Source organism: Ictalurus punctatus, chromosome 8 (assembly GCF_001660625.3).
Source record: "Ictalurus punctatus breed USDA103 chromosome 8, Coco_2.0, whole genome shotgun sequence".
In the NCBI taxonomy this organism is placed as follows: domain Eukaryota; kingdom Metazoa; phylum Chordata; class Actinopteri; order Siluriformes; family Ictaluridae; genus Ictalurus; species Ictalurus punctatus.
This window is the reverse complement of record NC_030423.2, coordinates 27,726,264-27,798,352: the sequence shown is the minus strand read 5'-3', so window position 1 is coordinate 27,798,352 and position 72,089 is coordinate 27,726,264. Positions and strand designations below refer to the sequence as shown.

At 36.9% G+C, this 72,089-nt stretch overlaps 5 protein-coding genes, 2 long non-coding RNA genes and 2 gene segments (V, D, J or C); 8 read left to right on the top strand and 1 right to left on the bottom strand.

Annotated features, from left to right (window-relative positions):
- The window catches only part of fgfrl1b (fibroblast growth factor receptor like 1b), a 43,978-nt gene extending 42,811 nt beyond the window's left edge, over positions 1-1,167 (top strand). Inside the window, exon 7 of the mRNA XM_017475099.3 lies at positions 1-1,167. This exon is cut by the window's left edge and continues 1,295 nt beyond it. The gene's annotated coding sequence lies outside the window, so the exon portion shown is untranslated.
- A 9,801-nt stretch (positions 1,168-10,968) lies between these two features.
- On the top strand, positions 10,969-14,209 carry LOC108268722 (uncharacterized). Its single transcript, XM_017473848.3, has 6 exons — positions 10,969-11,199; positions 11,403-11,744; positions 12,163-12,498; positions 12,740-12,853; positions 13,497-13,537; positions 13,926-14,209. Exons 1-6 carry the CDS (start codon positions 11,085-11,087, stop codon positions 14,040-14,042), a joined length of 1,065 nt encoding a protein of 354 aa, XP_017329337.1. The 5' UTR covers positions 10,969-11,084; the 3' UTR covers positions 14,043-14,209.
- A 3,822-nt stretch (positions 14,210-18,031) lies between these two features.
- Positions 18,032-20,111, top strand: LOC128628787 (Ig kappa chain V region K29-213-like; the record flags this gene model as incomplete). The annotated part of the segment is given in 4 exon segments: positions 18,032-18,371; positions 18,623-18,736; positions 19,416-19,456; positions 19,848-20,111. Coding segments are annotated over 4 exon segments (612 nt in total), but the record flags the coding sequence as incomplete, so codon positions are not given.
- A 2,785-nt stretch (positions 20,112-22,896) lies between these two features.
- Positions 22,897-26,979, top strand: LOC108268744 (uncharacterized). Its single transcript, XM_017473887.3, has 6 exons — positions 22,897-23,018; positions 23,222-23,563; positions 24,649-24,984; positions 25,203-25,316; positions 25,608-25,648; positions 26,025-26,979. The coding sequence occupies exons 1-6, from the start codon at positions 22,946-22,948 to the stop codon at positions 26,139-26,141; spliced, it is 1,023 nt and encodes a 340-aa protein (XP_017329376.1). The 5' UTR covers positions 22,897-22,945; the 3' UTR covers positions 26,142-26,979.
- An 11,297-nt stretch (positions 26,980-38,276) lies between these two features.
- LOC108268730 (uncharacterized) lies at positions 38,277-40,553 on the top strand. The gene is made up of 4 exons (XM_017473863.3): positions 38,277-38,693; positions 38,811-38,924; positions 39,112-39,155; positions 39,246-40,553. The coding sequence occupies exons 1-4, from the start codon at positions 38,288-38,290 to the stop codon at positions 39,375-39,377; spliced, it is 696 nt and encodes a 231-aa protein (XP_017329352.3). The 5' UTR covers positions 38,277-38,287; the 3' UTR covers positions 39,378-40,553.
- Positions 40,554-40,949: 396 nt separating this feature from the next.
- LOC108268719 (uncharacterized) lies at positions 40,950-45,052 on the top strand. Its single transcript, XM_017473841.3, has 6 exons — positions 40,950-41,087; positions 41,199-41,543; positions 42,311-42,676; positions 42,798-42,899; positions 43,135-43,169; positions 43,261-45,052. Exons 1-6 carry the CDS (start codon positions 40,958-40,960, stop codon positions 43,390-43,392), a joined length of 1,110 nt encoding a protein of 369 aa, XP_017329330.1. The 5' UTR covers positions 40,950-40,957; the 3' UTR covers positions 43,393-45,052.
- A 3,692-nt stretch (positions 45,053-48,744) lies between these two features.
- LOC128628727 (Ig kappa chain V region K29-213-like) lies at positions 48,745-49,391 on the top strand. The segment is given in 3 exon segments: positions 48,745-48,769; positions 48,977-49,302; positions 49,386-49,391. Coding segments are annotated over 3 exon segments (357 nt in total).
- A 10-nt stretch (positions 49,392-49,401) lies between these two features.
- Positions 49,402-50,847, top strand: LOC108268750 (uncharacterized). The gene is made up of 3 exons (XR_008396904.1): positions 49,402-49,563; positions 49,940-49,983; positions 50,159-50,847. It is a non-coding gene; the product is annotated as an uncharacterized LOC108268750 (long non-coding RNA).
- A 2,149-nt stretch (positions 50,848-52,996) lies between these two features.
- On the bottom strand, positions 52,997-53,962 carry LOC108268763 (uncharacterized). The gene is made up of 3 exons (XR_008396903.1): positions 53,871-53,962; positions 53,753-53,790; positions 52,997-53,277 (listed from the first exon to the last, which is right to left on the bottom strand). It is a non-coding gene; the product is annotated as an uncharacterized LOC108268763 (long non-coding RNA).
- Between the last annotated feature and the right edge of the window lie 18,127 nt (positions 53,963-72,089).

Below are 72,089 nucleotides of genomic sequence, written 5' to 3'. Positions count from 1 at the left end.
CTGATAGGGAGACACTGTGTTGTAGAACTCTACATAGAACTCCAAAAAGTTCTCCTAGAGGGACAAACAAAGAACACTTACAGATACAACACACTTCAGGTAGAACAATATGAGTTCAAGTCTCAAACAGTAAACCTACAAGGTGACCAAAGGTAGAACCTGACACACACACACACACACACACACGCACACACACACACCGTGTCACAGCTATACTGAGAATGAACCCATGATCAGAGATACTGGATCAGTGGTGGCTTCATGGTGGTTCCTTTCCGCTGATAGACGGTGTAGAGGGGAGCAGACCAATGCATAGCAAACAGATGGACTACATTCAGTATACAATAAGAATACACAGCACGGTGCTGGGATATGTCAGTGTCTATGAAAAGCTGATGAGGAAGAGCAGTTCTGTTTACAGTGTGTACTTTTATTCGAATGGGAGCATATCAGAAACCCAAACTGTGGATTTTTTTTTTTTTTTTTTTTTTTTGCGATTTCCTGTTGTTTTGCTTTTTAAATGTGATTTCTTTTGTGATATCTGAATAGCTGGGTAAAGAAACACAAAACAAAATGGGAGATTAATTTTTTAAAGTGGCTTCTTCTTGTGTTTGTTTTTCTGTTCTGATCTTTTTTTTTTTTTTTCTTCCAGTATGTATTCGTCTGATTATATGCAGTATGCAGTATTAATATTGTTTATCTCGTCTAGAATATGCAAAAAAAATCAGAGAATAACCTTAAAGCCATACGATGCATTTACTTGCAATATTTGCAAAATTTCTTTTGTATCTAAGACAGTTTTTTTTTTTTTTTTTTTTTAAATAAATAAATAAAATCACTCTGTTTGACAGTCTCGTGGTGATATAATCGTGTATATGTATTACGATTTAGAGGTAAATGAAATCTCCGGCCTTCTTTTCTCTATAAAGTTCCCTTTAAAGAACGTAAATATTGCAAATTCTGCTGCATGGATGCTGCGACTTCACTGTGGTGCTGATGTAAGCATATTTTCATAGTATTTTTGTAATAAACAGACGATGTTGGTTTGTGTATTGCGTTCATTTGCTTTTTGTTGTTTTAAAACGGAAAAAAAAATTCATATGATGATTTTTTTTTTTTTTTTTTTTTTTTTTTTGGTTTTAAAACAATAAATATTACAAAAATGTCTCCTGTAGCTGCTTTTCTTCTTTGTTTTTCATCATTTCAGATTTATTTTGCAGAATGACCGTTTCGGCGATTACCGTTAATAAGGATCGCTACGTTCTTTCTACAAATCGCAAGATGGTGAATGTAAAAGAGGACAAAATGGTGGCTGAAAGAGAAATCTGCAGGACGTCACGTACGTACGTTATGTACGTCCCATTTGTCTTTAGGTCTTCGCTAATATTTTTGTAATAAACAAATGATGTTCTAGTTCTCTTGGCTGTACCATATGACACGTCCGTGTATTTGTAGTGAGAAGTAGAACTTTGGCCACTGCTGGGGTATGTGTTGACTTTGTGCTCGGGGCTGTATTAGTTTAACGGAGGAATGCGGTGAGAAAATTAATAGCCACAGTCCCAGACGTATCTGCTGGTTATTAATACTGAGTGGGATGGGATACACACTGGTTGGGATGCCAGTCCATTGCAGAACACACACTCACACACTTAGCAATTTAGAGTAAAAGCTGATAGCATTATGAATTAAAATGGTATTTTTATCCAAAAAAAAACCTGGTTGCCTCTGCCAAGAGGATAAACAAAAGCATAAATCCATGATTTTAGAGGCTTCAGCAATTATTATTTTAGAGGTGTCAATAGTGTTTTGAAATTTTGTTGCAGAACCATAAGGCTATGCTGGAAGCATTGGGAATGAGCTGGATTTAAACACTCTATGAGACACCATTCCATCACAGGACACCATGAAGACACTCATCCACACCTACAGGAAGGTTTTTGGGAGGTGAGAGGAAACCGGTGAACCCGGAAGGAATCCACATCTATTGCTTGCTGTAAGACAGTGGTCATCAACCCTGTTCCTGGAGATCTACCTTCCTGAAGACTTTAGCTTCAACCATAATGGTGCCCACCTGCCCATCTAATCCCAGCCTTAATAAGTTCTTGAGCAACTAAATCAGGTTGTAGGTGTAAGGTAGATCTCAGGGAAGAGATCGGGTTGGTGACCAGGACTTTCACTAAACGTGACCCTCTGAACATGGTCGTCTTTCTTTATTTGTAATGTAATGTACAGTGAAACAGTTTTAGGAAATCTCACTAAACTGTCCTTTCTGAGCAAACTACACTGCCATCTACTGGTCATGTATAGTCTTAGAAATCGAAAATAAAATTAGATGATTCGATGAAAATTATGATTGGTCTTATTTATCTTAATTTAGAGATTTGTTGATATGTTCTTTATTTATTTATTTTTCATATTTAATATTTCTTTAATGAATAGTATTAATATTAAATAACCGGGTTTCACAAAAGTTTCGTTCAAGTTGTGTGAACAAATCATTTTGTAAATGAGCAGAGTAAAATGTGTGCGAGTAGATTCAATTTGTCCATGAGCAAAAAAAAAAAAAAATATATATATATATATATATATATATATATATATATATATATATATATATATATATATATATATATATATAGATTGTATGAGAATATATGATTGGGATCTCAATATTTGGCAGGAAGTAATGCGATAGTAGCCACTAGATGGAGCCAGATGTTGTGACAGTGATGTTGAGTAAAACTCTGACATGCAAAGGGTTAATGAGTGTCAGGACTTCAGAGTAATGTTAGTGTGAATGGGTCTGGCTTGTGGTTGAGAGATGGTACTGTTCCTTCCTGTTGTGTATATTTATATTTACAGTATTTTCAGACTATCAAAAAAAAATCCTCATGTCCTCCCCATGCTTCGGGGTTTCCTCCAGGTACTCTGGTTTCCTCCCCCAGTCCAAAGATGTGTGTTGTAGGTTGATGCAGTGTGTGAGCACTTGTGTCCTGTGATGGGTCGGCACCCTATCCAGGGTGTCCCCTGCCACTGTCAAGGCAGGGTCACATTTTCTATGTATGTGTGTGTGTGTGTGTGTGTGTGTGTGTGTGTGTGTGTGTGTATGTGTGTGTGTGTGTGTGTGTTTAACCACCCGACCTCAGATATTGCACCTGCAGATGTTTGATGAGATCAGGACAAATGACGAATGATCTCTGTGCCCTGCAGCGACTCGGCAACTGATAAGAGAAAAAAGTGAAAAGCTTTTGATCTGGTGGATTATAAGAAGCTCCACCCACAAGCCTCTAATCAGGAAGTTCAACGCAGGTTGTTGAGCTGCTGCTGGATCTCGGCCTGACACTTGGAGGGGTGAGGACTTTTGGTGCATGTTTTTCATTTACACGTGAACAGACATGTTGGACATCAGTAATGTATTTAATATCAACAAACCTTTCAGCACTACAGCTGATTAATATGAAAGATAGTGTAAGAGTGTACATCACACACACACACACACACACACACACACACACACACACACACACACACACACACACACATTGTGTATCCAGTGCATATATATTTACTACAAGATTTTTTTTAATTTCTTTTCTCTGATCATGATTCATTAAAAATTATTTCCAGAAAATATTTGAAATCTGTGTTGCATAACAAATCACTTTAAAGGGGAAGAGCGGGTAGAGGGAAAGTGAGAAAAAGACAGCAAGAGAGAGAGGGAAGGAGACATAGAGAAAGAGAGAGAGAGAGAGAGAGAGAGAGAGAGAGAGAGAGAGAGAGAGAGAGAGAGAGAGATGGGGACATACAGAAAGAGAGAGAGAGAGAGAGAGAGAGAGAGAGAGAGAGAGAGAGAGAGAGAGACGGGGACATACAGAAAGAGAGAGAGAGAGAGAGAGAGAGAGAGAGAGAGAGAGAGAGAGAACAGAAAGAGAGAGAGAGAGAGAGAGAGAGAGAGACGGGGACATACAGAAAGAGAGAGAGAGAGAGAGAGAGAGAGAGAGAGAGAGAGAGAGAGAGAGAGAGAGAGAGAGAGAAAACAGAAAGAGAGAGAGAGAGAGAGAGAGAGAGAGAGAGAGAGAGAGAGAGAGAGAGAGAGAGAGAGACGGGGACATACAGAAAGAGAGAGAGAGAGAGAGAGAGAGAGAGAGAGAGAGAGAGAGACGGGGACATACAGAAAGAGAGAGAGAGAGAGAGAGAGAGAGAGAGAGAGAGAGAGAGAGAGAGAGAGAGAGAGTGACAGCCTGAGAGTGACACACATAAATAGCACAACTGTTAAAGGATGTTTGACAAAGCATATTCTCACACACACACACACACACACACACACACACACACACACACACACACACACACACACACACACACACACACACACACCACTCTTGGACATCTGAAATATTTATTAAAAGGTACATAATGAATTGGAAGAAGCTGAGCTGGACTTCACAGTAACGTGGTCTAAACCCAGTGCAGATGTTCTCCAGAGACCTGCAGCAGAGAGTGAAGGAGCCGAGACGTTCTCATCACGAGGAACTGAATTAACACGGGTGAAAATAACGTGTCTGACTCCTGAATCTGGCTGAGAGAATGTAAAGAGTTAAAAGAGTGTGTAAAGCTGCTCTGAAGGCAGAGTTCGGTTACTGTAAAGAAGAGGAATGATAACAGCGTGATCGAGTATTCGATCATTCACTGCATGTTTTACACTATTTTCCATATTTCATTAAAAAAAAAAAAAAAGTTTGCTCCAAGTATATAAAGTAGTCTATTTACACGGTAAAATTAATTTCTACACATTATTCCTCAGAGTGTTGTAATATTGTGTTTACTCGAGCTGATTGATTTTATTCAAGCCGTCCGTGTGATTTTTCTATCACCTCACTGCAGCTTTTCACAGCTCTTGGTCTCATAAGAAGCTTGTTTACCATCACGGCTCCTCAGCAGACGCAGGATGCACGCACAGGTCTGGCCTGGAAAGTTAAAGCTGAGAGTGGTGTGGAACATTCAGTGTGGTTTTCACTCGCTGTACCTTCCTGTTTACCCGAGCAGAGCGCTTTATACTATATCGTATTTTAAATATGAGTGGAAAATAAGCATCCACTGTGTCTGATCTATAGGTTTTTTGCCCGTTCTCTTGGACTGTATGTGATTTTATCAGACAGTGAGCTGATGATAAGTTCATAAAACCATTGAACGTGATAAACAATGCAAAGTTACGAGCCCAAAGTTGATTATTTTGCTCTATGTGTTTTATTCCTCTTAAACCACAGCAATCTGTGAACAACTGCAATTTAGATTTTTCTTCCTTTAATCGATGTGTTTATAAATCGGGGACGTCTTTCCCCAGGTCAGAAAACTGCATTATCGTGTGCATCATCAGGATGATCTAAAGCTGAGTAACTGACTGTGTACATAACATTATATCTGACGGGTTACACAATAAGCGAACACGCGGTTGTGTGTTTAGATCAGATTAAAGTGCAGGGTGAAATCTGGGGCTTTAAATGAGAGGTGTTATAATATTACACAACTATATGAAGTCTAGAGATGTTTCAAATTGTGCATCGTGTCTGAAAAAGAAAGGGAAAAAAACAAACAAACAAACAAAAAAACAACAATGGTGTGGCCTGAGAGAAAGAAATATAGCCACACATCCTGTGGAAAGTTTGAGAGGTGAGAAACTGATGGTGTTTCTGAGAAAAGCGGCTCGGCGGTCAGAGCGGCCTGCAGAGATGAAACTCTCAGAGCTGCAGTGTGTGAAGCGGCAAAGAGATGAACAGAGATACAAAACCACACACCTCACCTTAAAACCTTCCTCACACACACACACACACACGAACACACACACACACACCGGAATGTAGACGGTATATAACTATGATTCATGCAAAGAAATGTAATCTTATCGCACTACGTTTTCTCTGCGTACGATTTAGAGTGGGCGGAATTCTAGATCTAATGACCCGGGAATAAATGACTAGCGAAAATTAACCGCTATTTTGATCTATTCAGTCAAATTTGGCACCGTGAACATCAATGACAGCTTTAACTTGTCAATGCTGGCAGGTGAACGTGGTGTAAACGGGAGTACAAAGAACAGTACAAACTTACACATTAAATGATTTGTGACAAGTGTGCTGCAAACGTTTTCTTGATTTCAGCTGTATACAGTCTTGACCTTGACCAAGATCATAAACCATAACATAAACCATAACATAACATAATATAACATAACATAACAAAACATAGCATATGATTGTTTTTCCTACTCAGTATTATAAGTTGAATGAAATTATGGTATGTGTTTAAAGTATCATCTAATATATAGAGTATATACATTATATAGAGTGTGTGTGTGTGTGTGTGTGTGTGTGTGTGTGTGTGTGTGTGTGTGTGTGTGTAAAGGATAATCCTTAGGTGTGCGTTACACGATTTTAATGCACACACGTCGGCTGGTTCTTTACTTCCACGTCATGCATTAAAATCGTGTAACGCACATGTAGCAGTGGATTATCCTTTACATACACACACACACACACACACACACACACACACACACACACACACACACACACACACTGTATATAATGTATATACTGTATATACTTTATATATTGGATGAAACTTTACACACATCCCATAATTTCATTCAACTTATAATACTGAGTAGGAAAAACAATCATATGTTATATGTTTTGTTATGTTATAATATATTATGTTATGTTATGGTTTATGTTATGGTTAATGATCTTGGTCAAGGTCAAGACAGTATACAGCTGAAATCAAATAATAATAAAAAAACGTTTGAAGCACACTTGTGACAAATCATTTAATAAGTATGTTGGTAGTCTTCTTAGTCTGCAGTATCATATGTAGCTTTTTGCACGTGTGTGTGTGTGTGTGTGAGTGATGGGGTATCAGAGAGAGAGAGAGAGAGAGAGAGAGAGAGAGAGTAAGAGAAAGAGAGACAGAGAGAGAAAGTAAGAGAGAGAGAGAGAGAGAGAGAGAGAGAGAAAGTAAGAGAGAGAGCGAGAGAAAGTAAGAGAGAGAGAGAGAGAGAGAGAGAGAGAGAGAGAGAAAGAGAGAGAGAGAGACAGAAAGTAAGAGAGAGAGAGAGAGAAAGTAAGAGAGAGGAGAGAGAGAGGAGAGAAAGAGAGTGTGTGTGTGTGTGAGAGAGAGAGAGAGAGAGAGAGAGAGAGAGAGAGAGAGAGAGAGAGAGAGAGAGAAAGTAAGAGTGAGAGAGAGAGAGAGAGAGAGAGAGAGAGAATGTGATTGGTTAGCGTCACACAGTGGTGAAGGAGGAGCGACATTAAGGCCTGAATAAAACTCCTCCCATATCGACACAAACATCTTGTTCATGATGAAAAAACATTCATATTCAAGATATGATTCATTGCTTTTCTTTTTCTTTTTCTTGAATGATTTTTTCTTTTGGACTCCGCTGTATATAATGAAAAGTAATATATATATATATATATATATATATATATATATATATATATATATATATATATATATATATATATATATATATATATATATATATATGTATATAAACCTAAGAGTAACTAATTGAAATCGGTGTTTACAACATATCTGGTAATATAATATAATAATGAGAAGGCATAAACGTTAAATGTTATGAGGTTACATGAATGAAACAAACATGAGATATATTGAATATTTTAAAACTGGACTGTTATAGAATCTGAAGAGTTGGCATGAGTGAGAAGGTTTTTCTTTCAATGTGTAATCAATGTGGAGATGAAGTTCTGGAAAGAAAATGAAAAACAACACCAGCTTACATGTAAGCCTCTGTCTCTTATTGAGTGTCATATCCGAATCCACGGTCAGTCCAGGAGACACCATGAATCCACAATCTGAATCCAGTGCGGATATTACCTCTCTCTCACTCACCTGCTTAATAAACCACGTAATAAATCTGTTTCCTGTTAACCCTCATTCACTCCTGTGTATCTATCCAGTTTTCTACAAGACCGTCATTCCGCCGTGTGTTCCTGCAGTGATTTCTGTTTATTTGTGATGGATTGCCACTGTTCTTCATTTTGATTTCCATTAAGTGCTCTGTTTCAGTAATAATTACAGCACATTTAGGCTATTTTGCCTTACATTGCGTTTGCAAAGCCATATTAGTGTTTACATTGTCCTGATAAAATAAATCTTAGAGAAACCTAATCTATATATATATATATATATATATATATATATATATATATATATATATATATATATATATATATATATATATATATCTCCAGTAGAGGACTGCAACACTAATCTTTTATCCTTCCGTACTGGGTTTATTCCTAACCTAATATCGCCGAGTTTTAACTTTACGAGAGAGTGCACAGAGAATTTCACAATACAGCACAGCTTTGGCTCTCAGAAGCTTTTCAGACATCATCAGTGCCTCAGTGAAGAAACCCAGTGTAATACAGTGTGAGGAAAGACTCCATACGGAAGAAACATTAGGAGGAACCAGGCGTTAGGATGTAAAGTCCAGGTGGATCTATATTAAGTGAAATCCTGGGTAAGTCCAGGAATACTAATTAATATGAACTTTATGGTTAGTGATAAAAATGTTAATGCATCACTGGAATATTTATACTGTTAGTGTAGGAGATGTTGGCTAGATGGAATCAGAAAGACGAGCGAGATTGTAGTGGTTTATAGTCTCTAGGACAGAAGCAGGAGTTTACAGTGTGCTGGAGTGGAAGCGTGTAGGCCTCAGGATGACGTTGATGTCATAATTATGTGAAAGTGTATATTAATATACATATATTAATATGTGACATGTCACATATTAATATACATATATTAATATGTGACATGTCACATGAGACAAGAATCTTCATCTCCATTCACTGGCTTCCTGTAGCCACCCGTGTCAAATTCAAGGCCTTGATGCTCACGTACAAGACCTTGTCTGGAACAGCACCCTCCTACCTCAACACTCTCCTCGAGGCTTACGTTCCCTCACGCAATCTGCGATCGGTTAACGATCGATGCTTAGTAGCGCCTACTCAGCGTGGCTTTACTCAAGGTCCCTTTCCAGAACTTTCATACTAACTGTTCCTCAGTGGTGGAATGAACTTCCAACCTCAATCCGGACCGCAGAAACTCTCACCATCTTCAAAAAACAGCTAAAGACCCACCTCTTCCGTGAACACCTAACTAACCCCTAAAATGCCAACCCTCACATGATCCATCCATCCATCCATCCATCCATCTTCTACCGCTTACTCCTTTTCAGTGTCACGGGGAACCTGGAGCCTATCCCAGGGAGCATCGGGCACAGGGCGGGGTACACCCTGGACAGGGTGCCAATCCATCGCAGGGCACAATCACACACACATTCATACACTACGGACACTTTAGACACGCCAATCAGCCTACCATGCATGTCTTTGGACTGGGGGAGGAAACCGGAGTACCCGGAGGAAACCCCCGCAGCACGGGGAGAACATGCAAACTCCACACATACCTGGCCCCGGCAGGACTCGGACCCCAGACCCTGGAGGTGTGAGGCGAACGTGCTAACCACTAAGCCACCGTGCGCCCCCTCACATGATCCATTTTTTGATTTTCTAGAACTCAATTAAAGGATCTTCTATGGTAGCATTACTTGTATTGTTCTCAGCTTGATACATCACTTTGCTTGTGTTTACTCATTTGGATAAAAACATCTGCTAAGTGAATAAATGTAAATGTGATATGGAATAATATCAGCTTCTGGAAAAAGTCTGAAAAAAAAGAAGTAGCTTTTTAAAACTTTTTTTTTTTTTTTTTTTTTTTTTTTTTTTTACAGTTTAACAGTTTGTAGTTGTGTTTAACTAAGTTGGGACTTAAGTACTGCTCCATGGTGGAGACTTGAGCTACGAATACTCTTAAAATCCCTGGCCTAGTTCAAATGAAATGTTTAAAAAAAAAAAAAAAAGTATTGTTTTAGATTGCATTATTTCGTTTGGGAGATGGAGCCCTAACTCATTTTATTCCTCAAAGAAAAGATTGGTCTGAGAAGAATAAGATTGTTCAATATTACTCATTAGATGGATAAACAGTACCGATACACTGCAATACGTGTAAGTAAACTGCAGCTGGCAGTTTATTTGGTGGACCAGTACAGGAAGTGATAAAAGGTAAACAAGTGTAATGTGTTAGGGGAGATTTCATCACTGCAAGATGAAGATGAAACACACACTCACACTAACACAGATAAAGACACACACCCACTCTCTCTCTCACACACACACACACACATAGAAAGAGCCATAATACACACCCACTCTCACACAGAGACACAGCTGGAGTGTGTTAGTACTTTACACTGCCACACACACTGGACACAAAGCAGTCAAACTGCACATGCGACCAGTGGAAAGAGTTTAAGCAGTTTACATGCAGTCTGTAGTCTACAGATCAGGAAGGATATTAAAACTTTATTTATTTATTTATTTTACTTCACCCCTGTCACCAAGATTCATTAGTTTTTCTTATATAGTTGTTGTTGATCTCTGTAGCCATGTGATCCATTAAAGGGTTGCGGAGACATTAACCAGAACATTAGCATGAGCATTTATGGGACATTTATTAACAAAACATTCCTATTAAAAATAACATTTCATCCTATGGACCAAAATGCACTCCTGCTTTACATTCTACACACTTCACTGCTTGTTTATTAGGTCTGGTAAGTAATAAACTAGAAATTTGGTGCCTTTTATTTCTAGAAAATTACAGCTTTTAAAGACATAAATAAATAAATAAATAAATAAATAAATAAATAAATAAATAAATAAAATAGGTGTTTAATGCAATTCCAGATAAATATTAGTAAATACAGCAAAAGAATAATGCATTTGTAAGTTTCCAGTCCTATTTGAAGAAACTGCCAGGGGTAAAAATAAATAAATAGTTTATTTAATTAATCAATAAATCAATTCAATTGTGAAAAATTGTCTAGTGGTACTACACGGAAGTGGCAGGAACAGCATTAAGATCCACAGTCAGTCAGCTCAGTCTGTGATGTCAGAGCTTCACACCATAAATCCTAGGCACAAAGTGACATGTGCTCAGTTCGACCATCTGACAGTGAGGCAAGAGGAGACATGTTATACACAGACCTCAGACTGAAGATGATGACGCTGATGTGGATTACAGCGATGCTTTTTAATAAAATTGGTGAGTGTGGATGGTTATGTTTGTTCCTGATCGTACACAGGATAAGGATTATTTATTGCAGTCTACGGATTGAAATACCAGGTTTTACTACATTTTATTAAAATGTGTTTTATTATTACACCAGTGATAAACTCCGTGAATTATCATTAGTATACAGTTTTGGTAAATTTGTTAATGTGTCATTCTTTAACTCTTGATATTAGATTCTGCACAGACAAACGATGTCAGTCAGCCGAACCCAATGATCACTGCTGGTGTGGGTGAGAACGTGACTCTGCACTGCTTTAGACTGGGAGAGGATAAGTCTGGAGCCATCATTTGGTACAAACAAAAAGTCGGACACGAGCCTTGTGTAATGGTCACAGTTCAACGTGAAACTCATTATGAAGATGAGTTCAAGTCACCAAGATTCAGCATCGAGAAAGAAAAAACAAGCTGCCATTTGATGATTATTAACGTGGAGCCATCAGATGAAGCTGTGTATTACTGTGCGTATAGACAATTTTTAACAAGGTTTGGAAACGGAACATTTTTATCAGTGAAAGGTAAGAACTGTAAATGTACACGGCTACTTTAATACATTTTAATAACAGGTATTATTTTTTCCCCTTTTATTAAACACCTTATTTATTAACTGAATCATTTCAGTAATATTTTATTAGTGTTGAAATGTTGTTTATTTATATGTGTCATGTTTGGGTTGAATATCTACGATTCCCATCAGCCACTGCATCTCACCTGATCGTGATACTAGTGTCACATGACCGTTTGCACCTGAATCACATTTTAGTTTAATGAGCACGAGTATTTAAGTCACGTTTGTGTAGCACTCTTTGTCTAGCATCTGTTTTACAACTGAAATAATGTCAGGCGTCATGGCCTTCATGGACTGTATGTATTAAACAAGGATAAAAAGAAACAAATCAAGTACTTATACTGGCTATATTATATTCCACTGAACAGGTGATAGAGATGTAAAAGTGTCAGTGTTCCAGAGCGGCGTGTCGGACTCGGTTCCTGCAGGAGCGTCAGTGACTCTGCAGTGCTCGGTTCTCTCTGAGAGCAGATCAGCAGAACTCCGAGTGCTCTGGTTCAGAGCTGCTCCACCACAATCCCATCCTCAAATCATTTACACTCATCACAACAGCAGCCATCAGTGTGAGAGCGGCTCTTCTACACAGACCTGTGTGTACAACTTCTCCAAGAACATCCTCAGCCTCAATGATACTGGAACTTACTACTGCGCTGTGTCTGTGTGTGGGAAGATCATTTTTGGGAACGGGACACGAGTACAACTGAGTAAGAACACATTCACGTACTCAGAGTGTGCATAATATATTATAATATTATTATTATTTTATTTTTTATGTTTTTAATGTAGACATGGAGATTGCTAACATGATCATCAATATAATCACAGGGAGTTCTAGATATTATTTGCTATTCACATGAAATTATATGTGATGAAGTACATGTTCATTCATATGATTTGTGTGTGTGTGTGTGTGTGTGTGTGTGTGTGTGTGTGTGTGTGTTACAGAAGAATCTGTGGATCCTGTAGTGATCTTTCTCGCTGTATCTTTGGGAGTGTGTGTGGTTGTGATCTTTACTCATGCTGTAACGTGTAAAGGGGGAAACTGTGAATGTTGCACTGGTGAGTCTTCATTGCGTATAGATGCATATATATATGATATATACAATACAAATGATTTTTATGTTTGCGGTGGTCTGAGAAAACTAATAACCATTCCTGAACTGAAAGATATCTCTCTTCTGCATGTTCCTCAATCACAAGTAAAGTTCTAACATTTTAAATTCTCTTTACTGCCAAAAAATATTTGCACTGAAATGCACATTGACTGTCAAAAATAAATAAATAAATAAATAAATAAATAAATCTACATGTAATTTACATCTAAAATATAAAAGTAATAAACACACACACACACACACACACACATATATATATATACACACATATATGTCTAATCAAGTTCAGAAAGGTGATCAAACATCTCTGCATCATTTAATGTAGAATGCATAATGTACTGTATGCTAGGTTTTCTGAATTGTGTGGTGTCAAAGTACGCTATAGGCAGAAAATAAAATCGTATCAACCTGATTTTTCTTAGTTTTCCAGAATTCAGCCACAGAAACATCTCATTGATTTTTTATTTTTTTTTTCTTTCCCCCAGACCTCCACACATTTACTCTCACAACGATTCCTCATTTAAACAAGAACATACAGTATATATTAAATCTGGATCTGAACATGAAAATATTTTTTCTCTTTACAGGGAAAACTCAAGATTCTACGGTAAAGAAAACACCAAATCAGGTAATTAACGCGGAGACTTATTATTATTATTATTATTATTATTATTATTATTATTATTATTATTATTATTATTATTATTATTATTAGGCCTTTGGTTTCACAATAATAAAAGCCGTATTTGAGTCGTACTTTACTTGGGTACTGAAATTTAAGTGATTATCAATAAGCTCTCTGAAAATGTCTGTAGTTATATCCTTCTGAAGTCAGTAATAGTAATCCTAGATTCAGACGAAAGCTGTGTCTTGACTTTATCCTGTCTGAATTATATTACCGTAAAAATTAATCCAGCTCAAATAAGGCTAAACGTTATAATATCCTGATATTCCTATAATTTTCCTACATTGTGTATATATCATTTGAAACGAATCGTTCATATCCATTCCCACAGAGCCGTGATGCGGTGGAGCTGAATTTTGCTGCCTTACACGTCAATAAAAGAAGAGGAAAGAGGGAACGAGCTCGTGATAATGTGTATACTGAAGTGATTTACTCTTCTGTTTCTTAGATAATAGATGTCATTGATTTTCTCATGTTAATTACTCTCATGGTCATAATGTTCATTAACTGATGATGAATGAATGAATGAATGAATGAATGAATGAATGAATGAATGAATTGATTAATTAATTAATGCATTTGTGGTCGAGTTCACCCAAGTGTTATGAGAATAAAAATGTGGGTTTTTTAAAAATGATTTTTTCCCCTTTTCTTTTCTTCTTTTCTGACACGCTGAAGCCGCTCCTACTCTACTGCAAACTGTATGTATTGCTTTGAGCTTCTTTGCGAGTGGTACATATTTGAATGCGGTGACATTATTCCTGTCCAAATATGTTTTCACAAATTGATATTTACATGCATAACCCAGACGTTCCCTTTCAAAGGGAACTTCGACGTTGCGTTTAGCATAACACTATGGGAACAAGAATACCCACTCCATCATACCAAAGGTACGGCCTGTTCAAAAAGACCCAAGTCCGAGGGATACTGCAAGGTACTCGAAGCCGGTGTGGAATGGATATCCAGGCTGTAAGATCAAATGAATGTGTGTGGCGTAGACCACCCTGCAGCAGCACACACATCCTGTAAGGATACCCCTTTGGACAAAGTCTTCGAGGAGGCGACCGTCCTAGTGAGCCCTTATGCCCAGAGGTGTAGTGAGACCGTGCGCCTCAAAAGCAATAGAGATTGCATCCACTATCCAATTAGAGATGTGCTGCTCTGACACAGCATCACCTCTACTGACGCAGACCAGCATCTGCTCCGACTTACGCCACTGGCCGGAGCGGTGGACGTAAGTACAGAGAGCCCTTACTGGACACGGCAGGTCCATTCTCTCTTGTTCCGGTGTGGGGAACAGAGGAGGGCAGAAAGCCTGCAACACCACACGGCGGGCAGCCGATGTAGGGACTTTAGGAATATAATCCGGACTAGGATACAGGAAGACCTTGGTTAATCCAGGGGCAAAGTCAAGGCAGGAAGGGGCAATAGAGAGAGCTTGTAGATCTCCTACTCACTTGAAAGATGTCAGGGCCAGCAGAAGAGCTAATTTAGAGTCAGAAGCTTCTCAGAGGCTGACTCTGAGGGCTCAAATGGGGCCCCTGACAGACCTTCCAGGACCACAGAACGGTCCCAAGAAGGTATGCGTGGCCTGCAGATGGGCCTCAGCCACACGACACCACGCATGAACCTCGAAGTTAGAGGATGTTGCCCCACAGAGGCCCCATCAACAGGGGCGTGGCTGGCCGAATGGCGACTACGTAAACCCTGATTGTAGAAGGAGCCCACCCCGCTGAGAAACGTTCTTGTAAGAACTCCAGGACTGTAGCTATTGCGCAGTTCACTGGGTCTAGCTGACGTTCCTCACACCACAAGACAAAAAGCCGCCACTTGAGTGCATACAATTTCCTCATGGATGGTGCTCTAGCGTTTAACATAGTCTCTACAACCTCAGTTGTGAGACCAGAATCTATGAGCTGGTACCTCTCAGGGGCCATACCCCTTACAGTGTTATTGTAGGAGATGTTGGCTAGAAGGAATCAGAAGGAAGAGAGCGTGTGTAGTGGTTTATAGTCTCTAGGACAGAAGCAGGAGTTTACAGGGTGCAGGATTGCTGGAGTGGAAGCGTGTAGGCCTCAGGATGACCTTAATCTCATAAATATGTAAAAGTGCATGATTTAATATGAAACTTTATCAGCTACTGGAAAAAAGTCTGAAGAGAGAAAAAAAAAGTTTAACAGATTTGTAGTTGCTATTACTGAAGGTGGGATTTAAGCTCTTATCAAATGAAAACAAAAAACAACATGTTTTAGATTGCAGTATTTCTGTAGAGAGACAGAGCCGCAACTCATTTTATTCCTCTGACTAATGACACAGTTAGTTTGAGAAGAATAAGAGTGTATAATGAGTTATTAGTCATTAGATGGATAAACAGTACCAACACATTATAATCTGAATAAATAAACTGTGCTGTGGACCAGTACAGGAAGTGATAAAAGGTAAGCAAGTGTAATGTGTTAGGGGAGATTTCATCACTGCAAGATGAAGCTTCCTCCAATGGACATGACACAAGTGTGAAACACACACTCGCACTAACACACACAGAGACACACACACACTCACACACACACACACACATAGAATGAACCACAACACACACCCACACTCACACAGAGATACAGCTACTAGAGTGTGTCTTGGTACTCTACACTGCCACACACACAGGAAGAGTCACAACACACACACTCTCACACACTCTCACACAGAGTCACAAATCAGTCAAGCAATATTTATTATTATTCCCTCTTATATATATATATATATATATATATATATATATATATATATATATATATATATACACATATACATATACATATACATATATATATATATATATATATATATATATATATATATATATATATATATATATATATATATATATATATATATATTGCTTGTATTTTCTCATTTGTAAGTCGCTTTGGATAAAAGCGTCTGCTAAATGAATAAATGTAAATGTAAATATATTTATATATACATATAGCCAAACATCTATGCAACTGTTTTTATTTGAAAGTTATTAACAAAACATTCCTATTAAAAATAATAATTCGTCCTATGGACCATGATGGTGGTTGTATTATAGTAAAATGTACTTCTGCTTCACATTCTGCTTAATCACTGGTTTATGGGGTCTCGTAAATAACACACTATGAATTTGAAATGTATTGTTTTCTAGAATTTATTTCTTTTAATTAAATTGGTGTTTAATGTTATTCCAGGTAAATATTGGTATTGTTAACAGTTGCAAAAAAAAAAAAAAAAAAAATACAATAAAAGGTAAATAAATTTGCTTATTAAATTCAAAAATTCATTTTATTTTGAAAACAATGTCTAGTGGTACTCCACGGAAGTGTCAGGAACAGCGCTATGGGTCACAGTCAGTCAGCTCAGTCTGTGATGTCAGAGCTTCACACCATAAATCCTAGGCACAAAGTGGCATGTGCTCAGTTTGACCATCTGACAGTGAGGCAAGAGGAGACATGTTATACACAGACCTCAGACTGAAGATGATGATGCTGGTGTGGATTACAGCAATGCTTTTTAATAAAATTGGTAAGTGTGGACCATTTTGTAGTTTTCTGATAGCATGCATGTTGCTGTAATGAGGATCATTGTGCAGGCTGAACGATTAAGTGTTTGAAAAGTTCAGCTATGATTTTATAGCATTATACACTGAATGGCCAGTTTATTAGGTTGTTATTTCTTGCTAGGAAAAAAAAAACAGATTTGCTTGAAACCTACTTTCAAACACTGTTGTATATCTCCATAAATACTGGTAGCAGGAATTTATTAAAGACAAACAACATTTTATTTTTACACCAAAGGAAATCTGTGTGTATTATAGGTGGAATAAATTTTGGGTGGATTTGTTGATGATTTCTGCATAAACTCCAAACAGCAGATTCTGCACAGACCGAGGGCGTCAATCAACCGAACACAATGATCACTGCTGATGTGGGTGAGAACGTGACTCTGCACTGCTTTCGACCAGGAGAGGAAAATACCTATTCCATCGTCTGGTACAAACAAAAAGTCGGACACGAACCTCGTCTAATGGTCTTAGTTCACCATGAACCCAAATATGAGAAAGAATTCAATCCACCAAAATTCAGCATTGAGAAAGAAATAAAAGAAAAAGGCTTCCATTTGAAAATTGCCAACGTGGAACCATCAGATGAAGCCGTGTATTACTGTGGATTTAGAGACTTTTTAATAAGATTTGGAAAGGGAACATTTTTAGCAGTGAAAGGTGAGAATTTTTATATGCATAGCTTCATTTTAATTAATTTTATATGTCCTTTTCTTAAACATCAAATTTATTTTTAGGTCTTTGATGGTGTGTATATTCCACACATTACAATGCTGTAGGCATAAAAATAAATAATAAATAAAAAAAAAAAATAGGATCTTACTAAGCTATTACACTGAACAGGTGATGGAGATGTAAAAGTGTCAGTGATCCAGAGCGGCGTGTCGGACTCGGTTCCTGCAGGAGCGTCAGTGACTCTGCAGTGCTCGGTTCTCTCTGAGAGCAGATCAGCAGAACTCCAAGTGCTCTGGTTCAGAGCTGCTCCACCACAATCCCATCCTCAAATCATTTACACTCATCACAACAGCAGCCATCAGTGTGAGAGCGGCTCTTCTACACACACCTGTGTGTACAACTTCTCCAAGAACATCCTCAGCCTCAATGATACTGGAACTTACTACTGCGCTGTGTCTGTGTGTGGGAAGATCATTTTTGGGAACGGGACACGAGTACAACTGAGTAAGAACACATTCACCTACTCAAAGTGTGCATAATATATTTTAATATTATTATTATTTTATTTTTTATGTTTTTAATGTAGACATGTAGATTGCTAACATGATCATCAATATAATCACAGGGAGTTCTAGATATTATTTGCTATTCACATGAAATTATATGTGATAAAGTGCATGTTCATTGTTATGACTTGTGTGTGTGTGTGTGTGTGTGTGTGTGTGTGTGTGTGTGTGTGTGTGTGTGCGCTACAGAAGAATCTATGGATCCTGTAGTGATCTTTCTCGCTGTATCTTTGGGAGTGTGTGTGGTTGTGATCTTTACTCATGCTGTAACGTGTAAAGGGGGAAACTGTGAATGTTGCACTGGTGAGTCTTCATTACGTATAGATGCATTATATACAATACAAATCATTTTTATGTGTGTGTGGTGGCCTGAGAAAACTAATAACCATTCCTGAACTGAAAGATATTTCTCTTCTGCATGTTCCTCAATCACAAGTAAAGTTCTAACATTGTAAATTCTCTTCACTGCCAAAAATATTTGCACTGAAATGCACATTGACTGTCTAAAATAAATAAATAAATAAATAAATAAATAAATAAATCTACATGTACTTTACTTCTAATGCATAAAATATAAAAGTAATGTGTGTGTGTGTATATATATATATATATATATATATATATATATATATATATATATATATATATATATATATATACACACATATATGTCTAATCAAGTTCAGAAAGGTGATCAAACATCTCTGCATCATTTAATGTAGAATGCATAATGTACTGTATGCTAGGTTTTCTGAATTGTGTGGTGTCAAAGTACGCTATAGGCAGAAAATAAAATCGTATCAACCTGATTTTTCTTAGTTTTCCAGAATTCAGCAACAGAAACATCTCATTGATTTTTTTTTTTTTTTCTTTCCCCCAGACCTCCACACATTTACTCTCACAACGATTCCTCATTTAAACAAGAACATACAGTATATATTAAATCTGGATCTGAACATGAAAATATTTTTTCTCTTTACAGGGAAAACTCAAGATTCTACGGTAAAGAAAACACCAAATCAGGTAATTAACGCGGAGACTTATTATTATTATTATTATTATTATTATTATTATTATTATTATTATTATTATTATTATTATTATTATTATTAGGCCTTTGGTTTCACAATAATAAAAGCCGTATTTGAGTCGTACTTTACTTGGGTACTGAAATTTAAGTGATTATCAATAAGCTCTCTGAAAATGTCTGTAGTTATATCTTTCTGAAGTCAGTAATAGTAATCCTAGATTCAGATGAAAGCTGTGTCTTGACTTTATCCTGTCTGAATTATATTACTGTAAAAATTAATCCAGCTCAAATAAGGCTAAACGTTATAATATCCTGATATTCCTATAATTTTCCTACATTGTGTATATATCATTTGAAACGAATCGTTCATATCCATTCCCACAGAGCCGTGATGCGGTGGAGCTGAATTTTGCTGCCTTACACGTCAATAAAAGAAGAGGAAAGAGGGAACGAGCTTGTGATAATGTGTATACTGAAGTGATTTACTCTTCTGTTTCTTAGATAATAGATGTCATTGATTTTCTCATGTTAATTACTCTCATGATCATAATGTTCATTAACTGATGATGAATGAATGAATGAATGAATGAATGAATTAATTAATTGATTAATTAATTAATGCATTTGTGGTCGACTTCACCCAAGTGTTATGAGAATAAAAATGTGGGTTTTTTAAAAATGATTTTTCACCTTGTCTTTTCTTCTTTTCTGACACGCTGAAGCCGCTCCTACTCTACTGCAAACTGTATGTATTGCTTTGAGCTTCTTCGCGAGTGGTACATATTTGAATGCGGTGACATTATTCCTGTCCAAATATGTTTTCACAAATTGATATTTACATGCATAACCCAGACGTTCCCTTTCAAAGGGAACTTCGAAGTTGCGTTTAGCATAACACTATGGGAACAAGAATACCCACTCCGTCATACCAAAGGTACGGCCTGTTCAAAAAGATCCAAACCCAAGGGATACTGCAAGACACTCGAGGCCGGTGTGGAATGGATATCCAGGCTATAATAACGAATGAATGTGTGTGGCGTAGACCACCCTGCAGCAGCACACACATCCTGTAAGGATACCCCTTTGGACAAAGCCTTCGAGGAGGCGACCGTCCTAGTGAGCCCTTATGCCCAGAGGTGTAGTGAGACCGTGCGCCTCAAAAGCAATAGAGATTGCGTCCACTATCCAATTAGAGATGTGCTGCTCTGACACAGCATCACCTCTACTGACGCAGACCAGCATCTGCTCCGACTTACGCCACTGGCCGGAGCGGTGGACGTAAGTACAGAGAGCCCTTACTGGACACGGCAGGTCCATTCTCTCTTGTTCCGGTGTGGGGAACAGAGGAGGGCAGAAAGCCTGCAACACCACACGGCGCGCAGCCGATGTAGGGACTTTAGGAATATAATCCGGACTAGGATACAGGAAGACCTTCGTTAATCCAGGGGCAAAGTCAAGGCAGGAAGGGGCAACAGAGAGAGCTTGTAGATCTCCTACTCACTTGAAAGATGTCAGGGCCAGCAGAAGAGCTAATTTAGAGTCAGAAGCTTCTCAGAGGCTGACTCTGAGGGCTCAAATGGGGCCCCTGACAGACCTTCCAGGACCACAGAACGGTCCCAAGAAGGTATGCGCGGCCTGCAGATGGGCCTCAGCCACACGGCACCACGCATGAACCTCGAAGTTAGAGGATGTTGCCCCACAGAGGCTCCATCAACAGGGGCGTGGCTGGCCGAATGGCGACTACGTAAACCCTGATTGTAGAAGGAGCCCAGCCCGCTGAGAAACGTTCTTGTAAGAACTCCAGGACTGTAGCTATTGCGCAGTTCACTGGGTCTAGCTGACGTTCCTCACACCACAAGACAAAAAGCCGCCACTTGAGTGCATACAATTTCCTCGTGGATGGTGCTCTAGCGTTTAACATAGTCTCTACAACCTCAGTTGTGAGACCAGAATCTATGAGCTGGTACCTCTCAGGGGCCATACCCCTTACAGTGTTATTGTAGGAGATGTTGGCTAGAAGGAATCAGAAGGAAGAGAGCGTGTGTAGTGGTTTATAGTCTCTAGGACAGAAGCAGGAGTTTACAGTGTGCAGGATTGCTGGAGTGGAAGCGTGTAGGCCTCAGGATGACCTTAATCTCATAAATATGTAAAAGTGCATGATTTAATATGAAACTTTATCAGCTACTGGAAAAAAGTCTGAAGAGAGAAAAAAAAAGTTTAACAGATTTGTAGTTGCTATTACTGAAGGTGGGATTTAAGCTCTTATCAAATGAAAACAAAAAACAACATGTTTTAGATTGCAGTATTTCTGTAGAGAGACAGAGCCGCAACTCATTTTATTCCTCTGACTAATGACACAGTTAGTTTGAGAAGAATAAGAGTGTATAATGAGTTATTAGTCATTAGATGGATAAACAGTACCAACACATTGTAATCTGAATAAATAAACTGTGCTGTGGACCAGTACAGGAAGTGATAAAAGGTAAGCAAGTGTAATGTGTTAGGGGAGATTTCATCACTGCAAGATGAAGCTTCCTCCAATGGACATGACACAAGTGTGAAACACACACTCGCACTAACACACACAGACACACACACACACACTCACACACACACACATAGAATGAACCACAACACACACCCACACTCACACAGAGATACAGCTACTAGAGTGTGTCTTGGTACTCTACACTGCCACACACACAGGAAGAGTCACAACACACACACTCTCACACACTCTCACACAGAGTCACAAATCAGTCAAGCAATATTTATTATTTTTCCCTCTTTTATATATATATGTATATATATATATATATATATATATATATATATATATATATATATATATATATATATATATATATATTTTGCTTGTATTTTCTCATTTGTAAGTCGCTTTGGATAAAAGCGTCTGCTAAATGAATAAATGTAAATGTAAATATATTTATATATACATATAGCCAAACATCTATGCAACTGTTTTTATTTGAAAGTTATTAACAAAACATTCCTATTAAAAATAATAATTCGTCCTATGGACCATGATGGTGGTTGCATTATAGTAAAATGTACTTCTGCTTCACATTCTACTTAATCACTGGTTTATGGGGTCTCGTAAATAATATACTATGAATTTGGGATGTATTCTTTTCTAGAATTTATTTTATTTTATTTATTAAATTGGTGTTTAATGTTATTCCAGGTGAATATTGGTATTGTTAACAGTTGCAAAAAAATAAATAAATAAATAAATAAATAAAAAACATGATAAAAGGTAAATAAATTGCTTATTACATTCAAAAATTCATTTTATTTTGAAAAATGTCTAGTGGTACTCCACGAAAGTGGCAGGAACAGCATTAAGGTCCACAGTCAGTCAGCTCAGTCAGCTCTGTGATGTCAGAGTTTCACACCACAAACATTTGGCACAAAGTGACATGTGCTCAGTTTGACCATCTGACAGTGAGGCAAGAGGAGACATGTTATACACAGACCTCAGACTGAAGATGATGACGCTGATATGGATTACAGCGATGCTTTTTAATAAAATTGGTGAGTGTGGATGGTTATGTTTGTTCCTGATCGTACACAGGATAAGGATTATTTATTGCAGTCTATGGATTGAAATACCAGGTTTTACTACATTTTATTAAAATGTGTTTTATTATTACACCAGTGATAATCTCCGTGAATTATCATTAGTATACAGTTTTGGTAAATTTGTTGATGTGTCATTCTTTAACTCTTGATAATAGATTCTGCACAGACAAACGATGTCAGTCAGCCGGACCCAATGATCATTGCTGGTGTGGGTGATAACGTGACTCTGCACTGCTTTATACTGAGAGAAGATAACTCTGGATCCATCGTCTGGTACAAGCAAAAAGTCGGACACGAGCCTTGTGTAATGGTCACAGTTCTACAGCAAACCAGTTTCGAAGATGAGTTCAAGTCACCGAGATTCAGCATCAAGAAAGAAGAAAGGAATTACCATTTAAAAATTGTTAACGTGGAACCATCAGATGAAGCTGTGTATTACTGTGGATATAGAAAATTTTTAACAAGGTTTGGAAATGGAACATTTTTATCAGTGAAAGGTAAGAACTGTAAATGTGCACGGCTAGTTTAATACATTTTAATAACAGGTATTATTTTTTCCCCTTTTATTAAACACCTTATTTATTAACTGAATCGTTTCAGTAATATTTTATTAGTGTTGAAGTACTGTCCATTTATATGTGTCATGTTTGCGCCGAATAATTGATTGACGTTTTGGTTTAATGAGTATTTAAGTCGCGTTTGTATAGCACTCGTTGTCTAGCGTCTGTTGTGAGTAGTGTTATTATGTTCTTGTATCCGTACCATCCATCCATCCATCCATCCATTTTCCATACCGCTTACCCTACAGAGGGTTGCGAGGAGTCTGGAGTCTATTCCATGGGACTCAGGGCACAAGGCAGGAGAAACCCTGCTCAGGGCGCCAACCCATCTCAGGGCACAATCACACACACATTCACACAATACGAACGATTTGTAAATGCCAGTCAACCTACAGGGCATGTCTTTGGACTGGGGGAAAAAAACGGAGTACGAGGAGGAATCCCCCGAAGCACGGGGAGAACATGCAAACTCCTCACACAGGGTGGAGGCACAGTTCGTACCCCCAACCCCAGAGGTGTGAGGCAGACGTGCAAACCTCTAAGTCAGCGTGGCCCACATTTCCATGCCATGCTCATGAGTATTGCACGCTTGTCTAGTTTAAGTGTGTGTTGATGTTATGTATTCCTAGTATTTGTTCACCTGTGTTTCACTTTAATTAAAATAACCACACTTGCATCAGTCTCTAACCAATCCGTGATATGATTTTACATTTACATACAGCACACATACAGTATTTGAGCACATGTATGTAATAGGCACACTTTAAAAAAATAGTGAATTTAATACTTAGATAGGTTTTTTTTTTTATACGCGTTATAAACTTTACGTGTCGGTGCTGTAGAGTGCTGTGTTGAGGTCAGTTACTCCAGGAGAGTGGGTACTCTCTAATGTACACAAAATTAGAATGTACAACCAAAATAACGTGCTCTGTCAGACTGCATGTGCTTTATGGACTGTATGTATTAAACAAGTCTAAAAAAAACATACTAAGTACTTATTCTGTGTATATTCCACTGAACAGGTGATGGAGATGTAAAAGTGTCAGTGTTCCAGAGCGGCGTGTCGGACTCGGTTCCTGCAGGAGCGTCAGTGACTCTGCAGTGCTCGGTTCTCTCTGAGAGAAGATCAGCAGAACTCCAAGTGCTCTGGTTCAGAGCTGCTCCACCACAATCCCATCCTCAAATCATTTACACTCATCACAACAGCAGCCATCAGTGTGAGAGCGGCTCTTCTACACACACCTGTGTGTACAACTTCTCCAAGAACATCCTCAGTCTCAATGATACTGGAACTTACTACTGCGCTGTGGATGTGTGTGGGAAGATCATTTTCGGGAACGGGACACGAGTACAGTTGGGTAAGAACACATTCACTAACTCAAAGTATGCATAATATATTAAAATTTAAAATTAGTTTAATTTTTTTTTTTTTAATTTAGATTGCTAACATGATCATCAATATAATCACAGGGAGTTCTAGATATTATTTGCTATTCACATGAAATTATATTTGATAAAGTACATGTTCATTGTTATGACTTGTGTGTGTGTGTGTGTGTGTGTGTGTGCGCTACAGAAGAATCTGTGGATCCTGTAGTGATCTTTCTCGCTGTATCTTTGGGAGTGTGTGTGGTTGTGATCTTTACTCATGCTGTAACGTGTAAAGGGGGAAACTGTGAATGTTGCACTGGTGAGTCTTCATTACGTATAGATGCATATATATATAATACAAATCATTTTTATGTTTGTGGTGGCCTGAGAAAACTAATAACCATTCCTGAACTGAAAGATATTTCTCTTCTGCATGTTCCTAAATCACAAGTAAAGTTCTAACATTTTAAATTCTCTTTACTGCCAAAAAGATTTGCACTGAAATGCACATTGACTGCCTAAAAAAACAACATCATGATTTAATCTGATTTAAACATACAGTATATATTAAATCTGGATCTGAACATGAAAATATTTTTTCTCTTTACAGGGAAAACTCAAGATTCTATGGTAAAGAAAACACCAAATCAGGTAATTAACGCTGAGACTTATTATTATTATTATTATTATTATTATTATTATTATTATTATTATTATTATTATTAGGCCTTTGGTTTCACAATAATAAAAGCCGTATTTGAGCCGTACTTTACTTGGGTACTGAAATTTATGTGATTATCAATAAGCTCTCTGAAAATGTTTGTAGTTATATCTTTCTGAAGTCAGTAATAGTAATCCTAGATTCAGATGAAAGCTGTGTCTTGACTTTATCCTGTCTGAATTATATTACTGTAAAAATTAATCCAGCTCAAATAAGGCTAAACGTTATAATATCCTGATATTCCTATAATTTTCCTACATTGTGTATATATCATTTGAAACGAATTGTTCATATCCATTCCCACAGAGCCGTGATGCAGTGGAGCTGAATTTTGCTGCCTTACACGTCAATAAAAGGAGAAGAAAAGGGGAACGAGCTCGTGATAATGTGTATAGTGAAGTGATTTACTCTTCTGTTTCTTAGATAATAGATGTCACTGATTTTCTCATGTTAAAGATGCTCATGTTCATAATGTTCAGCCTGATAGGAAATCGTTTACTGGTGATTAATTAATTAATTAATTGAGGTTGAGGTGTCCCAAGTGTTACAAGAATAAATAAATAAATAAATATATATATATATATATATATATATATATATATATATATATATATATATATATATATACATATATGTTTTTATGCTTTTACCAGGTAACAGACAAAAGCCCAAAACAGATTGTCTTTTAGCTATAGCGAGTTAATATTAGATATTTAGTATAGAGTAAGGGTCTAATACTTTGCCACTATTTGTATTTTATTTGTTTAGTGGTACTATAAATTTCTCTTTTTTATTGTATTTGGATTTAGATTTTTTAAAATTATTATTAGTTTAAAACATTATTTGTTCAGTCTGAATAATGCATTCATATCCATGCCACATCAGCCATCAGACTACAAACATGACCGCCATGGACTATAACTCCCAACACACACTCACTGTCATGCTCAAGCTTACAGTACCTGATTACTGATCTAACACACCTGGACTCTCTCTCACACACACACACACACACACACACACACACACACACACACACACACACACAATATAAGCACACACAAAACACTCAATCAACGTGAACTCAGTGTTGACCTGTTCACCTGACATACCATGCCCCCCCGCAAGTTCATCTGGTTACTGATCCTGTACCCTTGACACTGTTTGTTGATCTTCTGACATTCTGCATGTTTCTGACCATCATATTGTTTACAATTTACAATTGTTAATTGCCTTTTATAAAAATAAAGCACTTCCTGAAACTGCAGCTGTCTCTACGTCTGACAATTCGATTGACTGAATTTATTCGTAGATCATTTGCACTAGAAATATGGTATTCATGAAAATAGTTTGTTTGGGGGAAAAACAAACAAAACATTTGTATTCAATTAAATTTAATTTTATTTGTATAGCATAGTTAACAGTGGACATTGTCTCAAAGCAGCTTTACAGAAACATATAAACACAGGATGGAGATTTTAAGTGTGTGAATTTATCCCTATTGAGCGAGCCGGTGGAGACGGTGGTGAGGAAAAACTCCCTGAGTGATGGCGTGTGATTGAACACAGAACGAGAATCGAATCGGGACAGAGCAGGTAAGCTGTATATCAGGAACGTAGGCAAATTTGTAGTGAGAGACGAGCGTGAAGTCGAGCACCAGGGAAAACACTTATAATGAAATAGGCTTGGTAAACGAACAGAGACGAGGCTGCTGAGCGGTCTTTGTTTTCATGTCCTGTTTTCTGCCTCGACTCTAGTTCCATGTTTTCTCGTTAACTCGGGATAGACCGCGTTCCCGTGTTTGTTTGTTTGTGTCATTGTTTTATTAATAAAGACAGTGCTCCTGCACTTACTTCCTGTCTCTCCCTCTGTTTCGTAACAGAATATCGCGCCCACAATGGAAGTAGCAGGAGAGCCCGGAGTCCGAAAATTTCTTTATTTTTGGAACTTCCCGACAAGGGAGGAGTACTATGCCTGGGAGCACAAGCAGCAGGAGGCACAGCAAGCTGCGCTATGGAGGCAGCAGGAGGAGTTGCGGTTTAAGCAGCGGATGGAAGAAGTAGACCGGTTGCTCCGTGGCGTGGAGGAAGCGCTTCGCCCCCGTCTTGTGGAGCGGAACAACAGTCCACCTTGCTGCCCTGAGGGAGTTCCAGTCACGGTGCCTAGTCTGGAGCGGAAGGCTAGCCCAGAACTTTTATTGGGGGTGGCAAGGGTGACAGCTGAGCGACAGCGTGAGGCCTACAGGGAGGCCTCAGCTGTGGGGCTCCTGCCTGAGGTCAACATGGCGACCTCAGAGCTACAACGTGAGGCCTACGGGGAGGTCTCAACTGTGGAGCTCATGCACGCGGAGGAGGCCGTCCCGCTGCCCTGCCCGGCCGAGGAGGCCATCCCGCTGTCCAGCCCAGCTGAGGAGGTCGTCACGCTGCCCTGCACAGCCGAGGAAACCGTCCTGCTGTCCAGCCCAGCTGAGGAGGCCGTCCCGCTGCCCTGCACGGCCAAGGAAGCTGTCCTGCTGTCCAGCCCAGCCGAGGAGGTCTTCATGCTGCCCGGCACGGCCGAGGAAGCCGTCCTGCTGCCCTGCCCAGCCAAGGAGGCCGCCCAGCCCGCCAGTGCCGCCGGGGGCGGCGCCAAGAATCCCAGAGCCGCCAGGGGTGATGCCTAGCATTCCAGAGGCGGCACCCAGTGTCCCAGATCCAAAAGGGTCGGCGCCCAGCGTTCCAGGGGCAGCGCCCAGCATTCCAGGGGTGGCGCCCAGTGTTCCAGAGCCGTTGGGGGTGGCGCCCAGCGTTCCAGAGGCGGTGCCCAGCATTCCAGTTCCGTCGGAGGCGGCGCCTTGAATTCCAGAGCCGCCGCCCAGAATTACAGTGCCGCCGGGGGCGGTGCTCTGACTTTCAACCCCGGTGGGGGTGCGGCTCCGCCCCTCTGCTGCCCGACAGAGGCTGCCTCGCTTTCCGTGGCAGCGAGAGACAGTTCGCACAGGGGCCCGGGACCCTCGTTGGAGGGGGGTTCTGTTACACCACGGCCAGCAGAGGGCGCTGTGGCACGGCTCCGGACTGGTCACATGACTGTTTTGTTTTCATTCGCTTTCTGCCTGAGTTCTAGTTTCTGTTTTGAGGTTGTGCTTGATTTAACCCAGGTGTATTTGGTTTAGATTAATTATGTTGGGTATTAAAACCCCTCAGGTCTATGAGCACGTTGCGCAATATTATTTGTAGTTAGAATACCTGTGTGAGAAGGATCAGTCTGAACGGTGTAGCATCTATGTTTAGCATGCTAAGCGGTCTTTGTTTTCATGTCCTGTTTTCTGCCTCGATTCTAGTCCCATGTTTTCTCGTTAACTCTGGATAAACCGCGTTCCCGTGTTTGTTTGTTTGTGTCATTGTTTTATTAATAAAGACATGCTCCTGCACTTACTTCCAGTCTCTCCCTCTGTTTCGTAACAATGAGGAAGAAACCTTGAGAGGAACCAGACTCAGAAGGGAACCCGTCCTCATCTGGGTAGCAACGGATAGTGTGAAAATAAAAGAAAAATCATTATGGTGTTTATATGAAGTCTGTTTGTTGAACTAGTCCACTGTTCACTAAAGGAGACCTGAATGTAAAACTGTGTGTGGTAATTGCAGTAATAAGGCCGTAGCAGCAACCTTTGTTCCAGCAACCACAGCGAGAACATCCATGTGGAATTGAGGTCCAAAACCATTTCCATGGTAATTCAAGCAGTACTGTCCTCAGCAATCTCCAGGCTGTAGCCTCCAGTTGATGAGAGCTCCATCCAGAGGTAGGGCATCAGGATGGATCAGGCAGGTCTGGAGAAAAGAAAGGGTCAGGATCACTGGCATCTCCAGTGTGTAAATTTACATACTCAATTAAGAGTCTCACTAAAGCATTTTGAGCAATTTCAAAATGTATAATTGGCGATGAGTTACGGTGATTCTATATACAGCTTATGCTGTCAAGATGAAATCAAATATTTTCATGTGCCTTAGATTAATATGTTCAAGTTCAGCTTTTTTCCAACTCCACATTTTATGTTACCTTGCCAAAAGAAATGTAAGTCAATTAGGGAGTCTACTTTGTTCACATCAGAGGTCATTTTAAAACAATCAATTATACAGATTTAATTCACTATATCAGAATTCCAGTGGGTCAAATGATTACCTACACCAAGTTCACTGTCTCTTTAAACATTCTGGAAGATTTCATGAACGATGTAATGACTTTAAATGCTTCTGACAGCCCAAGTGTCATAATTAGGAGTTGATTGGGAGTGTCCCTGTGGCTGAACTTAAGGGCCTACATTTAAAGCCAGTGCTTTTTGCCCTTGATACCATAAGAAACTCCAAACTACTCAACCAAGACCTCAGAAAAAAAAAAAGATCTTCCACAGGTCAGATTCCTCCTTAGGAGCAAACCCAACCACTGAAGGCATCTCAAGCATCTGTAAAACAATTATATGCTAATGAAAAAAAAAATTGGGACCACACAGACGTTACATTATTCAGGAAGGAGGCACAAACTAACCCCCAGGAATCAGTTAACTTTGATCCAGAAGGTTCAACTGAACCCTCAGATGATGCCAACAAAAGAACTGGGTTAGGAGTTGGAGGCATCAAGTATCAAAGTTTATACATCCACCATTAAGAGGGTCCTACCTCACGTTGTCCTGAAAGGCTGTCATGTAAGGAAGACAACACCAGTATATATTAAAAAAAAAAAAAAAAAAAAAAAAAAAAAAACTGACCGAAGTTTTCAGGTGATCACCTGCTTTTGGAGGACGGTTCTCTGGTCAAACAATTTGAACTGTTTGGCCATAATCATCAGCACTATGTATGGAGGAATAAAGGATGAGGCTTTTAATCCAAAGAAAACCACCCTGACTTTGAAGCATGGGAGTGGCAGCATCATGTTGTGAGGGTGTTTTGCTGGAAAAAGGACGGGTGCACTTCAGAAGCCTGTTTCAGGCTGCTACCCAGGTAAGTTTGAGTTTAGTTTGAGCAAGCACTGGCTTTTCAGTCTCAACAAGGTGGACTGATTTTTAGCGGGTTTAATTGCCATGGTAACTTACGCTACACAGCTAAAATGCTCTGGAGCAGGTTTTATTCTAGGTAAGAAAAATCCGTCAACTTGGACCAATCAGCTGCGAGCAAAGTGATATAAATCTGACGCATCAAAGTTAAACCTTTAGTGGTTGTAGATGTATCTTCACCCTTTGTGTAGCTTGGAGTGCAACAGAGGGACAGACACAATCCCTTGGCTTTTCCCGATGACCATCTCTGTGAAAGATATGGAGTTCATCTCTGTTTATATTAAATGAAGTGACATGAAATATGTTTGGGTTATACAGTGAGGGAAAAAAGTATTTGATCCCCTGCTGATTTTGTATGTTTGCCCACTGACAAAGAAATGATCATTCTATAATTTTAATGATAGATTTACTTGAACAGTGAGAGACAGAATAACAACAAGAAAATCCAGAAAAACGCATGTCAAAAATGTTATAAATTGATTTGCATTTTAATGAGGGAAATAAGTATTTGACCCCCTCTCAATCAGAAAGATTTCTGGCTCCCAGGTGTCTTTTATACAGGTAACGAGCTGAGATTAGGAGCACACTCTTAAAGGGAGTGCTCCTAATCTCAGCTTGTTACCTGTATAAAAGACACCTGTCCATGGAAGCAATCAATCAATCAGATTCCAAACTCTCCACCATGGCCAAGACCAAAGAGCTCTCCAAGGATGTCAGGGACAAGATTGTAGACCTACACAAGTCTGGAATGGGCTACAAGGCCATTGCCAAGCAGCTTGGTGAGAAGGTGACAACAGTTGGTGCGATTATTCGCAAATGGAAGAAACACAAAAGATCTGTCAATCTCCTTCGGCCTGGGGCTCCATGCAAGATCTCACCTCGTGGAGTTGCAATGATCATGAGAACAGTGAGGAATCAGCCCAGAACTACACGGGAGGATCTTGTCAATGATCTCAAGGCAGCTGGGACCATAGTCACCAAGAAAACAATTGGTAACACACTACGCCGTGAAGGACTGAAATCCTGCAGCGCCCGCAAGGTCCCCCTGCTCAAGAAAGCACATATACATGCCCGTCTGAAGTTTGCCAATGAACATCTGAATGATTCAGAGGACAACTGGGTGAAAGTGTTGTGGTCAGATGAGACCAAAATGGAGCCCTTTGGTATCAACTCAACTCGCCTTGTTTGGAGGAGGAGGAATGCTGCCTATGACCCCTAGAACACCATCCCCACCGTCAAACATGGAGGTGGAAACATTATGCTTTGGGGGTGTTTTTTCTGCTAAGGGGACAGGACAACTTCACCGCATCAAAGGGACAATGGACGGGGCCATGTACCGTCAAATCTTGGGTGAGAACCTCCTTCCCTCAGCCAGGGCATTGAAAATGGGTCGTGTATGGGTATTCCAGCATGACGATGACCCAAAACACACGGCCAAGGCAACAAAGGAGTGGCTCAAGAAGAAGCACATTAAGGTCCTGGAGTGGCCTAGCCAGTCTCCAGACCTTAATCCCATAGAAAATCTGTGGAGGGAGCTGAAGGTTCGAGTTGCCAAACGTCAGCCTCGAAACCTTAATGACTTGGAGAAGATCTGCAAAGAGGAGTGGGACAAAATCCCTCCTGAGATATGTGCAAACCTGGTGGCCAACTACAAGAAACGTCTGACCTCTGTGATTGCCAACAAGGGTTTTTAAACCAAGTACTAAGTCGTGTTTTGCAGAGGGGTCAAATACTTATTTCCCTCATTAACATGCAAATCAATTTATAACATTTTTGACATGCGTTTTTCTGGATTTTTTGTTGTTATTCTGTCTCTCACTGTTCAAATAAATCTACCATTAAAATTATAGACTGATCATTTCTTTGTCAGTGGGCAAACATACAAAATCAGCAGGGGATCAAATACTTTTTTTCCCTCACTGTAAGTTTTCAATCCTTTTATTCTCATTACACAATCAGCAATTTTCCTGGACTTTGGCAGCTTCAACGGTATGATTTTTGCGGTTAGTGTAGGTTTAAATTCCTCATAGTTTCGCTTATTAATTTCTTGCTCTTCAACCGGAAGTATGCACACCTGTTTTTTTTTCCATCTTGAATCCTATTGGCTGTTTGCTGCAAATTTCTGGCATTTAAGTGCATGCACATTCTGAGTAAACCTCGATTTAGAGTTAAAACCTGGGTTGACTGAGAAATTTGATAACCAGCGTCATGAAACCTGTTAACCTTTAATTAACCCGGATTGGATTTGTTTGGTTTTGTCAACTCAAAACTTACTCTACAACTCTGAGTTTGTTCATTTCATCTCTGACGATGTCTGTACTCTGGATTCTTGTCATCTCTTTGCATAATATGTACGTTTTTGAAGGATTTCATCAACATGCCTTATAGGTGGTAAACTCTTCTTAGTTCCAATTACTTCTTGTATTTCCAATTATTTAGAACATTTATCAAGATTTTGTTTGTGTTGTATTACAGGACATTTGATCTATTTTCTAGCTCCAGCCCAATTTATGGATTTTTCAGGACTATCATTTATCACAGTGAAGTCTGGAGAAAACGTTTCCCTTAACTGTACATTTGTGAAGACTCATAGTATAGCTCGTGTGGTTTGGTACAGAAAAATATTTGGAGAGATGCCCCAAAATGTGGGAGAAATATCAGCATATAAGTAAATCCAAATTTCCCCAGAGTTCAAGATGTTGGGATTTAAAATGGACTAATAACGCCATTTCTCTGACAATTCCACATATAAAAATACATGATGGAGGACTTTACTACTGTTGGATATGAAGCTGGGAGAGTTTTACTCTGTCAAATGGAACTTTCTTGGCTGTAACAGGTAATTAACTAAATCAAATCTGTTTTTACAAAGACGTACGCATATTTGCGCACCCATTTGTGTTAATTTTGGACTTTAATATAGCTGTGCTTAGAGTCTGATTGTGCCCAAATCTGAAAAATCTACAAACAGTGTGGATACAGTATTCCCCGTTAGGTCATATTTAGATGTTTAAATGATCTTGAAAAGTTTTTATTTATTTTCAGTACTGAGTATCCTTATATCACAAATTATCATTGTCCATTCGGTTGTTTTCCAGAAAATAGTATAACCTGTATTTTATGCTTTTTCATTAAAGTCTAGTTATACTGTACATTCATCAATATTAAATGAAGAGTACACACTGCGTGTGCTGTTGTCTTCTTTCCTTCTGTACTGTAAGTGGAAGACGTCTGTGGTTTTAGGGTGAGAAGAAGGGTTAGAGGGTAAGAACAGTCCTCATGTAAATAACCTACTTTCAAATCCTTTAACAAAGGTGGCATTAGCATTTAAGAATTTTAACTCCTTGCTCTGGCAATACAGGAGACACCTCAAAACTCCGCCTTCCTGCTTTTTCAGCTAAAGCAGCAGTCAGACCAAACACGAATATGATTCACCCAGAGGAAATGACAATTCAGTGACCGTTCAGAGACGGATGCATTTGATGTTCACATTGCACCAAACTGATGCAGGTGAATCTCGAAAAGAGAAACGCTTGTGTACTGTAAAAGACTAACAGAAGGCTTCTGTCAATATTTTCTTATACATGCTGTTTGAATGATTTGTATCCATTTCATGTCACAAATTCTAGCTTCTAAATGTTTGATCATCTAGCTTTAGCAAGAAGATTTCATGATGTAAGCTAATACAATCTGACAAACTCAATATATAGCAACTGGTCAAGCTGCAGGTCTTCATCGGAAACCAGTGTGAACTCCATGCAGACCTGGAACAAAGGCATGTTGGTGAAACCCAATGGCATGACATGGTACTGATAGTTCCCTTATGTCATGTGCTGTGTGAAGGTACCTTACTGAGTCAGTCATATAAATTACTCAGCTATGATTTAATACTCTCAAGATTTAAGCAGTGCTTTAGACATTTTCAAGTCAGGAACCCAGGCAATTGGTGTAAATTATATATGCATCTCAGACAGGACTGTGTGCATGAACTGTTGAAAGATAAACTACAGACTTTTTGTTGTCCAATAAAATACTCAGCTATGTTTGTTTGTTTGTTTTAGTAATTTAAATGAAACTCTGAAAGTCTAAAGTATGTGAATGAGTTTCTTAGTGAGTTTTTCACCACTGACTTCTGCAGGCCAAATTTAGCTACAAACACACAAGTAGGTGGAATGGAAATTTAAAGTGATCATGTGACTTGTAGCAGCCAATGAGATGAAAGTCTCCAGTACAAACTTCTCAGTGGTTTGGTTTCTAAATTCTTTCAAACACCTCGTCCCAAGTGTGATATCATTTATGAGAATGGCTCCACTCTGGATTCTTAGTTTATTTCTCAACATATGTAAGTCTTATATACATTTTTTTAATGTATTTAAAATATTATAGATGCTCATTCATATTTCTTTTGTTGCATTGAATCTGATTCAAATTGATTTTCTAGTTTCAGCCCAAGCTGCGGATTTTAACCGACCCTCGTTTGTCTCAGTGAAGTCTGGAGAACGGGTTACTCTAAACTGCACGTTTCAAGATGGATACAGTAAAGAACTTATTGTTTGGTATAAACAACAATTTGGAGAGATGCCTCGGGAAGTGGGGAAAATGATAGCCCATACAGACACGCAAACTTCACCTGAGTTCAGCTCAGGATTTAAAGTGGAGGAGATTATGAATGGCATTTCTTTAACAATCCTACAGGCGAAAAAAAACGATGAAGGATTGTATTTCTGTGGAATATTTACCTGGGGCGAATTTCAATTTTCCAATGGAATATTTGTAGATGTGACAGGTAAATCACTCACACACACACAAACACACACAAATACAATATACATTTATATACAGGGTGTCCAAAATGATCTTTACAAGTTTAATCCAATATAGACTGTCAGCCAGGACTGTAGAAATACTGGAATTGTTCCATTTTACAGAGAAACACATTACGTTTGTGTATATAGCAAGTTTTGACAAGTCTTCTCATCGTCATTATATCATTTGAAGGCAAGAATCACTGCCGCGTTTGAAAGCATTGTTGTGGATATGTTGCATGTATATGACTGAATTTGGATTATTGCCTGGATGTTTTGCGCATCACCAGTGGTGCTCATATTAACATTCATAACGTCATTGCTTTAAGAAGAAGTTTGGGTTTTTACTGTGTCTAAATTTCCTTGATGCCCGATTCTATGTGCGTTTAGTAATGTTTTAAGTTGTGATGATCGTTTTCGGGCACCCTGTATATTTATTTACTTAGATATTTTCTAAAATTGCAACTATACTCCCCGTCCCACAATAAGTGTAGTGGATATAAAAAATCTACACACCCCTGTTAAAATGTGAAAATAATGAAACCAAGATAAATCATGTCAGATTTTTTTTTCCACCCTCAATGTGAATTTACAACGTATAAAAATTAACTGAAAAACAATCAGAAACTTTGTAGGGTGAAAAAAAGAAAAAAATATATTTTTAAAAACTTACAATAATCTAGTTGCATAAATATGCCCCTAAACTAAATTATTGTTAAAACACCTTTTTGATTTTTTTTTTTTTTACACCACTCGGAATCTATCAGTGTAGATCTATTAAATTGTAAAGGCATCTCCTGTGAACAGCCCGCTTCAGGTTTTTAGTTAGATCCAGGTCTGGCTCTGGCTAGATCATTCAAAAACACTGATCTTCTTTTGGTTAAGCGATTCCTTAGTTGATTTAGATGTATGCTTTGGGTCATTGCCGTGCTAAAAAGGTGAAATTCCTTTTCATCTTAGCTTACTAGAAGACACCTGAAGGTTTTACACTAAATTCAGCTGGCATTTGAAGCTATTCATGATTCCCTCCAGCTTGATAAAAGTCCCAGTTCTTGCTGAAGAAAAGCAGAACTAAAACATGATGCTGCCACCACCATGCTTTACTGTGGGTATGGGGTTCTTTTGGTGGTGTGCTTTTTTTTTTGCACCAATCAAATCTTTTGGAATTATGGAAGGATCATACCTGTATAATTGATCTCATCAGACCATAACACATTTTGCCAAATAGTTTGACTTGATTTAGTTGAGCTTGGATGTTTTTTGTGAGAAAGGGTTTCCGTCTAGCCGTCCTACCCCATATGCCAGACATGTGAAGAATATGACAGATTGCTGTCACATGCAGAGAGTAATCGTTACTTCTCAGATATTCCTGCAGCTCTTTTAATCTTGCCGTAGGTGTTTTGGAAGCCCCCCAGGTAAGTTTTTGTCTTGTCCTTTTATACATTTTGGAGGGATGTCCTGTTCTTAGTGATGTCACTGTGGTGCTCCATTATCTCCACTTGTTGATGATGGCATTCCTGGTGTTCCATGGTACAGCTATTGTTCTGGAAATGTTTTATACCCCTCTCCTGATCAATACCTTTCAACAAGTGAGATACCATACATGCTTTGGGATCTCTTTGAGGACGACGGCTTCAGCAGTTAGATGAAACGAAGAAAAAGTGAAGAAAATCCTACAGAAACAGCTGATCTTTATTTGTGGTTAATCAGAATAATTTCATTGATGACAGCTGTATGATAAATACTTTTGAACATGAGATTTAATGTGATTGGCTCACTCTGAACACAGCTATGTTCACAATTATAAAATATAAAATGCAAATATATGGAACAGGTTATTGTATTTTTTTTTTCAGATTTTTCCCTAAAATGTTTCTAATTGTTTTTTTTTTTTTTTTTTTTTTTTTTTTACTTAAGTTTTATATGTTGTAATTTCACGTTGAGGGTGGGAAAAGTTCTAAAAAAGATTTATCATGGTTTTCATTTTAACAGGGTTGTATAGACTTTTTATATCCACTGTACAGCTAGCATCTTCAATTAGCAATATTTTAAATGATTTAAAACATATCTTATTTTCACTGGCTACGTTTTTTTTTGTTGTTATATCTTATAAATTTATAAATTTCATGAATAATTATTTAATTATCTTTTCTTTGAATTGATACTAAATAATTAATTCAAGTTTTAATGTTTAATTTCTGACCTCCAATTACCTGTTTTACTTAATTCTGTCTTAAAATTTTATTTTAATAACTTATTTTAAGGTTCCGTCAGGAATAGTAGTAGTAATAGTAGTTGTAATAGCAGAAATTTTAATATATTATTTATTCATAGATATTCATTGTTGTTAATGCATTTTTATGGGGGTGGCTGTGGATCAGGTGGTAGAGCGGGTTGTCCACTAATCGTAGGGTTGGCGGTTCGATACCTGACCCACATGACTCCACATACCGAAGTGTCGTTGGGCAAGACGCTGAACCCCAAGTTGCTCCCGATGGCAAGTTAGCACCTTGCATGGCAGCTCTGTTACCATTGGTGTGTGAGTGAGTGTGTGTGTGAATGGGTGAATGAGACACAGTGTAAAGCGCTTTGGATAAAAGCGCTATATAAGTGCGCCATTTACCACTTATCTTTGTAAAGCACTGTAAGTAGCAAATAATGTTAGACTAAAGCATAGGAAAGACAGTTTGTGTCGATTTTCCATATGACTTTCCTTAGTTAGCTCAGTGTGTACATAAATGCAAACCAAATTTACACTGTCTATATTACACGGAACAGGTGAGAAAGATGTGAAAGTGTCAGTGTTTCAGAGAGGCATGTCGGACTCGGTTCCTGCAGGAGCGTCAGTGACTCTGCAGTGCTCGGTTCTCTCTGAGAGCAGATCAGCAGAACTCCAAGTGCTCTGGTTCAGAGCTGCTCCACCACAATCCCATCCTCAAATCATTTACACTCATCACAACAGCAGCCATCAGTGTGAGAGCGGCTCTTCTACACACACCTGTGTGTACAACTTCTCCAAGAACATCCTCAGCCTCAATGATACTGGAACTTACTACTGCGCTGTGTCCGTGTGTGGGAAGATCATTTTCGGGAACGGGACACGAGTACAACTGGCTATGAATACATTCACCGACCAACATCGTAGTAAGTATGTAATTGTAGATCGTTTCTGTTTCCTTTGTGTAAGTTGTAAATATTTAACATATTGGCACAGTTCTACAATGTGTACATATTCATCATGTGACATCTATTTTCCTACAGAGGGATCTGATTCTGTAGTGGTATACCTTGCTGTAGTGGTAGCGGTGTGTGTAGTAGTGATTTGTGCTCAAGCTATTTTATACTGTAAAAAACAACACTCTGGACAATGCACAGGTAAGATTCCATTAAACTGTGCAGTAAAAATTGACCTGAAGCATAATATGACTAAGCGAATATAAACATACATTTTCTTGTACATAAGCTAGTGCTAGCTAAAAAAAAATAAAAAAACAAAAATAAATACAAATGGAAGTAAATCTTCACATGGATCCAATCATAAAAGCTACTCTTTGTCCTACAGCGAGACTTCCACAAGGTTCACTGATGGAGAAAGCCCACAGTCAGGTAACTAATCCTGCACTGTATACACAGCATAAAATGTAGTCCTAAAAAATGCATCTCTTATTTGTGAACTCTCTATATCCGTTCATGTAGAACCGTGATACTGTGGAGCTGAATTATGCTGCCCTAAATATCAAAGAAAAGAAAACCAAAAGTGGAAGAGTAAAAAGAGGACAACCGCAAGATACTGTTTATTCCGAAGTGCTAATGTGCCCTAGTACATAGATTTTAAAAAAAGATATCTGTCTGTGCATTGTAATTGTTAACCCTAATCATGAACGTGAGTGGTCTGTTTATTTATTAACTCAGATAACACTTTTATTGTTTTTGACTGTGTAATATATGGCAGATCTCAACTCACAATTCTGGTCAAAGCGCAGCTCTGCATAAGCGTGGTGTAATAGGAAATGCAAATGTTGGGTTCGATTGTCTCTATGTAACTTGTATACAATGGAATGGAATGTCATTTCTTCAGAACCATGGTGTGACATGCCACAGTAGCACAATACACATAAAACGTAATTGCATAACATTATATAAAATAAATACACAGTGCATTGTAACTACACAGGACAACAGAACGATATGTAATGGATTATTGTATATGGCATGACTGAGAAGAGCTGAACATAGCTTTGTAGTTGTATAGTCACAGCAGCAACCAGTTCAAGTTTGTCCAAGTTTAACTGTCAAATAAAAAATTAAAAAAAGAAGCTGTCCAAGAAGCAGAAAGATAAGAAAAGCAAGATCAGTAGTAAAAAGGAGCCATTAATATCTTCATGCAGACGTGGAACCAAGGTGTGTTGGTAAAACCAAATGGCATGACATAGAGCTCATGCTACCCTTAAGTACCCTTATGTTGTGTAGAAGCCAGTTTTCCACACATTTCCTCCCCAGACATTAAGTTGGTTCATATCTCAGGTCTAACGTTCTGTATGTCCATGTGCACAGCTGCTTCAACACTGCATACAAGGCAGGGGATATCCACACTTCTGTCAAAACCTGTCAGTTAAATTTAATTACAAGGTCTAAAACCACTTTCTTTATTCATCCATCCATCCATTAATTTTTAGTAACACTGGACATGGAGTGGGAACACAACCTGGATTTATAATATCCAACTAGTGTGATTTAAGGAGGTCTGAGGAAACCACAGAACCTGGAAGAATCCCTCATGGACTCAGGGAAGACAAGTAAAACTCCTCACATAAAATATCCCAAGCTGAATGAGTGGATGGATGTATGGATGGATGGATGGATGGATGGATGAATTAATGATTATTATTTTGTTGATTTCATTAATACACCCACCAATTTTTGAAATTTTCCAGATAACATTAAATACTAAGAGTGTCAGTACTGCTGCATAGAACAAAATGTGTACATTTGCGCTAATAAATATTACAGTGAAGACCTTACATTTGGTTTATTCCTTAACTTTTATGTTCTGTTCAGGTTTTTTTTTTTTAATTAATTAATTAATAAATTTATTTATTTATTTATTTATTTATTTATTTATTTATTTATTTATTTAAAGTTGGACTTATTAGGATATAGTATGTCCAATAAAAACTCCATTATGTGTTTTTAAGTTATTTAAAAAAAAAAAAAACACTTTTTACTCATAGTTAAGGATTATATAAAGTTAACACTTCTATGTGAATATCTTTCTTAGTGTTAGGGTTAGGGTTAGGTTAGTAGTATACTTTTCACCACTGACTTCTGCTGGCCAAACTGAGTTACAAACAAACATGTAGGTGGAATGGAAATTTAAAATGACCTTGTGACTTGAAGCAGCCAATGAGATGAAAGTCCCCAGTAGAAAGTTCTCAGTGGTTTGGTTTCTAAATTCTTTCAAACACCTCGACCCAAGTACCATGTCATTTATGAGGATGGCTCTACGCTGGATTCTTATTTTATCTTTCAAAATAATATGTAAGTTTTAAAGTGTTTTCATTTAAAATGTAACAGCTGTTCACAAATGCAAGTACAAATTCATTCATATTTCCTTTGTTGTACTGGATCTGACTTGAATTTATTTTCTAGTTTCAGCCCAAGCTGCGGATTTTAACCGACCATCGTTTGTCTCCATGAAGTCTGGAGAACGTGTTACTCTGAACTGCACATTTCAGGATGAATACAGTAAAGAACTTATTGTTTGGTACAAGCAAACATTTGGAGAGTTGCCACAGGAAGTGGGGAAAATTACAGCAAATATAGACATCGAAATGTCAGCCGAGTTTAGGTCAGGATTTAAAATAGAGAAAAGTGTGAATGGTATTTCTTTGACAATCCTACAGACGAAAAAATCTGATGAAGGACTGTATTTCTGTGGAATATATACCTGGGGCAATTCTGCAATTTCCAGTGGAACATTCATAGCTGTGACAGGTAAATCACTGACACACACACACATGCACTAGTTTTTACTGAATTTATTTAATGCAGGAAGCAACTGCACTCCACTTCAGTACAGATCGTGTATGGGTTAAAACTTAAGTGCATGTTTTCAGAGGAGCAGCACATTTCAGATGAATGACCTTCATCAACTGTTCAAGCGAAAATTAAAATGCTTCTGCGGCTACAGCTGGTCAATAATCTAGTAGACATTAAAAATGGAATGTGTTAGTAGTGTTGGTCAATCTACTGGATATTCTTTGCTTTGCTGGATACATTTTGATGAAGACAATTTCTTCCCCACACTTCACCCCACAAGGCATACATCAAGAAACATCAGTTTAGAAGCTAAAATATATCACAAATGTTATATTTGTTCTATCACTTTGTATCACTTGACATTTTATGTGCAATTACATATTCATTCTTTAGTTTTAATTGGTCTAAAATATCCCATTTGATTATTTTTTTCTCAGCGCTCATACCCTCCCAACTTTAAAAATGTATTTTTAGAATTAATATTATTATTTATAGTATATATATATATATATATATATATATATATATATATATATATATATATATATATATATATATATATATATATATATATATATATATATATATATATATATATATATATATCTCTAATTAGTACCTTTGGGGATGTAGATGCAAATCTGTTTATAATCGAATGTCTATATTCTATAATCAACAGCAAATAAATATGTCTATAATTGAATGTCTGTTACACTGAACAGGTAAACCAGATTTAAACGTCTCAGTGTTCCAGAGCGGCGTGTCGGACTCGGTTCCTGCAGGAGCGTCAGTGACTCTGCAGTGCTCGGTTCTCTCTGAGAGCAGATCAGCAGAACTCCAAGTGCTCTGGTTCAGAGCTGCTCCACCACAATCCCATCCTCAAATCATTTACACTCATCACAACAGCAGCCATCAGTGTGAGAGCGGCTCTTCTACACACACCTGTGTGTACAACTTCTCCAAGAACATCCTCAGCCTCAGTGATACTGGAACTTACTACTGCGCTGTGGCCGTGTGTGGGAAGATCATTTTTGGGAACGGGACACGAGTACAGTTGGCTATGAATACATTCACCGACCAACATCACAGTAAGTATGTAATTGTAGTTTGTATCTGTTTTTGCTTGGTTTTAGTTGTAAGTATTTAGAATATTGATATGGGTCTACAGTGTGTGTAAACATATTTGTCATTATATTTATTTTTCTACAGAGGGATCCGATTCTGTAGTGATCTCCCTTGCTGTAGCATTGGCAGTGTGTGTGGTCGTGATTTTTGCTCAAGCTATTTTAAACTGTAAAAAACAAAACTCAGGTAATTTTTCATTAAGTTCTGAAGTTCTAATTGTTCATCAACTTGTAAATATTAATCAATTCAACCGAACACATAGAAGTCTGTCAGTAAATTCAGATGAATTCAGAACAAAATCCTTAATTCAGTGCATTTTTGTTGTAGATAAGCTAGTGCAAGATAAAAGTGGTGAAAATAACTGCAAATACATGTACATCTTAGTATAATTGCAATCGTAAAAGTTATTTTTCTTCTACAGTGAAACTTCCACAAGGTGCTCTGAAAGTAAATCAGGTAACTAATCAGGAACTGTGTATACACATAGCTACAAAAATGTAAGCTAATTGTCTTATTTGTGATTAATTCCTCATATCCGTTCCTGCAGGCCCGTGATGCCGTGGAGATGAATTATGCTGCCTTAAATTTCAGTGAGAGGAAAACTAAAAGCGGAAGACCCAAAAAAAGACAACCTCAAGATACTGTTTATTCTGAAGTGATACACACTCCTGTTACTTAGATGTCTGTTAATTTACGACTAATTGTTATATCAGATGTTTGTCTGCTCAAAAGCAATGTTTGAGCCAAATCGATGTAAAAGCATTCATTGTCACATGAAACCAAGTGACAGTGAAAAATCTTAAACTTTGTCATGTGAAAAGCCGCCACTGTGTACGATGCTGCTATAATGATAATCACATCTGAATGTACTTTTTTAACCTGATTTTTTCAAGCTGTGCACACTTTTATAAAGTTGATAAAGTGGTGTGGCCTGTTTATTTGTGAACTTGTATAAATATTGTTTTCTACAATGTAACTTCTCCAAAACCATGTCGTAATAGTCCAATCTAGAAGTTATACATTTAGCATGTGCTAGTCTCATTATCATGATGGGTTGAATATGATTCGAAAAGGAGTTTTAAATACATTATTTATGCAGCAATCCAGTTTTGCTGGGCTACAGCGACCTTTTATTTCACACAGTGGTTAATAATGTAAAATTTAATTGCTGCGTCTATTAATTAAACTTAACAGTGAAGGATTTATGGACTATATATATATAGGATAAATAATAAGGGGCCTAACACAGAGCCTTGGGTGACACACTTTATTTTTTTGCTTCTGAAGAATTTCCATTTATACTAACAAACAATAGCATTGTAAGTTCGATCCATACCATTGTGTTCCTAAAACCATTTCAACTGCGAGTAATCCTTGGGATTAACAAAAGACCAAAGTGCTCAGAATTTGTTATACTGCAACAGGAGATCACCAAGACACACTGAAACTAAACCAGTTAGACCTTTAGACATCATGAGCAGGACTTTGTAATGAAAGTGTAACTTAGTGGGTAGATACTGTAGCTTGAATATGACTGGGATAATGTGCACTGAATTTATTTTCCTGGTAAGGTTGCATTTCTGAACTGGTTGATGTTGTTATATTGTAGACAACCTCTAAGGGCCTCATTGTGGCCAGAGTGCCCCAGTTTGGTGTCTTTTTGTTCCCCTTTAATGTATTGTGTTACAAATTAAACATATTGTGTTAATTAGAGATGCACTGATTATTGGCCTTCGGCCATTAGCGGCCATCGGCCGTTAGTTTAAAAACATCCGATGATCAGGGCCGATTATATCCTGTCAATAAAAAGTGGGCGGGAAAACACATTGATTTCCTGCTGTGTGTCAAGAAGATGTCTCCTGTGTAGAATGACGACAAAACTGCAGTTTGTAATCTCTGTAAGCTAAAATTTTACACCGGAAGTGAGCAGCGGTGAAGCGGGATTTTCAGCGTCGAGTCTATTGTTCTGTTTTGTTTTTTGTCATGCTGCTCGAGCTGAATTAAAGGGCCAGTACGCCATTGAAAGATTTAAATGATGATGAGTTGACAAAAAAGTATATATTGAACAAAAAAATATATTTGTAGAGTAGTATATTTCATATCTAGTTAATGTTAATATATATAAAAAAAGTTGGTTTTATATATTACCAGTTTGATGTTCAGTGATGGAGTAGAAATGCTTATGGTGAATGAAAGTGAGACTAACAGGAGGTTTTTTAGAATTCAGTCAATGTTAATATGAATTAATGACATTAACTAATTTAAGAAATCTTACTTTAATATTCAGAATTTAGTTCATGTGTTCATGTTAATTAGGGTAATGTGTTTTCTGTTTATGAGACCAGTTACTGTGGAGCAACTTGAAATGAAGAGAATAAAGTTTTTATTTGCATTTCCTTCAGAATTGTGGAATTAATTATTATTAATTTAAAAGAAGGCATAAGAGGTAGAACGATCGGTATCGGTTATCGGTATCGGCCGATATTACTCTGAATAATCACTTATCGGTATCGGCCGAGAAATTTTGTATCGGTGCACATCTAGTTTAAATACATATTGCAGAATTCAGAAACGATTATAAAAATCATGATATCACTTACTTTCTAGGTATCTTAATAACTGATGCACTGTTAATTTGTTACTCATTGTAACTTTAATGAGTCATTGAATACGTCACATAATTGTGATGATGTTGGTTATTATTTTATTATTGCTGCACCTCCTCAGTATTTCCGTATCTGATTTATGGCGTCCTAAGGGATATGCTGGGTCGCAATGTCATCACATACATCGATGACATCCTGAAATATTCCAGTTCCCCAGGAGAACATGTCTGCCATGTCCGGCAAGTCCTGCAAAGACTGCTCAAGCACCAGCTCTATGTCAAAGCAGAGAAATGTGAATTTCACCAGCACACTATCTGGTTCCTGGGCTACATCATCAGCCCTGATGGGGTCACCATGGTAAAGTGCAGACAGTTGTGGAATGGCCCACTCCAGGAACAGTTAAGGAATTACAGCGATTCCTGGACTTTTCCGACTTCTACCGGCGTTTCATTAGGGGTTTGTTCCATCGCACACCCTTTAATGTCCCTGTTGAGAGTAAAGCCCAAATGTCTGTCCTGGAATCCAGCCGCCCAAGCAGCACTAGAGCAACTCAAGGAAGCATTCACCACTGCTCCCATCGTTAAGCACCCAGACCCATCCAAGCCCTTCGTTGTTGAAGTCGATGCATCTGAGCGAGGTGTAGGAGCTATCCTGTCACAATGGTTCGGAGAAAGGTCCAAGCTTCATCCCATGGCCTTCTTTTCATGGAAGTTGTCACCGGCAGAGTATAACTATGACGTGGGAAACAGAGAACTCTTGGCTGTAAAATTAGCCCTGGAGGAATGAAGGCATTGGCTGGAGGGTGCAATGCACCCCTTCATCATCTTCAATGACCACAAGAACCTAGAGTACCTACGTACTGCCAAGCGTTTGTCACCTCGTCAAGCCCGCTGGTCATTATTCTTCTCATGTTTTCAGTTCACCCTGTCGTACAGGCCAGGGTCCAAGAATAATAAGGCCAATGCTCTCTTCCTTCTAGACAGCACTGAGGTTCGAGAGAGCCAATAAGAATTCATTCTCCCACCTTCTTGTATTGTCAGCTCCCTAGAGTGGGAGTTGGACCAAACCTTAGCACGCATACCAAGGTCACAGGTTCCAGCAGCATGGAGAAAATGGGGACCACCGTCAATCTCACCACTGGCTACCACCCACAAGCAAATGGTCAAGTGGAACGAGCTAACCAGGAGATTGGCTGGTTCCTCTGGACATTCTGTGTGTCCAACCCTGAAGACTGGTGCAGATCCCCCCCCTGGGCCAAATATGCCCAAAATTCTCTATGTCACTCAGCCACAGGCCTCACACCGTTCCAGTGTGTTCTAGGCTACTAGCCTCCACTGTTCCCGTGGAATGCCAACCCTATCAAATCACCAGCAGTTGACCAATGGATCCAGAGAAGCGAACAGGTTTGGGCAAGTACACACCAGCGTCTTGTGCAGACCTCACGCACCTACAAGCGTAAGGTGGACGTCGTCGCAGTGAGCACCCGCAGTAACAGCCAGGTGATAGAGCCTGGCTTTCCACAAGGGAGCTGAAACAACCACATGCTTGCAAGAAACTCACCCCAAAGTACACCAGACCTTTCAAGGTCAACAAGCAAATTAATGAGGTCACCGACAGATTGGAGTTACCTCGTCACAGCCGCATAGCACCATCATTCCACGTTTCACGACTCAAGCTGTCTTATCACAGCGAAGCAGCAACTCCGTTTCCCGGAGGCACCACTAAGTACAAACATGGCCACTGAGAACTACACTTCCCGCACACGCTCGCCTTCGCCAGGGTACTAACTACACACACCTGCAAGCAATCTCACACACAGCACATATGCAGCATTTAAGGATTTTGTCAAACAATCAGACTTTGCAAAGTAAACGTTCAGTTGACTAGTTCTCTGCCGTTATCCAAGCCTTAGTTCTCGTGTTTTTCCAAAGTGACTTTGACCATTGTTTTTGTTCTCAACCTTGATTCTCTGCCTTGCCTAGTTTGTCTGTTTGCCTGATAACCCGACCCCTGCCTGTTTATCAACCACGGATTTTGCCTTACCCCTTTTGATTATTATCATATTTACCTACCTGCACTTGCTTTATCTGCCTACAAAGTGTGACAGTACCAATGAAAGAGTGTGAACAACCTGCTAAAACCAACTAAAACCATTTAATCAAACCTGCTCAGGAGCAGGGTTTTCACTGTAAATAAGATTAGGTTGCATATTTATATATTAAATATATTGCACAACTACTATATCTTTGCTATGTAAAAAAAAAACAACAAAAAAAAACCAACAACAACAACAACAAAACTTTTAATCTACACCCTGTCTTCAAACTTTAAATTCTAGCTGTGTTTTAATCTAATTCCCAGTAATATTTCTTTTTGCACAAGCTTGTGAATGTAAAGTTCATACTGTGAAGTCAAAATACTTCTTTGGGAATAGATTTCTATTTTGTACTGACTTCTGGTGGTCAAAGTGTGTTACAAACATCTGAACCTGAGGGTGGAATGGAAATCATGATATGTAGGGCGGGATGGAAATTTAACTCATGATCTGTAGCAGCCAATGAGGTGGACGTCTTCAACATAATATACTTGTGCTTTTGTCGGACAGCTCGCATCAAGCATCATGTTGTCTATAAGGATGTCTCCAGCATTGATTCTTCTTTTATCTCTCTACATGATATGTAAGTTTCACAAGCTTTTTGTTAAAAAAAAACAAAAAAACTTTTTTTTAGATAATCGTTATCTTCGCATGTCTCATTTATTTATTTATTTATTTTTACATTTATTTTCTAGCTCCAGCCCAAGCTGTGGATTTTGACAAACCATCATTTGTCTCTGTGAAGTCTGGAGAACGTGTTACTCTTAACTGCACATTTCTGGACAGCAGCAGATCACTTCGTGTTGTTTGGTACAAACAAAGATCTGGGGAGCTACCTCAGAAACTCGGAGAAAGGCTTTCACACCTGGATGCAAAAATTTCACCTCAGTTCAACAGCTCAGGAGTGAAAGTGGAGAGAATTAATAATGGAATTTCTATGACGATACCACATGTAAAAAAAGATGATGAAGGACTTTACTTCTGTGGACTGCCTAAATGGGAGAATGTACATTTTTTCAACGGAACAATGTTGGCTGTAACAGGTAATTATCTACCCAAAGCTGTACAAATATATGCACATAATTACGGTATGTTTATGCTGAAAAGTGATTTATTATTATTGTGCATATTAATAGCCATGAACTGTTTGGGGAAAAGTTAGAGACAGGGAGATTCAGTTATATAGTCTTCTTGAATGCAATATAATATATTTTCTAGAGTAATATCGTTCGCAGGGATTGTTGTAAATTGGTGGATGCTCCAGATTAAAAATGTGTCATATTGTTAATATGGTGAGGATTTCTGTAAGGAGAAATACTATTTAACACATATGGAAGGAGTGTCCAAAGTCAGCGGTTTGTAGCCCTCAGAGGTAAAGCTGTAACTTTGAAAACTTGAGTTTTCTAACACAGGAAGTCTTTAGGACAGAGAACGTTGTTTTTTGTATTTTTCTAGGTTACATGTAAATGTCCAAGTTGGTTATTAATCAACTTGAGAACCACATGAAATATATGGGGGGAAAAGGATTTTATTTCTAACATTGTCTATATTACACTGAACAGGTAAACCAGATTTAAACGTCTCAGTGTTCCAGAGCGGCGTGTCGGACTCGGTTCCTGCAGGAGCGTCAGTGACTCTGCAGTGCTCGGTTCTCTCTGAGAGAAGATCAGCAGATCTCCAAGTGCTCTGGTTCAGAGCTGCTCCACCACAATCCCATCCTCAAATCATTTACACTCATCACAACAGCAGCCACCAGTGTGAGAGCGGCTCTTCTACACACACCTGTGTGTACAACTTCTCCAAGAACATCCTCAGCCTCAATGATACTGGAACTTACTACTGCGCTGTGGCTGTGTGTGGGAAGATCATTTTCGGAAACGGGACACGAGTACAGTTGGGTAAGAACACATTCACTGACCAACATCACAGTAAGTATGTAATTGTAGTTTGTATCTGTTTGCTTGGTTTTAGTTGTAAATAATTAGAATATTGATATGGGTCTACAGTGTGTATAAACATATTTTTCATTATGTTTATTTTTCTACAGACGGATCTGATTCTGTAGTGATCTCCTTTGCTGTAGCGTTGGCAGTGTGTGTGGTCGTGATTTTTGCTCAAGCTATTCTATACTGTAAAAAACAAAACTCAGGTAAGTTTTCATTAAGTTCTGGAGTCCAAAGTGACCTGAAGAATTTATATATATATATATATATATATATATATATATATATATATATATATATATATATATATATATATATATATATATATATATATATATCAACATTCCTTTTAAATGATATATTTATAAATGTGTAAATATGTATAAATATTGATACTTATTAGCACATGTAGTTAAATAATAAATAATAATCCCATCAGTGAAATTAATTCAAGACAAGCTCAGTGCACAAATTCAGTGCATTTTTGTTGTAGATAACCCAGTGTAAGATGAATGTGGTGAAAATAACTACAATATAAGTATGGATCCAATTGTAAAAATAATATATATTTTTCTTCTACAGTGAAACTACCACAAAGTGCTTTGATAGAGAAAACACACAATCAGGTAACTAGCCAGGCACTGTGTATACACATAATAATAATAACAATAATAATAACAATAATAATAATAATAATAATAATACGTTTATTTTATATAGCGCCTATCTCAGACCCAAGGCCATTAAAAATGTAAGCTAATTGTCTTATTTGTGATTAATTCTTTATATCCGTTCCTGCAGGCCCGTGATGCCGTGGAGATGAATTATGCTGCCCTAAATTTCACTGAGAGGAAAACTAAAAGCGAAAGAGCCAAAAAAAGACAACCTCAAGATACTGTTTATTCTGAAGTGATATACACTCCTGTTACTTAGATTACTGTTAATTTATCACTAATTGTTATAACAGATGTTTGTCTGCTCAAAAGCAATGTTTGAGCCAAATCGATGTAAAAGCATTCATTGTCACATGAAACCAAGTGACAGTGAAAAATCTTAAACTTCGTCATATGTTACAGGACTTGCCTAAAAAGGTTTGAGCGAAATGTTGAGTAGCAATTGTAATGAGAAAATTCGACATTGTGAATCATGCTGCTATAATGACATAATTTTGCCAAAAAGTGCTTTTTAACCTATGCATAATTTTATATAACTGATAAAGTGGTGTGGCCTGTTTATTTATCAACTTGTATAACTATTTTATTGTTTTCTACTGTGCAACATCTCCAAAATCATGGTGTAATAGTCCAGTCTGGAGGTGATAATTTGTGCTTGTGGAGATCAGCATGATTCACCGGAGCTAAACCATTTAGAACTTTAAACATCATGAGCAGAATGTTGTCAAGAAAGTGGAACTTATTGGACAGACATATGACAAGGATAATGTGCACTGAATTACTTTCCCTGCACTGTAAAACCGGATAAGTTCATTTAACTCCAACAATTTGAGGAAACTAATTACCTCAAAATTTTTAAGTTGATAAATCAATTTCTTTAAGCCGAATACACTTAAATATAACACGTTTGAGTTAATTTTTTCGTTATATTTAAGTGTATTTGGCTTAAAGAAATTTTGAGGTTATTAGTTTCCTCAAATTTTTTGAGTTAAACGAACTTATCCGGTTTTACAGTGAAGTGATAGGGAGTTTTAGAGATTTTACAAAGGAGCCATATGATAAACCACCATCAAGTGTTATGTCATGGTTTTACTGTCAAGCGCTAAAGTGAAATCAGCAACCTTACTGTGAGCAGTCTTAGAACTCAATGCTGTTATGTTTTGCAAGTTTTCCAGTATTTAATAAAGTTTTCTGGGTTTTTTTTTTTTTTGTTTTATTTTGTTTTGTTTTTTGCATAGTCAGAGCTGGCCTGTCCATTAGATCATGTCACCTGAAATCATTCATTGTTGGTAAATCCCCTGTAAACCTTGCACTGTATATTATCTTCTTTGTGGCAGTAAGTAGAAGCATCGTGTGGTTTGAGGCTGAGGGCAGATGTAGATCTTTCTGAATTACGAGAATGGAGAGGTTGAGATGAAAGCCTCTCACACACAGCTCTACCATTTAACCAGAGACTATTCAAATTGTTCAGTCTCGCAACAAAACACTTGCATGCTAGCCGTACTAACACACAGAGTCATAGCAGTCAACATGGTGGAGCGAGCTAGTTAATACACACGGCTTTAAACCTGCAATGTTAAAAAAGCACATTTAAAAAGATTACAGTAAAAATGTATTTTTGAGTGAACATAATTAGCAGTAGCTCTTGAGTGGTGTAAAGGAATTGCCTTGAAGTCCGGAGAATTCGAATCCTCACACGGCCTTTGTGTTTGATAACTGAGTTTGTTCATCTTAATTTACTGTTGTAGAATTGAAGAAAATCATATATTTTTTTAAATAATCTAGTTGTATTTATAGATCTACAAGCTTCTACTGTATTAGTCATTAGATGGATAAACAGTACCAACACATTATAATCTGAATAAATAAACTGTGCTGTGGACCAGTACAGGAAGTGATAAAAGGTAAGCAAGTGTAATGTGTTAGGGGAGATTTCATGACGGCAAGATGAAGCTTCCGCCAATGGACATGACACAAGTGTGAAACACACACTCGCACTAACACAAACAGAGACACACACCCACTCTCACACACACACATAGAGCCACAACACACACCCACTCTCACACAGACACAGCTAGAGTGTATGTTAGTACTTTACACTACCACACACACACACACACACACACACCAGTCAAACTGCATATGCGACCAGTTGAAAGAGGTTAAACAGTTTCCATGCCTATTTTCTTATATACATTACCGGTCAAAAGTTTAGACACACACTCTATTTAAATTTTTTCCGCCACATTTTAGAATAATAATAAAGTCATCAAAACTCTGGAGTAACACAAATGGAACTATGGGAATTATGTTGTAATAAAAAAAATAAATAAATAAATCAAAATATTTAGTATTTTAGAGTCTTCAAAGTAGACGCTCTCTTTGCCTAGAATTTCCAGAAATGTATTCTTGGCGTTTTCTCGACCGATTTCTTGAGGAATTCCCCTGAGATGTTTTTTTAAACAGTATTAAAGGAGTTCACACCGACGCCGGACTCTTATCGGCCGCTTTCCGGAATATTTCACTCCGAGTCGTCTGTTTAAAAATATATTTTTATGTATTTAAAATGTTAGTTTTCTAATGAAAGAAATGAATACGTCGGCACGATTATATTTTTGTCTACAACACCGATTACAAACATTGAATCACACACCTTCAGATGTGTTAGATAAGCTGAGACTTGCAATCTATAAGTCCTTACAGAAGCCCTAAGCAGCCATGAATTATTTTATTTTTTTTCTGTTGTTTTCTGTGATCTTGACTTAATTTTCTCATGATCTCGACATAACAAAAGTATTTTTACTGATGATATATATTTGTATATATAATATTCTAAGCATTAGTATGTAGGCAGGCATAATCTCCAAACAACATGTACACTACTGTCATAAAAAAAAAGAGGCAATTGGACACAACACACAAATGTGCACAGTACACTGTAAGCTGCCATTAAGGAGTACAGTTTATTTTTCCATATGTATTACATCTTCATATAGACAAGGCCACAAACTATGTACAAGAGACGTTGCATGTATTTTCAATAATGAGGAAATAAAAGTAAAGGAATAAGAGGAATTATTTTAAACATGTCATGTGTTTGAATCATTTATGTTATGTATTACAGTTATTTTTCACATCAGAGTACACACACTCATCTGATGAGCCAGCTTTCCATTTTTCACCTTTGGCTTTCCTCTTGGAAAATTGCAAAGCCGCGTAATTCAGTGTTTCAGCATCAGATTCCTGGGGATCAATTCCGGGGGATAAATAAAAAATATACTATACTACTACTACTACTACTACTAATAATAATAATAATAATAATAATAATGACAATATAAATATTAATACTACTACTACTACTACTACTACAACTACTACTACTACTACTACTATTACTACTACCACTAATACTACTACTACTACTACTAATAATAATAATAATAATAATAATAATAATAATAATAATAATAATAATAATAATAATAATTATTATTATTATTATTATTATTATTATTAGTAGTATTAGTATTAGTATTATATGATTTATATCAATGTGCAAAGCTGAGCAAACAGACTGCATAAATAAAATGTAAATAAATAATAGCTGTATCTGTATATAAACATAACAGTGTGGTTATAAGTATGGTATGTAGTGCATACTTTACTGAATTTATACAATCTACAGCACAAAGTGTTTACTGATCTGTACACGTACCTGCCTCGTTCCTGGAGAATCTTCTAGAGAAGCTTTCACTATTAATACAGAAACACAATTATTAGACTTTTTGATAACTGTATTAAAGTAATTACTTTCTGATCACAAAAGCACTTACTTTTATCACATTTTCTTCTCCTCAGTAATAAATAAGTGAGAGATAAAATCAGAAGTGCGCACAAGCCCAACGCCGTTCCCAAACCGAGCACTGTCGAATGCAGAGATCTGATCATTTCTGCTGCTGCTCATTCATATTACACACATTTATATTAGTACAAATGATTTTCATGTGTAATTATTCTTAATTCAAGATAATTAACAATGACTTATATAGCATCTTACCTGTTTTCTCGTGTGTGTTCATGTTAGTGTTGTTTCCATGCAGTGTTGGTTCACACACCACTGAATTATCACACAGAGCTGGTGTAGATGTTCCTAATGCAATAGTAACATGATCACCTATAAACATTTATCATGATTCACTAAAACTCTGTAACTCAGTGTTGTTGAATCAATTTTAATGCATATTCTACCTTTAAGTTTTAAATAAGTCCCATTTCCAAACACAGAGTATGGAGCTGTGGTGGCGCAGTAGTACATGGCTTCGTCAGACTGAATGATGTTAGAAATGGTCATATTGGAGCAGTCTGAAGATCTTTTCACTTGAAAACGAAGATTTTGGAATTCATTGAAAAACGTTTCTTCAGAAGATTTATACACTCTGCTCATAATCCGAGGATGTTGTCTGTTTGGCTGCTTATACCAGATAACTACCCCAGCATCTGTTCCAAAAATACAGCACTGTAGAGTAGCCGAGTCACCGATATCCACACAGAGTACTTCATCAGGCTGATGAACTTCTGGCACTGCGGAGGAATATGAAAAATTCCTACGAGGTTGGACTGTATCTAGAAAAGCAAATGCATTCATTAGTTTTATTTAATCCATATCCATCAATAGTTTATAAAAACATATTATTATTATCATAAAAGTATACCTGTACCACTTAATAAATATTTATTTTAAGGTTTAAGGTGAATTTGTTTTGTTTTTTATGTCTGGTAATTAGAAATCATCTCAAAAAAGCAAGATATTAAACATGATTAAAAAATTTGGCAATGTTACTTACACATAGTGCAGAAGATCGAAATGAAAACCCAGATAGCCGTCATCTTATGTATTCACACTGAACAGAGTGCACATCGCACACGGTTTGCATTTATCTTATAGGCAGTCTTTACTGAGCATGCTCCAAAATAAGACATGTGATTGGTTCTAATAAATGAAGGAAGAAAAAGACATGACACCCCATGCAGTATTCTGATCCACCCACATGTCACCCACATTTCCACATTTCTGTTGTGCTGTTCTGTCAGTTCAAACTGTCATGACATGTCTGTTGTGATGGGAAAAATGTAGAGTACACATACCATCGGTTATAGTCCAGTTAACCATGATTAAACAAAAATAAATCAAACTGAAGTAGGGTATTAAATGTGCAGAGGAGAATCTAATCCACTTGCGCTTAAGAACAGAGCTGTTAAAGAAATGAGAGAAGTGACGGATGTGTGTAGGACAAAAAAGAAAAAATCTACATCAAAGACTCAGAGTATTAGCGCTATTACACTGGAGAGACTCACAAACACTAGTCGCAGTGATTTCATTGACCAGTGAAAGACAAATGGACGGAGGAGTTTGTGGATCATCAAGGCAAGAATGATCACACACTCTGGATGGGTCAGTGTTATATGAAGACGGTGTTATACTAAGTATAATGGAGCTTAAATATAGGCCTGTAAATGTTAAACCTGCACTGAGTTGCCACTTATATGATACTTTATATGTTAATTGATGTATGTATTTATTAAGTATAACAGTCTATACCTGGGAACCCAACTTCACCATATATTTGATGTACTTATGACTTATATTGATTTTTTTTTTTTTTTTTAACACATTAAATGAGAACAGACTGATTTCAGATCACACTGGTCGAGAAATTCTTGCCACCTAGTGGTTAAAACTGGTGTGTGCTTGGAGCATCATTTTCATTTGAAGGTTGTGAGTTTAAATCCTAGCGCTGCCATGTGTAGGGTCCTGAAGTGTGACCCTTTAATATTTACTAGATCATGTAGATCACTATATATTCAGTGTAAATACAGTATGGCAGAATCAATTGGCTATAGATTGGAATTCGGTAGATTTTTGGCCTAATATCGGCTGATATTTATTTGAATGCCTGTACGGTGAGCCGAACAATGACGTGATCAGTGACGCCAAAGCGAAGGAATGTATTATGGTGTATAATAAGAAATGCTCAATTGTTCCTGAGCTCTATCAAACATGTTACACTCACATAGACAACATGAAAAATTAAGATACCTCATTATGACTCCAGACATACAGTACATATATGGGGTCCTGAGATCAGTCCCATATTCCATGTTAAGTGTAACAGTCAGTGGATCAATCTGAAATTCATGATTAATACAGTAGTGCTGAAAAGTGCTGAAACAGTAGCACAGACATGTGATTAACACTTTGTCCTGTAGGTCTTTGTTAAAAATAGGATCATGCTTTATGTTTAATTATTGTAATGTTTTTAAGTGATTTGGGGATGATTTACATGTTTACTTATATTTTACTACAAACAGCGTTAAACTGACTGTAAGTGTGAACACTATATATTAAAAGGGTCAATCCACATATGGTCTCACTGCCTGAGAAGAGATGTGTTGTGGTATCCGTCCCACACGCCAGATTGGTAAGTAATAAACATGCAACTCACTGTATGGTACTACAACTCATCCATCCATCCATCCATTTCCCTTATTGCTTATTCTACACAGGGTCACGGGGAAGCATGGAGTCTATACCAGGGGACTTAGGACACAAGGAAGGGGACACCCTGGAGGGGGTGCAAACCCATCACAGGGCATAATTACACACACATTCACACACCATGGACAATTAGGAAATTCCAATCAGCCTACAATGCATGTATTTGGACTGGGGGAGGAAACTCTATGTACACAGGGTGAGGGGCAGGGGTAGAACCCCAAACCCCAGAGGTGTGAGGCAAATATGATAACCACCTACCACTTATAACTTTTTTTTTTTTTTCGCATAGCCATGGATATGGATGTGTCAACTGTTTTCAGTTATTTATGACCTTTGATATTTTCCCCCCAAAATACTACATCATGAACAAAATATCTAAAATACATGTCGTGTCTGTTTTATGTTATTATGATAGACAGCACACGTGAAATTGTGAAATTATTAGATTGTAAAACTCAAACACAAAACTTTGTTGTTACACGTTTATTATTCTGTAACACAACTTAAAAAAAACAACAACAACAACAAAAAAACACAAAGTCAATTGAGACGATTGTTAAATATTTGTTGTCTTCGTAAATACAAAGGGATATTTATTGCACATCAGAACACTTTCACAATGAAAGGATGAACGTCACTCCCAGCCGAAGTTTGCCACCTCAGTGTACAGAGTGTCTCCTCTCTCTCTCTCTGTCTCCTCCATTCCTCTTTCTTCTATCCAGATAGAGAAATCCATCACAGCATAATGTATATCATCTTCAGCCTCAGTCTGGAAATAAACACATCTGTTTTATTTATTTATTTATTCATTCATTCATTCATTCATTCATTCATTCATTCATTTATTGTGTGTTTATTTATTGTTTATTTATTTATTCATTTATTCATTTATGTAGATTTCATTATTAAATATTTGAATGCGTTCAGTGCATATATGTACAATATCAGGCACTCACATGCTCCACTGGGAGTCGTACAAGTTGTAAAAGGAGTTGTGTTGTTCTCGGAAGTATTCATATCCCTGCCAAAATAGTTTCTATTACTTTATTTGTAAACGTCATAAACAAACCTTTTCAAAATATCTTTTATGTTTTGCTTTTATGGAATATCTGTTATTTGCACGCACAGTTATAGAAGTTTCCTTTCACGCCAGTCATCGTCGTTGTCTTTATCGGTGATATTACAATCAATCATTACTGTAATGTATATGTGACCAATAAAGACTAATTTATTCAAGACTAAACATTCAATAAAGACTATAAATTGATATAAATATATTAAACATTTTATTTTTGTGAAAAAAATACACACAAAAAATCACAAAATTTGTACAAAGTGCAACAAACAAGTTTCACTGCGTTTATTTTCTTTAATCAGGTACGTCATAATAAAATATTTTCTTTAAATCGCTAATCTTAATGTAAGATTTCAAACATGAAGGTATGGGGAGTGATGTAGATAAAGCTTTAAACATTTCTACTGGAGTAAAAATTGTTATGGATCATTAATGTTACATATTAGAGGTTGATTTCACATATTGTCACATAATACATTTGTATGTCACATCAGAGTGCACGGAATCCTCTAATGAGCCAGTTCTCCTCTCGTAGAATTGGAAAGCTGCGTAGTTCAACATATCAGCCTTAGAACCCTGAAAGAAGTATTAATAATAATAATAATAATAATAATAATAATAATAATAATAATAATAATAATAATAATAATAGAAAAGAAGTGCATCCTAAAGTAATACACATACCAGCAAACTGACTATAAATTACATGTAGACCAAGTATATAAGATAAGATAAGACATGATAATACTTTATTAATCCCCAAATGGAGAAATTAAGGTATATGTAGTGTATGAATGTAATAGTAAATAAAGTATTTACATATTTAGGAAATTATGCAGAGCAAAAGTGAACATATTGTTATGTGTAGGTGATTCTGTATAGTAGTATCACATCTACAGTATATAATACATACTTTATTAACTTCATACAATCTATAGCAAAATGTGTTTACTATTCTACACACATACCTGTCTCATTCCTGGAGAATCTGCTAGAGAACTGTTCACTACAGAGACAGAGAAAAAAAACAAACACTTATTAGTCTTTCTGGTTGTACTAAGGTATTTCATTTTTAATTAATCTGATACAAAGTCACTTACTTCTTGAGTTTTCACATTTTCTTCTCCTCAGTAATAAATAAGTGAGAGATAAAATCAGAAGTGCGCACAAACCCAAAGCCGTTCCCAAACCGAGCACTGTCGAATGCAGAGATCTGATCATTTCTGCTGCTGCTCATTCATATTACACACATTTATATTAGTACAAATGATTTTCATGTGTAATTAATCCTAATTAAAGATAATTAACAATGACTTATATAGCATCTTACCTGTTTTCTCGTGTGTGTTCATGTTAGTGTTGTTTCCATGCAGTGTTGGTTCACACACCACTGAATTATCACACAGAGCTGGTGTAGATGTTCCTAATGCAATAGTAACATGATCACCTATAAACATTTATCATGATTCACTAAAACTCTGTAACTCAGTGTTGTTGAATCAATTTTAATGCAAATTCTACCTTTAAGTTTTAAATAAGTCCCATTTCCAAACACAGAGTATGGAGCTGTGGTGGCGCAGTAGTACATGGCTTTGTCAGACTGAATGATGTTAGAAATGGTCATATTGGAGCAGTCTGAAGATCTTTTCACTTGAAAACGAAGATTTTGGAATTCATTGAAAAACGTTTCTTCAGAAGATTTATACACTCTGCTCATAATCCGAGGAGGTTGTCTGTTTTGCTGTTTATACCAGATAACTACCCCAGCATCTGTTCCAAAAATACAGCACTGTAGAGTAGCCGAGTCACCGATATCCACACAGAGTACTTCATCAGGCTGATGAACTTCTGGCACTGCGGAGGAATATGAAAAATTCCTACGAGGTTGGACTGTATCTAGAAAAGCAAATGCATTAATTAGTTTTATTTAATCCATATCCATCAATAGTTTATAAAAACATATTATTATTATCACAAAAGTATACCTGTACCACTTAATAAATATTTACTTTAAGGTTTAAGGTGATTTTTTTTATTTTTATGCCTGGTAATTAGAAATCATCTCAAAAATGCAAGATATTAAACATGATTAAAAAATTTGGCAATGTTACTTACACATAGTGCAGAAGATCGAAATGAAAACCCAGATAGCCGTCATCTTATGTATTCACACTGAACAGAGTGCACATCGCACACGGTTTGCATTTATCTTATAGGCAGTCTTTACTGAGCATGCTCCAAAATAAGACATGTGATTGGTTCTAATAAATGAAGGAAGAAAAAGACATGACACCCCATGCAGTATTCTGATCCACCCACATGTCACCCACATTTCCACATTTCTGTTGTGCTGTTCTGTCAGTTCAAACTGTCATGACATGTCTGTTGTGATGGGAAAAATGTAGAGTATACATACCATCGGTTATAGTCCAGTTAACCATGATTAAACAAAAATAAATCAAACTGAAGTAGGGTATTAAATGTGCAGAGGAGAATCTAATCCACTTGCGCTTAAGAACAGAGCTGTTAAAGAAATGAGAGAAGTGACGGATGTGTGTAGGACAAAAAAGAAAAAATCTACATCAAAGACTCAGAGTATTAGCGCTATTACACTGGAGAGACTCACAAACACTAGTCGCAGTGATGTCATTGACCAGTGAAAGACAAATGGACGGAGGAGTTTGTGGATCATCAAGGCAAGAATGATCACACACTCTGGATGGGTCAGTGTTATATTGAAGAAAGTGTTATACTAAGTATAATGGAGCTTAAATATAGGCCTGTAAATGTTAAACCTGCACTGAGTTGCCACTTATATGATACTTTATATGTTAATTGATGTATATGTATTTATTAAGTATAACAGTCTATACCTGGGAACCCAACTTCACCATATATTTGATGTACTTATGACTTATATTGATTTTTTTTTTTTTTTTAACACATTAAATGAGAACAGACTGATTTCAGATCACACTGGTCGAGAAATTCTTGCCACCTAGTGGTTAAAACTGGTGTGTGCTTGGAGCATCATTTTCATTTGAAGGTTGTGAGTTTAAATCCTAGCGCTGCCATGTGTAGGGTCCTGAAGTGTGACCCTTTAATATTTACTAGATCATGTAGATCACTATATATTCAATGTAAATACAGTATGGCAGGATCAATTGGCTATAGATTGGAATTCAGTAGATTTTTGGCCTAATATTGGCTGATATTTATTTGAATGCCTGTATGGTGAGCCGAACAATGACCTGATCAGTGACGCCAAAGCGAAGGAATGTATTGTGGTGTATAATAAGAAATGCTCAATTGTTCCTGAGCTCTATCAAACACGTTACACTCACATAGACAACATGAAAAATTAAGATACCTCATTATGACTCCAGACATACAGTACATATATGGGGTCCTGAGATCAGTCCCATATTCCATGTTAAGTGTAACAGCTCAGTGGATCAATCTGAAATTCATGATTAATACAGTAGTGCTGAAAAGTGCTGAAACAGTAGCACAGACATGTGATTAACACTTTGTCCTGTAGGTCTTTGTTAAAAATAGGATCATGCTTTATGTTTAATTATTGTAATGTTTTTAAGTGATTTGGGGATGATTTACATATTTACTTATATTTTACTACAAACAGCGTTAAACTGACTGTAAGTGTGAACACTATATATTAAAAGGGTCAATCCACATATGGTCTCACTGCCTGAGAAGAGATGTGTTGTGGTATCCGTCCCACACGCCAGATTGGTAAGTAATAAACATGCAACTCACTGTATGGTACTACAACTCATCCATCCATCCATCCATTTCCCTTATTGCTTATTCTACACAGGGTCACGGGGAAGCATGGAGTCTATACCAGGGGACTTAGGACACAAGGAAGGGGACACCCTGGAGGGGGTGCAAACCCATCACAGGGCATAATTACACACACATTCACACACCATGGACAATTAGGAAATTCCAATCAGCCTACAATGCATGTATTTGGACTGGGGGAGGAAACTCTATGTACACAGGGTGAGGGGCAGGGGTAGAACCCCAAACCCCAGAGGTGTGAGGCAAATATGATAACCACCTACCACTTATAACTTTTTTTTTTTTTTCGCATAGCCATGGATATGGATGTGTCAACTGTTTTCAGTTATTTATGACCTTTGATATTTCCCCCCCAAAATACTACATCATGAACAAAATATCTAAAATACATGTCGTGTCTGTTTTATGTTATTATGATAGACAGCACACGTGAAATTGTGAAATTATTAGATTGTAAAACTCAAACACAAAACTTTGTTGTTACACGTTTATTATTCTGTAACACAACTTAAAAAACAAACAAAAAAAAACACAAAGTCACTTGAGACGATTGTTAAATATTTGTTGTCTTCGTAAATACAAAGGGATATTTATTGCACATCAGAACACTTTCACAATGAAAGGATGAACGTCACTCCCAGCCGAAGTTTGCCACCTCAGTGTACAGAGTGTCTCCTCTCTCTCTCTCTGTCTCCTCCATTCCTCTTTCTTCTATCCAGATAGAGAAATCCATCACAGCATAATGTATATCATCTTCAGCCTCAGTCTGGAAATAAACACATCTGTTTTATTTATTTATTTATTCATTCATTCATTCATTCATTCATTCATTCATTCATTTATTGTGTGTTTATTTATTGTTTATTTATTTATTCATTTATTCATTTATGTAGATTTCATTATTAAATATTTGAATGCGTTCAGTGCATATATGTACAATATCAGGCACTCACATGCTCCACTGGGAGTCGTACAAGTTGTAAAAGGAGTTGTGTTGTTCTCGGAAGTATTCATATCCCTGCCAAAATAGTTTCTATTACTTTATTTGTAAACGTCATAAACAAACCTTTTCAAAATATCTTTTATGTTTTGCTTTTATGGAATATCTGTTATTTGCACGCACAGTTATAGAAGTTTCCTTTCATGCCAGTCATCGTCGTTGTCTTTATCGGTGATATTACAATCAATCATTACTGTAATGTATATGTGACCAATAAAGACTAATTTATTCAAGACTAAACATTCAATAAAGACTATAAATTGATATAAATATATTAAACATTTTATTTTTGTGAAAAAAATACACAAAAAAATCACAAAATTTGTACAAAGTGCAACAAACAAGTTTCACTGCGTTTATTTTCTTTAATCAGGTACGTCATAATAAAATATTTTCTTTAAATCGCTAATCTTAATGTAAGATTTCAAACATGAAGGTATGGGGAGTGATGTAGATAAAGCTTTAAACATTTCTACTGGAGTAAAAATTGTTATGGATCATTAATGTTACATATTAGAGGTTGATTTCACATATTGTCACATAATACATTTGTATGTCACATCAGAGTGCACGGAATCCTCTAATGAGCCAGTTCTCCTCTCGTAGAATTGGAAAGCTGCGTAGTTCAACATATCAGCCTTAGAACCCTGAAAGAAGTATTATTAATAATAATAATAATAATAATAATAATAATAATAATAATAATAATAATAATAATAATAATAACAACAACAACAACAACAACAACAACAACAACAATAATAATAATAATAATAATAATAATAATAATAATAATAATAATAATAATAATAACAACAACAACAACAACAACAACAACAACAATAATAATAATAATAATAATAATAATAATAATAATAATAATAATAATAATAATGATAATAATAATAATAATAATAACAATTATAATAATAATAATAATAATAATAATAATAATAATAATAATAATAATAATAATAGAAAAGAAGTGCATCCTAAAGTAATACACATACCAGCAAACTGACTATAAATTACATGTAGACCAAGTATATAAGATAAGATAAGACATGATAATACTTTATTAATCCCCAGATGGAGAAATTAAGGTATATGTAGTGTATGAATGTAATAGTAAATAAAGTATTTACATATTTAGGAAATTATGCAGAGCAAAAGTGAACATATTGTTATGTGTAGGTGATTCTGTATAGTAGTATCACATCTACAGTATATAATACATACTTTATTAACTTCATACAATCTATAGCAAAATGTGTTTACTATTCTACACACATACCTGTCTCATTCCTGGAGAATCTGCTAGAGAACTGTTCACTACAGAGACAGAGAAAAAAAACAAACACTTATTAGTCTTTCTGGTTGTACTAAGGTATTTCATTTTTAATTAATCTGATACAAAGTCACTTACTTCTTGAGTTTTCACATTTTCTTCTCCTCAGTAATAAATAAGTGAGAGATAAAATCAGAAGTGCGCACAAACCCAAAGCCGTTCCCAAACCGAGCACTGTCGAATGCAGAGATCTGATCATTTCTGCTGCTGCTCATTCATATTACACACATTTATATTAGTACAAATGATTTTCATGTGTAATTAATCCTAATTAAAGATAATTAACAATGACTTATATAGCATCTTACCTGTTTTCTCGTGTGTGTTCATGTTAGTGTTGTTTCCATGCAGTGTTGGTTCACACACCACTGAATTATCACACAGAGCTGGTGTAGATGTTTCTGATGCAATAGTAACATGATCACCTATAAACATTTATCATGATTCACTAAAACTCTGTAAGTCAGTGTTGTTGAATCAATTTTAATGCAAATTCTACCTTTAAGTTTTAAATAAGTCCCATTTCCAAACACAGAGTATGGAGCTGTGATGGCGCAGTAGTACATGGCTTCGTCAGACTGAATGATGTTAGAAATGGTCATATTGGAGCAGTTTGAAGATCTTTTCACTTGAAAACGAAGATTTTGGAATTCATTGAAAAACGTTTCTTCAGAAGATTTATACACTCTGCTCATAATCCGAGGATGTTGTCTGTTTGGCTGCTTATACCAGATAACTATCCCAGCATCTGTTCCAAAAATACAGCACTGTAGAGTAGCCGAGTCACCGATATCCACACAGAGTACTTCATCAGGCTGATGAACTTCTGGCACTGCGGAGGAATATGAAAAATTCCTACGAGGTTGGACTGTATCTAGAAATGCAAATGCATTAATTAGTTGAATTTAATCCATATCCATCAATAGTTTATAAAAACATATTATTATTATTAACATAAAAGTATACCTGTACCACTTAATAAATATTTATTTTAAGGTTTAAGGTGAATTTGTTTTGTTTTTTATGCCTGGTAATTAGAAATCATCTCAAAAAAGCAAGATATTAAACATGATTAAAAAATTTGGCAATGTTACTTACACATAGTGCAGAAGATCGAAATGAAAACCCAGATAGCCGTCATCTTATGTATTCACACTGAACAGAGTGCACATCGCACACGGTTTGCATTTATCTTATAGGCAGTCTTTACTGAGCATGCTCCAAAATAAGACATGTGATTGGTTCTAATAAATGAAGGAAGAAAAAGACATGACACCCCATGCAGTATTCTGATCCACCCACATGTCACCCACATTTCCACATTTCTGTTGTGCTGTTCTGTCATGACATGTCTGTTGTGATGGGAAAAATGTAGAGTATACATACCATCGGTTATAGTCCAGTTAACCTTGATTAAACAAAAATAAATCAAACTGAAGTAGGGTATTAAATGTGCAGAGGAGAATCTAATCCACTTGCGCTTAAGAACAGAGCTGTTAAAGAAATGAGAGAAGTGACGGATGTGTGTAGGACAAAAAAGAAAAAATCTACATCAAAGACTCAGAGTATTAGCGCTATTACACTGGAGAGACTCACAAACACTAGTCGCAGTGATTTCATTGACCAGTGAAAGACAAATGGACGGAGGAGTTTGTGGATCATCAAGGCAAGAATGATCACACACTCTGGATGGGTCAGTGTTATATGAAGACGGTGTTATACTAAGTATAATGGAGCTTAAATATAGGCCTGTAAATGTTAAACCTGCACTGAGTTGCCACTTATATGATACTTTATATGTTAATTGATGTATGTATTTATTAAGTATAACAGTCTATACCTGGGAACCCAACTTCACCATATATTTGATGTACTTATGACTTATATTGATTTATTTTTTTTTTTTTAACACATTAAATGAGAACAGACTGATTTCAGATCACACTGGTCGAGAAATTCTTGCCACCTAGTGGTTAAAACTGGTGTGTGCTTGGAGCATCATTTTCATTTGAAGGTTGTGAGTTTAAATCCTAGCGCTGCCATGTGTAGGGTCCTGAAGTGTGACCCTTTAATATTTACTAGATCATGTAGATCACTATATATTCAGTGTAAATACAGTATGGCAGAATCAATTGGCTATAGATTGGAATTCGGTAGATTTTTGGCCTAATATCGGCTGATATTTATTTGAATGCCTGTACGGTGAGCCGAACAATGACGTGATCAGTGACGCCAAAGCGAAGGAATGTATTGTGGTGTATAATAAGAAATGCTCAATTGTTCCTGAGCTCTATCAAACATGTTACACTCACATAGACAACATGAAAAATTAAGATACCTCATTATGACTCCAGACATACAGTACATATATGGGGTCCTGAGATCAGTCCCATATTCCATGTTAAGTGTAACAGTCAGTGGATCAATCTGAAATTCATGATTAATACAGTAGTGCTGAAAAGTGCTGAAACAGTAGCACAGACATGTGATTAACACTTTGTCCTGTAGGTCTTTGTTAAAAATAGGATCATGCTTTATGTTTAATTATTGTAATGTTTTTAAGTGATTTGGGGATGATTTACATATTTACTTATATTTTACTACAAACAGCGTTAAACTGACTGTAAGTGTGAACACTATATATTAAAAGGGTCAATCCACATATGGTCTCACTGCCTGAGAACAGATGTGTTGTGGTATCCGGCCCGCACGCCAGATTGGTAAGTAATAAACATGCAACTCACTGTATGGTACTACAACTCATCCATCCATCCATCCATTTCCCTTATTGCTTATTCTACACAGGGTCACGGGGAAGCATGGAGTCTATACCAGGGGACTTAGGACACAAGGAAGGGGACACCCTGGAGGGGGTGCAAACCCATCACAGGGCATAATTACACACACATTCACACACCGTGGACAATTTGGAAATTCCAATCAGCCTACAATGCATGTATTTGGACTGGGGGAGGAAACTCTATGCACACAGGGTGGGGGGCAGGGGTAGAACCCCAAACCCCAGAGGTGCGAGGCAAATATGATAACCACTTACCACTTAAAACTTTTTTTTTATTTTTTCGCATAGCCATGGATAAAATGTGTCAACTGATTTCAGTTATTTATAACCTTTGATATTTTCCCCCCAAAATACTACATCATGAACAAAATATCTAAAATACATGTGGTGTCTGTTTTATGTTATTAATATAGACAGCACACGTGAAATTGTGAAATTGTTAGATTGTAAAACTCAAACACAAAACTTTGTTGTTACACGTTTATTATTCTGTAACACAACTTAAAAAACAAAAAAAAAAACCACAAAGTCACTTGAGACGATTGTTAAATATTTGTTGTCTTCGTAAATACAAAGGGATATTTATTGCACATCAGAACACTTTCATAATGAGAGGATGAACATCACTCCCAGCCGAAGTTTGCCACATCAGTGTACAGAGTGTCTCTTCTCTCTCTCTCTGTCTCCTCCATTCCTCTTTCTTCTATCTGGATAGAGAAATCCATCACAGCGTAATGTATATCATCTTCAGCCTCAGTCTGGAAATAAACACATCTGTTTTATTTATTTATTTATTTATTTATTTATTTATTTATTTATTTGTTTGTTTGTTTGTTTATTTATTTATTTATTTATTTATTTGTGTATTTATTTATTTATCCATTTATTGTTTATTTATTTATTTAACAACGATTGAAACATATTCATTTACAAGAATGTGCAAATTTTTACATTACATGATCAATAATCAATTGCCTTGCAATATAATTTAAGCCAATTTTTCCGTCTGTTTAAATTGACACGAGTTAAAGAATACAGATGTGTTCATGGTGCTTCCCCGTGATGGAAAATGTATTGCTTTCTCTCTCACTGATACAATGCGATGACCCTGGAGACTCCTTTCATAAACATTAAATAAACGTCTCCTCGCAGAAAACTTCACCAAATCAAAAACTACCTATTTTTTAAACCAATATACAGTATACTACATCTAACGCCTGCAATACAAATCCTTGTGTAAATTGTTACTATAGAAACAATAGCATATTAGAACTGTCAGAGCTGTTCTTATAGAAAATTAACTATATAGATTGTATAACATATATCATATAACAATATTGTTCTTTTAACATAACTGGAGCCAGAAAAGTGTTGTTGTTTTTTTTTTTTTTCGACAAGTGCAGAAAGCTGACAGACCTCAGGTTTTTACCTGCTCGTGTGTTCGTCCATCCTGCTGTGTGGCGTGTCGTGTGTGACAACAATGCCCTGAAGTCACCAAATCTGGATTAAATATAGAAATAAAATGGAGGTGTAATATTCAATGAAGTACCAAATCTGACAGAAATGAACATGCATATTGCTGTCATTAAATGAAATGCAATAAAGCTGATTCATTCCACAGTGGTTTTGAATCTGAGTTCTTGATTCTGATTGGTCAGAAGTGTGGTTTAGTGTCGTTTACAAATAATGGGTTTATATTATTGTGCTCATTCTAATAGGTTTTTGTTTCTATAGTAACAGCTAACTTGTGGGAATTTTCTGTATATGTTAGACACGCCACGTAATATATAAGACTTACAATAAAAAAAATATATATATATATATATTTAAATGTGTTGTTTAACAAAGAAAATCATGAACATTTATATGATGTAAAAGAGGTTCCTAAAAGAGGTGTTTATCAAACATTTATGGAAGGAGTCTCCAGTGTCAAAGCTTTGTAACAGTCAGCGGTAAAGCTGTCACTTTAAGTTTTCCGACTTTGGAAAGTCTTCACGGCCGAGGAATTTAAACTCTGCAACTTAAAATGAGAAAAAAGAGAGACTGGTAAGACAACCGTTTCCTCTAGCAGCACCAGAAGTAGGTGGAATAACAAGAATTAATAATCAGTGATATTGACGTTAAATGTAATTTGTTGGGAAATTGCTGTAGTATAAGAGGAACAATACACTCTAAGACATGCTGTTAATTTCCTATTTATAATTTACAAAATACATAATGAAATATTGTCTAAACTATATCCCCATTGACCGAACAGTAAAATGACTGGAACGTACTTACTGTAAAAACGTTGACCAACCTCTCTGTGTGTCTTCATACAAATCATGTAAATGTTAATGATTATGGAAATGCATAAAGCTTCGGAAAGACAGGTGGCGATGGGAATGCACATGTTAGAGCTAGGTTCAGTGTTGTCTGTTGAAAAATAAGTTTTAGAAAAAACGTGATGTTAGATATAGTTTGTGATTAATGACGATGTAGATTTCATTATTAAATATTTGAATGCGTTCAGTGCATATATGTACAATATCAGGCACTCACATGCTCCACTGGGAGTCGTACAAGTTGTAAAAGGAGTTGTGTTGTTCTCGGAAGTATTCATATCCCTGCCAAAATAGTTTCTATTACTTTATTGGTAAACGTGATAAACAAACCCTTTTTCACAAAATGGAATGGAATATCTATCATTTGCATGCACAGTTATAGAAGTTTCCTTCCACTCCAGTCATCGTCGATGTCTTTATCGGTGATATTACAATCAATCATTACTGTAATGTATATGTGACTAATAAAGACTCATTATCATTATCATCATTACATATATTTTGCCATTTAGATTTTAAAAAATGTTGTTGTTTTTTTTTTCTTTTTTCTTTTTTCTTTTAAATATGTTGCGCAGAGTTCTACAGGGAACTACAAGCACATCAGAGATGCAAATCACCGTCAATGATTACTGATCCTCTGTAACATCTGTAATTCCAGTTATTACAAATCATCGGTTAACATGAAGTATATAATGCAATATAACTCCCGAGTGTGTGAGGAAATGATACTCACAGTTGTAGCTGACCGGAGGAACAGAACGGAACTGAGCCAACGTGCAAATGCTGTGCTGAGTGTCTGGCTCATATAGCTGTGACCACAGCGTGACCACGTCCTGTTATATTAATACACTCTGCGTAAAGGGTCAGTGTGAACAACACAACTGTTTAAAATCATGTACACATTCTACTCAATACATTTTATTAAATTCAGTACACATGCATTCATTATTTTATTATTATTAGTCGTAGTAGCAGTAGTAGTAATAGTATGCAACCTATTTAAATATTAATTTAAATATATTAACATAGGTTAATAGATAATATGAACATTTTACTCAATATACAACAATTGCTTTTTCATTGTCGTATACTTCCTGTTTGTCTTCTTCCTCTTATTATTATTATTATTATTATTATTATTATTAATAATAATAATAAGAAGAAGAAGAAGAAGAGGAAGAAGAAGAAGAAGAAGAAGAATAAGAATAAGAATAATAATAATAATAATAATGTATGCAATATTACGCAATAGTGTATTTTTTTTAAATCATATGTACAGGATAATAGTGGTTCATTAAGCAAATATATATTGCTATAGACATATTGTTAAAATGTATATATATATATATATATATATATATATATATATATATATATATATATATATATATATATATATATATATATATATATATATATATATTACTAAAAAAGTAATATTTTTAAATATATTCCAAGTATAAATGTTAGGATGTAGGATGTTAGGATATAAATGTCAGATAGGAGTGTGAGAACAACTTTATCTACTAAATGTTAAATGTTGGTGTGTATTATTACATCATGTTCGTTGTGGTTGCATCATTTTGCGCAAGTACCTATTCCCACACATTGCTGCGCTTATACAGGAAGACTAACAATAGCTCATAAGTAAAGTCTGACCACGACTACACCCAACATCAGCTCTGACCAACGGTGAAGTGCATTCAACCTCTCCAGCCTCTAATTTAACCCTTTTGTTTCAGTGAAAATAAATAACCAGCTCTTGTGATTGATGAGTGTGAAGCTGTGATCGGACATTTTAGACTGTCAGGCTTTAGGACCTGATTGTTAAACATCTCTGTCTGTAAATCCTTTTTACCCCCTGAGCAGGTGCACTGAGACCCAATCATAACAATGAAATCAGTCAAAACATCAGCTGACATCAAATACATGTTTATTTTGGGTCTGTGCGACTCTCTTTGTACTTGAACGTACAGTAGGCTGACCAAAATGACCCATAACATCATCTGTAAACACAAGCTGTGCACAGATATTCTAAAAATACATAGTTTGTTGGCATTTCACATGACATTTTGCACGTTCATGACCCTAAATGAGGAAATGTCATAAAATTTCTTGTAGAAATAGAGAAGTTAAACAGTATTTCAGATAACTATTATATCAGGGATTGTATTATTGGTTATAATAACACGTGTACAAATGATTTATCATAATTGCACTGGTGTTTTGCTTGTTGGTCTGTGGTTCTGCATCCTGTAGATTCAGTGTGTGTGTGTGAGTGTGTGTGTGTGTGTGTGTGTGTGTGTGTGTGTGTGTGTGTGTGTGTGAGTCAACTTAGGCCTTTTCCTCATATCAATGACCTCTTACGCTGAGATTATTATTCTCTCATTTCACATAATACATACACTCTAGAAAACACCTGAGACAGCATCACTAAGTCATTGTTTAGCTTCAGCATTTTGGCACTTATTCGATGATGATGTTGCGCATCCAGCTCAAAATACCTGCCTATTTTTCTCCACAATGAAGGGCCTGGCCGGATAGCTGATCTGATAGCCAATGTATGCATATGAGACGTTAAGGTACAGATGTGGCCATTGAAAATGCGCGTCAAAGGAAAAGGGATCATGCGGTATCATGCGGTATCGAGGGGAATCACGTACATTCTGTGGGCACATGCAAGACAAGACCAGTAGGGGACAGTCATGTTTCATTTGAACAAACACGGCTTGCTAGTATATAGAGTAGTTCTGCCAGGACATGCACTGTATACAGCATGTATTCTTTTACCAAGCAAATGGTGTTGTTTCTTGTACTTAAGCCCATGATCTGCTTGTGTTTGGCCCGCGTATCTGTGAACCTCTCTCAGAGCCATTTTGCAACAAGCAGCAGAGCACAATAAACATTGCTGGGCCTGAAAAAAAATGGTGTGTGTGGTCGGTTAGATTTAAGAGCAAATATTACGTATGGCTTACATAAAAAAAATAATACGTTTCTCATCAACACTTATGATAAACCTAAGTTCAAAAAGTTTCTAATTACAAGATTGAATTATATAAAGCTTAATTAGAAACTTCTTTAAATGAGGTTTATCAATATTTTTTTTTCTGAACCAATCGGTCAC

Bases quoted from the DNA above. Each gene is read 5' to 3' on its own strand.
- LOC108268722 (XM_017473848.3), top strand. From the start codon at position 11,085: ATGTGCTCAGTTCGACCATCTGACAGTGAGGCAAGAGGAGACATGTTA. The intron at 11,200-11,402 runs GTGAGTGTGGAT...TCTTGATATTAG, and splicing joins GATGCTTTTTAATAAAATTG to ATTCTGCACAGACAAACGAT. The intron at 12,854-13,496 runs GTGAGTCTTCAT...TTCTCTTTACAG, and splicing joins AAACTGTGAATGTTGCACTG to GGAAAACTCAAGATTCTACG.
- LOC108268730 (XM_017473863.3), top strand. From the start codon at position 38,288: ATGCAAACCAAATTTACACTGTCTATATTACACGGAACAGGTGAGAAA. The intron at 38,694-38,810 runs GTAAGTATGTAA...ATTTTCCTACAG, and splicing joins ATTCACCGACCAACATCGTA to AGGGATCTGATTCTGTAGTG. The intron at 39,156-39,245 runs GTAACTAATCCT...CCGTTCATGTAG, and splicing joins TGGAGAAAGCCCACAGTCAG to AACCGTGATACTGTGGAGCT.
- LOC108268744 (XM_017473887.3), top strand. From the start codon at position 22,946: ATGTTATACACAGACCTCAGACTGAAGATGATGACGCTGATATGGATT. The intron at 23,019-23,221 runs GTGAGTGTGGAT...TCTTGATAATAG, and splicing joins GATGCTTTTTAATAAAATTG to ATTCTGCACAGACAAACGAT. The intron at 24,985-25,202 runs GTAAGAACACAT...TGTGCGCTACAG, and splicing joins CGGGACACGAGTACAGTTGG to AAGAATCTGTGGATCCTGTA.
- LOC108268719 (XM_017473841.3), top strand. From the start codon at position 40,958: ATGAAAGTCCCCAGTAGAAAGTTCTCAGTGGTTTGGTTTCTAAATTCT. The intron at 42,677-42,797 runs GTAAGTATGTAA...ATTTTTCTACAG, and splicing joins ATTCACCGACCAACATCACA to AGGGATCCGATTCTGTAGTG. The intron at 43,170-43,260 runs GTAACTAATCAG...CCGTTCCTGCAG, and splicing joins GTGCTCTGAAAGTAAATCAG to GCCCGTGATGCCGTGGAGAT.